This window comes from Hydractinia symbiolongicarpus, chromosome 5, assembly GCF_029227915.1.
Source record: "Hydractinia symbiolongicarpus strain clone_291-10 chromosome 5, HSymV2.1, whole genome shotgun sequence".
Taxonomy (NCBI): domain Eukaryota; kingdom Metazoa; phylum Cnidaria; class Hydrozoa; order Anthoathecata; family Hydractiniidae; genus Hydractinia; species Hydractinia symbiolongicarpus.
The window spans coordinates 31,278,746-31,350,834 of NC_079879.1; positions in this window are offsets into that span (position 1 = coordinate 31,278,746).

A 72,089-nucleotide genomic window follows, 5' to 3' on the forward strand; every position below is an offset into this window, starting at 1 on the left:
GACATGTAGTTTTCAAAAATGTTTTTATTTTTGATGAGACGCTGAACAAAAGAAGTTTAATCGCCGGCAAACGAAAACCCGCCATTTCCCGTAAACCCCGGACTTGGCCCGTATAATCAAAAGTATACAAAGAAAGTACCCAGGGTGTTAACTCATTTCCAGAACGATTTTTTAAATTATTATTTCACCACTAAAGCCCATGAGACTTGTAGTTTTTAAAAATGTTTTCATTTTTGATGAGACGATGAATAAAAGAAGTTTAATCGCCGGCAAACGAAAACCCGCCATTTCCCGTAAACCCCGGACTCGGCCCGTATACTCAAAAGTATACAAAGAAAGTACCCAGGGGGTAAACTCATTTCCCGAACGATTTTTTAAATTATTTTTTCACCACTAAAACGCATGAGACTTGTAGTTTTCAAAAATGTTTTTATTTTTGATGAGACGCTGAATGAAAGAAGTTTAATCGCCGGCAAACGAAAACCTGCGATTTCCCGTAAATCCCGGACTCGGCCCGTATACTCAAAAGTATACAAAGAAAGTACCCAGAGAGTAAACTCATTTCCCGAACGATTTTTTAAATTATTTTTTCACCACTAAAACGCATGAGACTTGTAGTTTTCAAAAAAGTTTTTATTTTTGATGAGACGCTGAATGAAAGAAGTTTAATCGCCGGCAAACGAAAACCTGCGATTTCCCGTAAATCCCGGACTCGGCCCGTATACTCAAAAGTATAAAAAGAAAGTACCCAGGGAGTAAACTCATTTCCCGAACGATTTTTTAAATTATTTTTTCACCACTAAAACGCATGAGACTTGTAGTTTTCAAAAATATTTTTATTTTTGATGAGACGCTGAATGAAAGAAGTTCAATCGCCGGCAAACGAAAACCTGCGATTTCCCGTAAATCCCGGACTCGGCCCGTATATTCAAAAGTATACAAAGAAAGTACCCAGGGTGTAAACTCATTTCCCGAACGATTTTTTTTATTAGATTTTCACCACTAAAACGCATGAGACTTGTAGTTTTCAAAAATGTTTTCATTTTTGATGAAACGCTGAATAAAAGAAGTTTAATCGCCGGCAAACGAAAACCTGCGATTTCCCGTAAATCCCTGACTCGGCCCGTATAGTCAAAAGTATACAAAGAAAGTACTCAGGGTGTAAACTCATTTCCAGAACGATTTTTTAAATTATTATTTCACCACTAAAGCCCATGAGACTTGTAGTTTTTAAAAAAGTTTTCATTTTTGATGAGACGCTGAATAAAAGAAGTTTAGTCGCCGGCAAACGAAAACCCGCAATTTCCCGTAAACCCCGGACTTGGCCCGTATAATCAAAAGTATACAAAGAAAGTACCCAGGGAGTAAACTCATTTCCCGAACGATTTTTTAAATTATTTTTTCACCACTAAAACGCATGAGACTTGTAGTTTTCAAAAATGTTTTCATTTTTAATGAGACGCTGAATAAGAGAAGTTTAATCGCCGGCAAACGAAAACCCGCCATTTCCCGTAAATCCCGGGCTTGGCCCGTATAGTCAAAAGTATATAAAGAAAGTACCCAGGGAGTAAACTCATTTCCCGAACGATTTTTTATGATATTTTTTCACAACTAAAACGCATGAGACATGTAGTTTTCAAAAAAGTTTTTATTTTTGATGAGACGCTGAACAAAAGAAGTTTAATCGCAGGCAAACGAAAACCCGCCATTTCCCGTAAACCCCGGACTTGGCCCGTATAACCAAAAGTATACAAAGAAAGTACCCAGGGTGTTAACTCATTTCCAGAACGATTTTTTAAATTATTATTTCACCACTAAAACGCATGAGACTTGTAGTTTTCAAAAATGTTTTTATTTTTGATGAGACGCTGAATAAAAGAAGTTTAAACGCCGGCAAACGAAAACCCGCCATTTCCCGTAAACCCCGGACTCGGCCCGTATAATCAAAAGTATACAAAGAAAGTACCCAGGGAGTAAACTCATTTCCCGAACAATTTTTTAAATTATTTTTTCACCACTAAAACGCACGAGACTTGTAGTTTTCAAAAATGTTTTCATTTTTGATGAGACGCTGAATAAAAGAAGTTTAATCGCCGGCAAACGAAAACCTGCGATTTCCTGTAAATCCCGGACTCGGCCCGTATAGTCAAAAGTATACAAAGAAAGTACCCAGGGTGTAAACTCATTTCCAGAACGATTTTTTAAATTATTATTTCACCACTAAAGCCCATGAGACTTGTAGTTTTTAAAAATGTTTTCATTTTTGATGAGACGCTGAATAAAAGAAGTTTAGTCGCCGGCAAACGAAAACCCGCCATTTCCCGTAAACCCCGGACTTGGCCCGTATAATCAAAAGTATACAAAGAAAGTACCCAGGGAGTAAACTCATTTCCCGAACGATTTTTTAAATTACTTTTTCACCACTAAAACGCATGAGACTTGTAGTTTTCAAAAATGTTTTCATTTTTAATGAGACGCTGAATGAAAGAAGTTTAATCGCCGGCAAACGAAAACCTGCGATTTCCCGTAAATCCCGGACTCGGCCCGTATAGTCAAAAGTATACAAAGAAAGTACCCAGGGTGTAAACTCATTTCCCGAACGATTTTTTTTATTAGATTTTCACCACTAAAACGCATGAGACTTGTAGTTTTCAAAAATGTTTTTATTTTTGATGAGACGCTGAATAAAAGAAGTTTAATCGCCGGCAAACGAAAACCCGCCATTTCCCGTAAACCCCGGACTCGGCCCGTATAATCAAAAGTATACAAAGAAAGTACCCAGGGAGTAAACTCATTTCCCGAACGATTTTTTAAATTATTTTTTCGCTACTAAAACGCATGAGACTTGTAGTTTTCAAAAATGTTTTCATTTTTGATGAGACGCTGAATAAAAGAAGTTTAATCGCCGGCAAACGAAAACCTGCGATTTCCTGTAAATCCCGGACTCGGCCCGTATAGTCAAAAGTATACAAAGAAAGTACCCAGGGTGTAAACTCATTTCCAGAACGATTTTTTAAATTATTATTTCACCACTAAAGCCCATGAGACTTGTAGTTTTTAAAAATGTTTTCATTTTTGATGAGACGCTGAATAAAAGAAGTTTAGTCGCCGGCAAACGAAAACCCGCCATTTCCCGTAAACCCCGGACTTGGCCCGTATAATCAAAAGTATACAAAGAAAGTACCCAGGGAGTAAACTCATTTCCCGAACGATTTTTTAAATTATTTTTTCACCACTAAAACGCATGAGACTTGTAGTTTTCAAAAATGTTTTCATTTTTAATGAGACGCTGAATAAGAGAAGTTTAATCGCCGGCAAACGAAAACCCGCCATTTCCCGTAAATCCCGGGCTTGGCCCGTATAGTCAAAAGTATACAAAGAAAGTACCCAGGGAGTAAACTCATTTCCCGAACGATTTTTTATATTATTTTTTCACAACTAAAACGCATGAGACATGTAGTTTTCAAAAAAGTTTTTATTTTTGATGAGACGCTGAACAAAAGAAGTTTAATCGCAGGCAAACGAAAACCCGCCATTTCCCGTAAACCCCGGACTTGGCCCGTATAACCAAAAGTATACAAAGAAAGTACCCAGGGTGTTAACTCATTTCCAGAACGATTTTTTAAATTATTATTTCACCACTAAAACGCATGAGACTTGTAGTTTTCAAAAATGTTTTTATTTTTGATGAGACGCTGAATAAAAGAAGTTTAATCGCCGGCAAACGAAAACCCGCCATTTCCCGTAAACCCCGGACTCGGCCCGTATAATCAAAAGTATACAAAGAAAGTACCCAGGGAGTAAACTCATTTCCCGAACGATTTTTTAAATTATTTTTTCACCACTAAAACGCATAAGACTTGTAGTTTTCAAAAATGTTTTCATTTTTGATGAGACGCTGAATAAAAGAAGTTTAATCGCCGGCAAACGAAAACCTGCGATTTCCTGTAAATCCCGGACTCGGCCCGTATAGTCAAAAGTATACAAAGAAAGTACCCAGGGTGTAAACTCATTTCCAGAACGATTTTTTAAATTATTATTTCACCACTAAAGCCCATGAGACTTGTAGTTTTTAAAAATGTTTTCATTTTTGATGAGACGCTGAATAAAAGAAGTTTAGTCGCCGGCAAACGAAAACCCGCCATTTCCCGTAAACCCCGGACTTGGCCCGTATAATCAAAAGTATACAAAGAAAGTACCCAGGGAGTAAACTCATTTCCCGAACGATTTTTTAAATTACTTTTTCACCACTAAAACGCATGAGACTTGTAGTTTTCAAAAATGTTTTCATTTTTAATGAGACGCTGAATGAAAGAAGTTTAATCGCCGGCAAACGAAAACCTGCAATTTCCCGTAAATCCCGGACTCGGCCCGTATAGTCAAAAGTATACAAAGAAAGTACCCAGGGTGTAAACTCATTTCCCGAACGATTTTTTTTATTAGATTTTCACCACTAAAACGCATGAGACTTGTAGTTTTCAAAAATGTTTTTATTTTTGATGAGACGCTGAATAAAAGAAGTTTAATCGCCGGCAAACGAAAACCCGCCATTTCCCGTAAACCCCGGACTCGGCCCGTATAATCAAAAGTATACAAAGAAAGTACCCAGGGAGTAAACTCATTTCCCGAACGATTTTTTAAATTATTTTTTCACCACTAAAACGCATGAGACTTGTAGTTTTCAAAAATGTTTTCATTTTTGATGAGACGCTGAATAAAAGAAGTTTAATCGCCGGCAAACGAAAACCTGCGATTTCCTGTAAATCCCGGACTCGGCCCGTATAGTCAAAAGTTTACAAAGAAAGTACCCAGGGTGTAAACTCATTTCCAGAACGATTTTTTAAATTATTATTTCACCACTAAAGCCCATGAGACTTGTAGTTTTTAAAAATGTTTTCATTTTTGATGAGACGCTGAATAAAAGAAGTTTAGTCGCCGGCAAACGAAAACCCGCCATTTCCCGTAAACCCCGGACTTGGCCCGTATAATCAAAAGTATACAAAGAAAGTACCCAGGGAGTAAACTCATTTCCCGAACGATTTTTTAAATTACTTTTTCACCACTAAAACGCATGAGACTTGTAGTTTTCAAAATTGTTTTCATTTTTAATGAGACGCTGAATAAGAGAAGTTTAATCGCCGGCAAACGAAAACCCGCCTTTTCCCGTAAATCCCGGGCTTGGCCCGTATAGTCAAAAGTATACAAAGAAAGTACCCAGGGAGTAAACTCATTTCCCGAATGATTTTTTATATTATTTTTTCACCACTAAAACGCATGAGACATGTAGTTTTCAAAAATGTTTTTATTTTTGATGAGACGCTGAACAAAAGAAGTTTAATCGCCGGCAAACGAAAACCCGCCATTTCCCGTAAATCCCGGACTCGGCCCGTATAGTCAAAAGTATACAAAGAAAGTACCCAGGGTGTAAACTCATTTCCCGAACGATTTTTTTTATTAGATTTTCACCACTAAAACGCATGAGACTTGTAGTTTTCAAAAATATTTTTATTTTTGATGAGACGCTGAATAAAAGAAGTTTAATCGCCGGCAAACGAAAACCCGCCATTTCCCGTAAACCCCGGACTCGGCCCGTGTGATCAAAAGTATACGAAGAAAGTACCCAGGGAGTAAACTCATTTCCCGAACGATTTTTTAAATTATTTTTTCACCACTAAAACGCATGAGACTTGTAGTTTTCAAAAATGTTTTCATTTTTGATGAGACGCTGAATAAAAGAAGTTTAATCGCCGGCAAACGAAAACCCGCCATTTCCCGTAAACCCCGGACTCGGCCCGTATAATCAAAAGTATACAAAGAAAGTACTTAGGGAGTAAACTCATTTCCCGAACGATTTTTTAAATTATTTTTTCACCACTAAAACGCATGAGACTTGTAGTTTTCAAAAATGTTTTCATTTTTGATGAGACGCTGAATAAAAGAAGTTTAATCGCCGGCAAACGAAAACCTGCGATTTCCTGTAAATCCCGGACTCGGCCCGTATAGTCAAAAGTATACAAAGAAAGTACCCAGGGTGTAAACTCATTTCCAGAACGATTTTTTAAATTATAATTTCACCACTAAAGCCCATGAGACTTGTAGTTTTTAAAAATGTTTTCATTTTTGATGAGACGCTGAATAAAAGAAGTTTAGTCGCCGGCAAACGAAAACCCGCCATTTCCCGTAAACCCCGGACTTGGCCCGTATAATCAAAAGTATACAAAGAAAGTACCCAGGGAGTAAACTCATTTCCCGAACGATTTTTTAAATTACTTTTTCACCACTAAAACGCATGAGACTTGTAGTTTTCAAAAATGTTTTTATTTTTAATGAGACGCTGAATAAGAGAAGTTTAATCGCCGGCAAACGAAAACCCGCCATTTCCCGTAAATCCCGGGCTTGGCCCGTATAGTCAAAAGTATACAAAGAAAGTACCCAGGGAGTAAACTCATTTCCCGAACGATTTTTTATATTATTTTTTCACCACTAAAACGCATGAGACATGTAGTTTTCAAAAATGTTTTTATTTTTGATGAGACGCTGAACAAAAGAAATTTAATCGCCGGCAAACGAAAACCCGCCATTTCCCGTAAAGCCCGGACTTGGCCCGTATAATCAAAAGTATACAAAGAAAGTACCCAGGGTGTTAACTCATTTCCAGAACGATTTTTTAAATTATTATTTCACCACTAAAGCCCATGAGACTTGTAGTTTTTAAAAATGTTTTCATTTTTGATGAGACGATGAATGAAAGAAGTTTAATCGCCGGCAAACGAAAACCCGCCATTTCCCGTAAACCCCGGACTCGGCCCGTATACTCAAAAGTATACAAAGAAAGTACCCAGGGAGTAAACTCATTTCCCGAACGATTTTTTATATTATAATTTCACCACTAAAGCCCATGAGACTTGTAGTTTTTAAAAATGTTTTCATTTTTGATGAGACGATGAATAAAAGAAGTTTAATCGCCGGCAAACGAAAACCCGCCATTTCCCGTAAACCCCGCACTCGGCCCGTATACTCAAAAGTATACAAAGAAAGTACCCAGGGAGTAAACTCATTTCCCGAACGATTTTTTAAATTATTTTTTCACCACTAAAACGCATGAGACTTGTAGTTTTCAAAAATGTTTTTATTTTTGATGAGACGCTGAATGAAAGAAGTTTAATCGCCGGCAAACGAAAACCTGCGATTTCCCGTAAATCCCGGAATTGGCCCGTATAGGCAAAAGTATACAAAGAAAGTACCCAGGGTGTAAACTCATTTCCCGAACGATTTTTTTTATTAGATTTTCACCACTAAAACGCATTAGACTTGTAGTTTTCAAAAATGTTTTCATTTTTGATGAGACGCTGAATAAAAGAAGTTTAATCGCCGGCAAACGAAAACCCGCCATTTCCCGTAAACCCCGGACTCGGCCCGTATAATCAAAAGTATACAAAGAAAGTACCCAGGGAGTAAACTCATTTCCCGAACGATTTTTTAAATTATTTTTTCACCACTAAAACGCATGAGACTTGTATTTTTTAAAAATGTTTTCATTTTTGATGAGACGATGAATAAAAGAAGTTTAATCGCCGGCAAACGAAAACCCGCCATTTCCCGTAAATCCCGGACTCGGCCCGTATAGTCAAAAGTATACAAAGAAAGTACCCAGGGTGTAAAGTCATTTCCCGAACGATTTTTTTTATTAGATTTTCACCACTAAAACACATGAGACTTGTAGTTTTCAAAAATGTTTTCATTTTTGATGAGACGCTGAATAAAAGAAGTTTAATCGCCGGCAAACGAAAACCTGCGATTTCCTGTAAATCCCGGACTCGGCCCGTATAGTCAAAAGTATACAAAGAAAGAACCCAGGGTGTAAACTCATTTCCAGAACGATTTTTTAAATTATTATTTCACCACTAAAGCCCATAAGACTTGTAGTTTTTAAAAATGTTTTCATTTTTGATGAGACGCTGAATAAAAGAAGTTTAGTCACCAGCAAACGAAAACCCGCCATTTCCCGTAAACCCCGGACTTGGCCCGTATAATCAAAAGTATACAAAGAAAGTACCCAGGGAGTAAACTCATTTCCCGAACGATTTTTTAAATTATTTTTTCACCACTAAAACGCATGAGACTTGTAGTTTTCAAAAATGTTTTTATTTTTGATGAGACGCTGAATAAAAGAAGTTTAATCGCCGGCAAACGAAAACCCGCCATTTCCCGTAAACCCCGGACTCGGCCCGTATAATCAAAAGTATACAAAGAAAGTACCCAGGGAGTAAACTCATTTCCCGAACGATTTTTTAAATTATTTTTTCACCACTAAAACGCATGAGACTTGTAGTTTTTAAAAATGTTTTCATTTTTGATGAGACGCTGAATAAAAGAAGTTTAATCGCCGGCAAACGAAAACCTGCGATTTCCTGTAAATCCCGGACTCGGCCCGTATAGTCAAAAGTATACAAAGAAAGTACCCAGGGTGTAAACTCATTTCCAGAACGATTTTTTAAATTATTATTTCACCACTAAAGCCCATGAGACTTGTAGTTTTTAAAAATGTTTTCATTTTTGATGAGACGATGAATAAAAGAAGTTTAATCGCCGGCAAACGAAAACCTGCGATTTCCCGTAAACCCCGGACTCGGCCCGTATAGTCAAAAGTATACAAAGAAAGAACCCAGGGTGTAAACTCATTTCCCGAACGATTTTTGTTATTAGATTTTCACCACTAAAACGCGTGAGACTTGTAGTTTTCAAAAATGTTTTCATTTTTGATGAGACGCTGAATAAAAGAAGTTTAATCGCCGGCAAACGAAAACCGGCCATTTCCCGTAAACCCCGGACTCGGCCCGTATAATCAAAAGTATACAAAGAAAGTACCCAGGGAGTAAACTCATTTCCCGAACGATTTTTTATATTATTTTTTCACCACTAAAACGCATGAGACTTGTAGTTTTCAAAAATGTTTTCATTTTTGATGAGACGCTGAATAAAAGAAGTTTAGTCGCCGGCAAACGAAAACCCGCCATTTCCCGTAAACCCCGGACTTGGCCCGTATAATCAAAAGTATACAAAGAAAGTACCCAGGGAGTAAACTCATTTCCCGAACGATTTTTTAAAATATTTTTTCACCACTAAAGCCCATGAGACTTGTAGTTTGTAAAAATGTTTTCATTTTTGATGAGACGGTGAATAAAAGAAGTTTAATCGCCGGCAAACGAAAACCTGCGATTTCCCGTAAACCCCGGACTCGGCCCGTATAGTCAAAAGTATACAAAGAAAGTACCCAGGGTGTAAACTCATTTCCCGAACGATTTTTGTTATTAGATTTTCACCACTAAAACGCGTGAGACTTGTAGTTTTCAAAAATGTTTTCATTTTTGATGAGACGCTGAATAAAAGAAGTTTAATCGCCGGCAAACGAAAACCGGCCATTTCCCGTAAACCCCGGACTAGGCCCGTATAATCAAAAGTATACAAAGAAAGTACCCAGGGAGTAAACTCATTTCCCGAACGATTTTTTATATTATTTTTTCACCACTAAAACGCATGAGACTTGTAGTTTTCAAAAATGTTTTCATTTTTGATGAGACGCTGAATAAAAGAAGTTTAATCGCCGGCAAACGAAAACCTGCGATTCCCTGTAAATCCCGAACTCGGCCCGTATAGTCAAAAGTATACAAAGAAAGTACCCAGGGTGTAAACTCATTTCCAGAACGATTTTTTAAATTATTATTTCACCACTAAAGCCCATGAGACTTGTAGTTTTTAAAAATGTTTTCATTTTTGATGAGACGCTGAATAAAAGAAGTTTAGTCGCCGGCAAACGAAAACCCGCCATTTCCCGTAAACCCCGGACTTGGCCCGTATAATCAAAAGTATACAAAGAAAGTACCCAGGGAGTAAACTCATTTCCCGAACGATTTTTTATATTACTTTTTCACCACTAAAACGCATGAGACTTGTAGTTTTCAAAAATGTTTTCATTTTTGATGAGACGCTGAATAAAAGAAGTTTAATCGCCGGCAAACGAAAACCCGCCACTTCCCGTAAACCCCGGACTTGGCCCGTATAATCAAAAGAATTCAAAGAAAGTACCCAGGGAGTAAACTCATTTCCCGAACGATTTTTTAAATTACTTTTTCACCACTAAAACGCATAAGACTTGTAGTTTTCAAAAATGTTTTCATTTTTGATGAGACGCTGAATAAAAGAAGTTTAATCGCCGGCAAACGAAAACCTGCGATTTCCTGTAAATCCCGGACTCGGCCCGTATAGTCAAAAGTATACAAAGAAAGTACCCAGGGTGTAAACTCATTTCCAGAACGATTTTTTAAATTATAATTTCACCACTAAAGCCCATGAGACTTGTAGTTTTTAAAAATGTTTTCATTTTTGATGAGACGCTGAATAAAAGAAGTTTAGTCGCCGGCAAACGAAAACCCGCCATTTCCCGTAAACCCCGGACTTGGCCCGTATAATCAAAAGTATACAAAGAAAGTACCCAGGGAGTAAACTCATTTCCCGAACGATTTTTTAAATTACTTTTTCACCACTAAAACGCATGAGACTTGTAGTTTTCAAAAATGTTTTTATTTTTAATGAGACGCTGAATAAGAGAAGTTTAATCGCCGGCAAACGAAAACCCGCCATTTCCCGTAAATCCCGGGCTTGGCCCGTATAGTCAAAAGTATACAAAGAAAGTACCCAGGGAGTAAACTCATTTCCCGAACGATTTTTTATATTATTTTTTCACCACTAAAACGCATGAGACATGTAGTTTTCAAAAATGTTTTTATTTTTGATGAGACGCTGAACAAAAGAAATTTAATCGCCGGCAAACGAAAACCCGCCATTTCCCGTAAAGCCCGGACTTTGCCCGTATAATCAAAAGTATACAAAGAAAGTACCCAGGGTGTTAACTCATTTCCAGAACGATTTTTTAAATTATTATTTCACCACTAAAGCCCATGAGACTTGTAGTTTTTAAAAATGTTTTCATTTTTGATGAGACGATGAATGAAAGAAGTTTAATCGCCGGCAAACGAAAACCCGCCATTTCCCGTAAACCCCGGACTCGGCCCGTATACTCAAAAGTATACAAAGAAAGTACCCAGGGAGTAAACTCATTTCCCGAACGATTTTTTATATTATAATTTCACCACTAAAGCCCATGAGACTTGTAGTTTTTAAAAATGTTTTCATTTTTGATGAGACGATGAATAAAAGAAGTTTAATCGCCGGCAAACGAAAACCCGCCATTTCCCGTAAACCCCGCACTCGGCCCGTATACTCAAAAGTATACAAAGAAAGTACCCAGGGAGTAAACTCATTTCCCGAACGATTTTTTAAATTATTTTTTCACCACTAAAACGCATGAGACTTGTAGTTTTCAAAAATGTTTTTATTTTTGATGAGACGCTGAATGAAAGAAGTTTAATCGCCGGCAAACGAAAACCTGCGATTTCCCGTAAATCCCGGAATTGGTCCGTATAGGCAAAAGTATACAAAGAAAGTACCCAGGGTGTAAACTCATTTCCCGAACGATTTTTTTTATTAGATTTTCACCACTAAAACGCATTAGACTTGTAGTTTTCAAAAATGTTTTCATTTTTGATGAGACGCTGAATAAAAGAAGTTTAATCGCCGGCAAACGAAAACCCGCCATTTCCCGTAAACCCCGGACTCGGCCCGTATAATCAAAAGTATACAAAGAAAGTACCCAGGGAGTAAACTCATTTCCCGAACGATTTTTTAAATTATTTTTTCACCACTAAAACGCATGAGACTTGTATTTTTTAAAAATGTTTTCATTTTTGATGAGACGATGAATAAAAGAAGTTTAATCGCCGGCAAACGAAAACCCGCCATTTCCCGTAAATCCCGGACTCGGCCCGTATAGTCAAAAGTATACAAAGAAAGTACCCAGGGTGTAAAGTCATTTCCCGAACGATTTTTTTTATTAGATTTTCACCACTAAAACACATGAGACTTGTAGTTTTCAAAAATGTTTTCATTTTTGATGAGACGCTGAATAAAAGAAGTTTAATCGCCGGCAAACGAAAACCTGCGATTTCCTGTAAATCCCGGACTCGGCCCGTATAGTCAAAAGTATACAAAGAAAGTACCCAGGGTGTAAACTCATTTCCAGAACGATTTTTTAAATTATTATTTCACCACTAAAGCCCATAAGACTTGTAGTTTTTAAAAATGTTTTCATTTTTGATGAGACGCTGAATAAAAGAAGTTTAGTCACCAGCAAACGAAAACCCGCCATTTCCCGTAAACCCCGGACTTGGCCCGTATAATCAAAAGTATACAAAGAAAGTACCCAGGGAGTAAACTCATTTCCCGAACGATTTTTTAAATTATTTTTTCACCACTAAAACGCATGAGACTTGTAGTTTTCAAAAATGTTTTTATTTTTGATGAGACGCTGAATAAAAGAAGTTTAATCGCCGGCAAACGAAAACCCGCCATTTCCCGTAAACCCCGGACTCGGCCCGTATAATCAAAAGTATACAAAGAAAGTACCCAGGGAGTAAACTCATTTCCCGAACGATTTTTTAAATTATTTTTTCACCACTAAAACGCATGAGACTTGTAGTTTTTAAAAATGTTTTCATTTTTGATGAGACGCTGAATAAAAGAAGTTTAATCGCCGGCAAACGAAAACCTGCGATTTCCTGTAAATCCCGGACTCGGCCCGTATAGTCAAAAGTATACAAAGAAAGTACCCAGGGTGTAAACTCATTTCCAGAACGATTTTTTAAATTATTATTTCACCACTAAAGCCCATGAGACTTGTAGTTTTTAAAAATGTTTTCATTTTTGATGAGACGATGAATAAAAGAAGTTTAATCGCCGGCAAACGAAAACCTGCGATTTCCCGTAAACCCCGGACTCGGCCCGTATAGTCAAAAGTATACAAAGAAAGTACCCAGGGTGTAAACTCATTTCCCGAACGATTTTTGTTATTAGATTTTCACCACTAAAACGCGTGAGACTTGTAGTTTTCAAAAATGTTTTCATTTTTGATGAGACGCTGAATAAAAGAAGTTTAATCGCCGGCAAACGAAAACCGGCCATTTCCCGTAAACCCCGGACTCGGCCCGTATAATCAAAAGTATACAAAGAAAGTACCCAGGGAGTAAACTCATTTCCCGAACGATTTTTTATATTATTTTTTCACCACTAAAACGCATGAGACTTGTAGTTTTCAAAAATGTTTTCATTTTTGATGAGACGCTGAATAAAAGAAGTTTAGTCGCCGGCAAACGAAAACCCGCCATTTCCCGTAAACCCCGGACTTGGCCCGTATAATCAAAAGTATACAAAGAAAGTACCCAGGGAGTAAACTCATTTCCCGAACGATTTTTTAAAATATTTTTTCACCACTAAAGCCCATGAGACTTGTAGTTTGTAAAAATGTTTTCATTTTTGATGAGACGATGAATAAAAGAAGTTTAATCGCCGGCAAACGAAAACCTGCGATTTCCCGTAAACCCCGGACTCGGCCCGTATAGTCAAAAGTATACAAAGAAAGTACCCAGGGTGTAAACTCATTTCCCGAACGATTTTTGTTATTAGATTTTCACCACTAAAACGCGTGAGACTTGTAGTTTTCAAAAATGTTTTCATTTTTGATGAGACGCTGAATAAAAGAAGTTTAATCGACGGCAAACGAAAACCGGCCATTTCCCGTAAACCCCGGACTAGGCCCGTATAATCAAAAGTATACAAAGAAAGTACCCAGGGAGTAAACTCATTTCCCGAACGATTTTTTATATTATTTTTTCACCACTAAAACGCATGAGACTTGTAGTTTTCAAAAATGTTTTCATTTTTGATGAGACGCTGAATAAAAGAAGTTTAATCGCCGGCAAACGAAAACCTGCGATTCCCTGTAAATCCCGAACTCGGCCCGTATAGTCAAAAGTATACAAAGAAAGTACCCAGGGTGTAAACTCATTTCCAGAACGATTTTTTAAATTATTATTTCACCACTAAAGCCCATGAGACTTGTAGTTTTTAAAAATGTTTTCATTTTTGATGAGACGCTGAATAAAAGAAGTTTAGTCGCCGGCAAACGAAAACCCGCCATTTCCCGTAAACCCCGGACTTGGCCCGTATAATCAAAAGTATACAAAGAAAGTACCCAGGGAGTAAACTCATTTCCCGAACGATTTTTTATATTACTTTTTCACCACTAAAACGCATGAGACTTGTAGTTTTCAAAAATGTTTTCATTTTTGATGAGACGCTGAATAAAAGAAGTTTAATCGCCGGCAAACGAAAACCCGCCACTTCCCGTAAACCCCGGACTTGGCCCGTATAATCAAAAGAATTCAAAGAAAGTACCCAGGGAGTAAACTCATTTCCCGAACGATTTTTTAAATTACTTTTTCACCACTAAAACGCATGAGACTTGTAGTTTTCAAAAATGTTTTCATTTTTAATGAGACGCTGAATAAGAGAAGTTTAATCGCCGGCAAACGAAAACCCGCCATTTCCCGTAAATCGCGGGCTTGGCCCGTATAGTCAAAAGTATACAAAGAAAGTACCCAGGCAGTAAACTCATTTCCCGAACGATTTTTTATATTATTTTTTCACCACTAAAACGCATGAGACATGTAGTTTTCAAAAATGTTTTCATTTTTGATGAGACGCTGAACAAAAGAAGTTTAATCGCCGGCAAACGAAAACCCGCCATTTCCCGTAAAGCCCGGACTTGGCCCGTATAATCCAAAGTATACAAAGAAAGTACCCAGGGTGTTAACTCATTTCCAGAACGATTTTTTAAATTATTATTTCACCACTAAAGCCCATGAGACTTGTAGTTTTTAAAAACGTTTTCATTTTTGATGAGACGATGAATAAAAGAAGTTTAATCGCCGGCAAACGAAAACCCGCCATTTCCCGTAAACCCCGGACTCGGCCCGTATACTCAAAAGTATACAAAGAAAGTACCCAGGGAGTAAACTCATTTCCCGAACGATTTTTTAAATTATTTTTTCACCACTAAAACGCATGAGACTTGTAGTTTTTAAAAATGTTTTTATTTTTGATGAGACGCTGAATGAAAGAAGTTTAATCGCCGGCAAACGAAAACCTGCGATTTCCCGTTAATCCCGGACTCAGCCCGTATAGTCAAAAGTATACAAAGAAAGTACCCAGGGTGTAAACTCATTTCCCGAACGATTTTTTTTATTAGATTTTCACCACTAAAACGCATGAGACTTGTAGTTTTCAAAAATGTTTTCATTTTTGATGAGACGCTGAATAAAAGAAGTTTAATCGCCGGCAAACGAAAACCCGCCATTTCCCGTAAACCCCGGACTCGGCCCGTATAATCAAAAGTATACAAAGAAAGTACCCAGGGAGTAAACTCATTTCCCGAACGATTTTATAAATTATTTTTTCACCACTAAAACGCATGAGACTTGTAGTTTTCAAAAATGTTTTCATTTTTGATGAGACGCTGAATAAAAGAAGTTTAATCGCCGGCAAACGAAAACCTGCGATTTCCCGTAAATCCCGGACTCGGCCCGTATAGTCAAAAGTATACAAAGAAAGTACCCAGGGTGTAAACTCATTTCCAGAACGATATTTTAAATTATTATTTCACCACTAAAGCCCATGAGACTTGTAGTTTTTAAAAATGTTTTCATTTTTGATGAGACGCTGAATAAAAGAAGTTTAGTCGCCGGCAAACGAAAACCCGCCATTTCCCGTAAACCCCGGACTTGGCCCGTATAATCAAAAGTATACAAAGAAAGTACCCAGGGAGTAAACTCATTTCCCGAACGATTTTTTAAATTAATTTTCACCACTAAAACGCATGAGACTTGTAGTTTTCAGAAATGTTTTCATTTTTGATGAGACGCTTAATGAAAGTGGTTTAATCGCCGGCAAACGAAAACCCGCCATTTCCCGTAAACCCCGGACTCGGCCCGTATAATCAAAAGTATACAAGGAAAGTACCCAGGGAGTAAAGCCATTTCCCGAACGATTTTTTAAATTATTTTTTCACCACTAAAACGCATGAGACTTGTAGTTTTCAAAAATGTTTTAATTTTTGATGAGACGCTGAATAAAAGAAGTTTAATCGCCGGCAAACGAAAACCTGCGACTTCCCGTAAATCCCGGACTCGGCTTGTATAGTCCAAAGTATACAAAGAAAGTACCCAGGAAGTAAACTCATTTCCCGAACGATTTTTTTTATTATTTTTTCACCACTAAAACGCATAAGACTTGTAGTTTTTAAAAATGTTTTCATTTTTGATGAGACGCTGAATAAAAGAAGTTTAATCGCCGGCAAACGAAAGCCCGCGATTTCCCGTAAATCCCGGGCTTGGCCCTTATAGTCAAAAGTATACAAAGAAAGTACCCAGGGAGTAAACTCATTTCCCGAACGATTTTCTAAATTATTTTTTCACCACTAAAACGCATAAGACTTGTAGTTTTTAAAAATGTTTTCATTTTTGATGAGACGCTGAATAAAAGAAGTTTAATCGCCGGCAAACGAAAGCCCGCGATTTCCCGTAAATCCCGGGCTTGGCCCTTATAGTCAAAAGTATACAAAGGAAGTACCCAGGGAGTAAACTCATTTCCCGAACGATTTTTTAAATTATTTTTTCACCACTAAAACGCATGAGACTTGTGGTTTTCAAAAATGTTTTCATTTTTGATGAGACGCTGAATGAAAGAAGTTTAGTGGCCGGCAAACGAAAACCCGCCATTTCCCGTAAACCCCGGACTTGGCCCGTATAATCAAAAGTATACAAAGAAAGTACCCAGGGAGTAAACTCATTTCCCGAACGATTTTTTAAATTATTTTTTCACCACTAAAACGCATGAGACTTGTAGTTTTCAAAAATGTTTTCATTTTTAATGAGACGCTGAATAAGAGAAGTTTAATCGCCGGCAAACGAAAACCCGCCATTTCCCGTAAATCCCGGGCTTGGCCCGTATAGTCAAAAGTATACAAAGAAAGTACCCAGGGAGTAAACTCATTTCCCGAACGATTTTTTATATTATTTTTTCACCACTAAAACGCATGAGACATGTAGTTTTCAAAAATGTTTTTATTTTTGATGAGGCGCTGAACAAAAGAAGTTTAATCGCCGGCAAACGAAAACCCGCCATTTCCCGTAAACCCCGGACTTGGCCCGTATAATCAAAAGTATACAAAGAAAGTACCCAGGGTGTTAACTCATTTGCAGAACGATTTTTTAAATTATTATTTCACCACTAAAGCCCATGAGACTTGTAGTTTTTAAAAATGTTTTCATTTTTGATGAGACGATGAATAAAAGAAGTTTAATCGCCGGCAAACGAAAACCCGCCATTTCCCGTAAACCCCGGACTCCGGCCGTATACTCAAAAGTATACAAAGAATGTACCCAGGGAGTAAACTCATTTCCCGAACGATTTTTGAAATTATTTTTTCACCACTAAAACGCATGAGACTTGTAGTTTTCAAAAATGTTTTTATTTTTGATGAGACGCTGAATGAAAGAAGTTTAATCGCCGGCAAACGAAAACCTGCGATTTCCCGCAAATCCCGGACTCGGCCCGTATAATCAAAAGTATACAAAGAAAGTACCCAGGGTGTAAACTCATTTCCCGAACGATTTTTTTTATTAGATTTTCACCATTAAAACGCATGAGACTTGTAGTTTTCAAAAATGTTTTCATTTTTGATGAGACGCTGAATAAAAGAAGTTTAATCGCCGGCAAACGAAAACCCGCCATTTCCCGTAAACCCCGGACTCGGCCCGTATAATCAAAAGTATACAAAGAAAGTACCCAGGGAGTAAACTCATTTCCCGAACGATTTTTTAAATTATTTTTTCACCACTAAAACGCATGAGACTTGTAGTTTTCAAAAATGTTTTCATTTTTGATGAGACGCTGAATAAAAGAAGTTTAATTGCCGGCAAACGAAAACCTGCGATTTCCTGTAAATCCCGGACTCGGCCCGTATCGTCAAAAGTATAAAAAGAAAGTACCCAGGTTGTAAACTCATTTCCAGAACGATTTTTTAAATTATTATTTCACCACTAAAGCCCATGAGACTTGTAGTTTTTAAAAATGTTTTCATTTTTGATGAGACGCTGAATAAAAGAAGTTTAGTCGCCGGCAAACGAAAACCCGCCATTTCCCGTAAACCCCGGACTTGGCCCGTATAATCAAAAGTATACAAAGAAAGTACCCAGGGAGTAAACTCATTTCCCGAACGATTTTTTAAATTACTTTTTCACCACTAAAACGCATGAGACTTTTAGTTTTCAAAAATGTTTTTATTTTTGATGAGACGCTGAATGAAAGAAGTTTAATCGCCGGCAAACGAAAACCTGCGATTTCCCGTAAATCCCGGACTCGGCCCGTATAGTCAAAAGTATCCAAAGAAAGTACCCAGGGTGTAAACTCATTTCCCGAACGATTTTTTTTATTAGATTTTCACCACTAAAACGCATGAGACTTGTAGTTTTCAAAAATGTTTTCATTTTTGATGAGACGCTGAATAAAAGAAGTTTAATCGCCGGCAAACGAAAACCCGCCATTTCCCGTAAACCCCGGACTCGGCCCGTATAATCAAAAGTATACAAAGAAAGTACCCAGGGAGTAAACTCATTTCCCGAACGATTTTTTAAATTATTTTTTCACCACTAAAACGCATGAGACTTGTAGTTTTCAAAAATGTTTTCATTTTTGATGAGACGCTGAATAAAAGAAGTTTAATCGCCGGCAAACGAAAACCTGCGATTTCCCGTAAATCCCGGACTCGGCCCGTATAGTCAAAAGTATACAAAGAAAGTACCCAGGGTGTAAACTCATTTCCAGAACAATATTTTAAATTATTATTTCACCACTAAAGCCCATGAGACTTGTAGTTTTTAAAAATGTTTTCATTTTTGATGAGACGCTGAATAAAAGAAGTTTAGTCGCCGGCAAACGAAAACCCGCCATTTCTCGTAAACCCCAGCCTTGGCCCGTATAATCAACAGTATACAAAGAAAGTACCCAGGGAGTAAACTCATTTCCCGAACGATTCTTTAAATTACTTTTTCACCACTAAAACGCATGAGACTTGTAGTTTTCAGAAATGTTTTCATTTTTGATGAGACGCTTAATGAAAGTGGTTTAATCGCCGGCAAACGAAAACCCGCCATTTCCCGTAAACCCCGGACTCGACCCGTATAATCAAAAGTATACAAAGAAAGTACCCAGGGAGTAAACTCATTTCCCGAACGATTTTTTAAATTATTATTTCACCACTAAAGCCCATGAGACTTGTAGTTTTTAAAAATGTTTTCATTTTTGATGAGACGCTGAATAAAAGAAGTTTAATCGCCGGCAAACGAAAACCCGCGATTTCCCGTAAATCCTGGACTCGGCCCGTATAGTCAAAAGTATACAAAGAAAGAACCCAGGGAGTAAACTCATTTCCCGAATGATTCTTTAAATTAATTTTCACCACTAAAACGCATGAGACTTGTAGTTTTCAAAAATGTTTTCATTTTTGATGAGACGCTGAATGAAAGAAGTTTAATCGCCGGCAAACGAAAACCTGCGATTTCCCGTAAATCCCGGACTCGGCCCGTATAGTCAAAAGAATACAAAGAAAGTACCCAGGGTGTAAACTCATTTCCCGAACGATTTTTAAATTATTATTTCACCACTAAAACCCATGAGACTTGTAGTTTTCAAAAATGTTTTCATTTTTGATGAGACACTGAATAAAAGAAGTTCAATCGCCGGCAAACGAAAACCCGCCATTTCCCGTAAGTCCCGGGCTTGTCCCGTATAGTCCAAAGTATACAAAGAAAGTACCCAGGAAGTAAACTCATTTCCCGAACGATTTTTTTTATTATTTTTTCACCACTAAAACGCATGAGACTTGTAGTTTTCAAAAATGTTTTCATTTTTGATGAGACGCTGAATAAAAGAAGTTTAATCGCCGGCAAACGAAAACCCGCCATTTCCCGTAAACCCCGGACTCGGCCCGTATAATCAAAAGTATACAAGGAAAGTACCCAGGGAGTAAAGCCATTTCCCGAACGATTTTTTAAATTATTTTTTCACCACTAAAACGCATGAGACTTGTAGTTTTCAAAAATGTTTTCATTTTTGATGAGACGCTGAATAAAAGAAGTTTAATCGCCGGCAAACGAAAACCTGCGACTTCCCGTAAATCCCGGACTCGGCCCGTATAGTCAAAAGTATACAAAGAAAGTACCCAGGGTGTAAACTCATTTCCAGAACGATTTTTTAAATTATTATTTCACCACTAAAGCCCATGAGACTTGTAGTTTTTAAAAATGTTTTCATTTTTGATGAGACGCTGAATAAAAGAAGTTTAATCGCCGGCAAACGAAAACCCGCCATTTCGCGTAAACCCTGGACTCGGCCCGTATAATCAAAAGTATACAAAGAAAGTACCCAGGGAGTAAACTCATTTCCCGAACGATTTTTTAAATTATTTTTTCCCCACTAAAACGCATGAGACTTGTGGTTCTCAAAAATGTTTTCATTTTTGATGAGACGCTGAATGAAAGAAGTTTAATCGCCGGCAAACGAAAACCTGCGATTTCCCGTAAATCCCGGATTCGGCCCGTATAGTCCAAAGTATACAAAGAAAGTACCCAGGGTGTAAACTCACTTCCCGAACGATTTTTTAAATTATTATTTCACCACTAAAGCCCATGAGACTTGTAGTTTTTAAAAATGTTTTCATTTTTGATGAGACGCTGAATAAAAGAAGTTTAATCGCCGGCAAACGAAAACCCGCCATTTCCCGTAAACCCCGGGCTTGGCCCTTTCCCGAACGATTTTTTAAATTACTTTTTCACCACTAAAACGCATGAGACTTTTAGTTTTCAAAAATGTTTTTATTTTTGATGAGACGCTGAATGAAAGAAGTTTAATCGCCGGCAAACGAAAACCTGCGATTTCCCGTAAATCCCGGACTCGGCCCGTATAGTCAAAAGTATCCAAAGAAAGTACCCAGGGTGTAAACTCATTTCCCGAACGATTTTTTTTATTAGATTTTCACCACTAAAACGCATGAGACTTGTAGTTTTCAAAAATGTTTTCATTTTTGATGAGACGCTGAATAAAAGAAGTTTAATCGCCGGCAAACGAAAACCCGCCATTTCCCGTAAACCCCGGACTCGGCCCGTATAATCAAAAGTATACAAAGAAAGTACCCAGGGAGTAAACTCATTTCCCGAACGATTTTTTAAATTATTTTTTCACCACTAAAACGCATGAGACTTGTAGTTTTCAAAAATGTTTTCATTTTTGATGAGACGCTGAATAAAAGAAGTTTAATCGCCGGCAAACGAAAACCTGCGATTTCCCGTAAATCCCGGACTCGGCCCGTATAGTCAAAAGTATACAAAGAAAGTACCCAGGGTGTAAACTCATTTCCAGAACAATATTTTAAATTATTATTTCACCACTAAAGCCCATGAGACTTGTAGTTTTTAAAAATGTTTTCATTTTTGATGAGACGCTGAATAAAAGAAGTTTAGTCGCCGGCAAACGAAAACCCGCCATTTCTCGTAAACCCCAGCCTTGGCCCGTATAATCAACAGTATACAAAGAAAGTACCCAGGGAGTAAACTCATTTCCCGAACGATTCTTTAAATTACTTTTTCACCACTAAAACGCATGAGACTTGTAGTTTTCAGAAATGTTTTCATTTTTGATGAGACGCTTAATGAAAGTGGTTTAATCGCCGGCAAACGAAAACCCGCCATTTCCCGTAAACCCCGGACTCGACCCGTATAATCAAAAGTATACAAAGAAAGTACCCAGGGAGTAAACTCATTTCCCGAACGATTTTTTAAATTATTATTTCACCACTAAAGCCCATGAGACTTGTAGTTTTTAAAAATGTTTTCATTTTTGATGAGACGCTGAATAAAAGAAGTTTAATCGCCGGCAAACGAAAACCCGCGATTTCCCGTAAATCCTGGACTCGGCCCGTATAGTCAAAAGTATACAAAGAAAGTACCCAGGGAGTAAACTCATTTCCCGAATGATTCTTTAAATTAATTTTCACCACTAAAACGCATGAGACTTGTAGTTTTCAAAAATGTTTTCATTTTTGATGAGACGCTGAATGAAAGAAGTTTAATCGCCGGCAAACGAAAACCTGCGATTTCCCGTAAATCCCGGACTCGGCCCGTATAGTCAAAAGAATACAAAGAAAGTACCCAGGGTGTAAACTCATTTCCCGAACGATTTTTTAAATTATTATTTCACCACTAAAACCCATGAGACTTGTAGTTTTCAAAAATGTTTTCATTTTTGATGAGACACTGAATAAAAGAAGTTCAATCGCCGGCAAACGAAAACCCGCCATTTCCCGTAAGTCCCGGGCTTGTCCCGTATAGTCCAAAGTATACAAAGAAAGTACCCAGGAAGTAAACTCATTTCCCGAACGATTTTTTTTATTATTTTTTCACCACTAAAACGCATGAGACTTGTAGTTTTCAAAAATGTTTTCATTTTTGATGAGACGCTGAATAAAAGAAGTTTAATCGCCGGCAAACGAAAACCCGCCATTTCCCGTAAACCCCGGACTCGGCCCGTATAATCAAAAGTATACAAGGAAAGTACCCAGGGAGTAAAGCCATTTCCCGAACGATTTTTTAAATTATTTTTTCACCACTAAAACGCATGAGACTTGTAGTTTTCAAAAATGTTTTCATTTTTGATGAGACGCTGAATAAAAGAAGTTTAATCGCCGGCAAACGAAAACCTGCGACTTCCCGTAAATCCCGGACTCGGCCCGTATAGTCAAAAGTATACAAAGAAAGTACCCAGGGTGTAAACTCATTTCCAGAACGATTTTTTAAATTATTATTTCACCACTAAAGCCCATGAGACTTGTAGTTTTTAAAAATGTTTTCATTTTTGATGAGACGCTGAATAAAAGAAGTTTAATCGCCGGCAAACGAAAACCCGCCATTTCGCGTAAACCCTGGACTCGGCCCGTATAATCAAAAGTATACAAAGAAAGTACCCAGGGAGTAAACTCATTTCCCGAACGATTTTTTAAATTATTTTTTCCCCACTAAAACGCATGAGACTTGTGGTTCTCAAAAATGTTTTCATTTTTGATGAGACGCTGAATGAAAGAAGTTTAATCGCCGGCAAACGAAAACCTGCGATTTCCCGTAAATCCCGGATTCGGCCCGTATAGTCCAAAGTATACAAAGAAAGTACCCAGGGTGTAAACTCACTTCCCGAACGATTTTTTAAATTATTATTTCACCACTAAAGCCCATGAGACTTGTAGTTTTTAAAAATGTTTTCATTTTTGATGAGACGCTGAATAAAAGAAGTTTAATCGCCGGCAAACGAAAACCCGCCATTTCCCGTAAACCCCGGGCTTGGCCCGTATAGTCAAAAGTATACAAAGAAAGTACCCAGGGTGTAAACTCATTTCCCGAACGATTTTTTAAATTATTATTTCACCACTAAAGCCCATGAGACTTGTAGTTTTTAAAAATGTTTTCATTTTTGATGAGACGCTGAATAAAAGAAGTTTAATCGCCGGCAAACGAAAGCCCGCGATTTCCCGTAAATCCCAGGCTTGGCCCTTATAGTCAAAAGTATACAAAGAAAGTACCCACGGAGTAAACTCATTTCCCGAACGATTTTTTAAATTTTTTTTTCACTACTAAAACGCATGAGACTTGTAGTTTTCAAAAATGTTTTCATTTTTGATGAGACACTGAATAAAAGAAGTTTAATCGCCGGCAAACGAAAACCCGCCATTTCCCGTAAATCCCGGGCTTGGCCCGTATAGTCAAAAGTATACAAAGAAAGTACCCAGGGAGTAAACTCATTTCCCGAACGATTTTTTATATTATTTTGTCATCACTAAAACGCATGAGACATGTAGTTTTCAAAAATGTTTTTATTTTTGATGAGACGCTGAATAAAAGAAGTTTAATCGCCGGCAAACGAAAACCCGCCATTTCCCGTAAACCCCGGACTCGGCCCGTATAATCAAAAGTATACAAAGAAAGTACCCAGGGAGTAAACTCATTTCCCGAACGATTTTTTAAATTATTTTTTCACCACTAAAACGCATGAGACTTGTAGTTTTCAAAAATGTTTTCCTTTTTGATGAGACGCTGAATAAAAGAAGTTTAATCGCCGGCAAACGAAAACCTGCGATTTCCAGTAAATCCCAGACTCGGCCCGTATAGTAAAAAGTATACAAAGAAAGTACCCAGGGTGTAAACTCATTTCCAGAACGATTTTTCAAATTATTATTTCACCACTAAAGCCCATGAGACTTGTATTTTAAAAATGTTTTCATTTTTGATGAGACGCTGAATAAAAGAAGTTTAATTGCCGGCAAACGAAAACCCGCCATTTCCCGTAAACCGCGGACTCGGCCCGTATACTCAAAAGTGTACAAAGAAAGTACCCAGGGAGTAAACTCATTTCCGGAACGATTTTTTAAATTATTTTTTCACCACTAAAACGCATGAGACTTGTAGTTTTCAAAAATGTTTTCATTTTTGATGAGACGCTGAATGAAAGAAGTTTAATCGCCGGCAAACGAAAACCTGCGATTTCCCGTAAACCCCGGACTCGGCCCGTATAGTCAAAAGTATACAAAGAAAGTAACCAGGGTGTAAACTCATTTCCTGAACGATTTTTTAAATTATTATTTCACCACTAAATCCCATGAGACTTGTAGTTTTCAAAAATGTTTTCATTTTTGATGAGACACTGAATAAAAGAAGTTTAATCGCCGGCAAACGAAAACACGCCATTTCCCGTAAATCCCGGGCTTGGCCCGTATAGTCAAAAGTATACAACGAAAGTACCCAGGGAGTAAACTCATTTCCCGAACGATTTTTTTTATTATTTTTTCACCACTAAAACGCATGAGACTTTCAAAAATGTTTTCATTTTTGATGAGACGCTGAATAAAGGAAGTTTAATCGCCGGCAAACGAAAACCCGCCATTTCCCGTAAACCCCGGACTCGGCCCGTATAATCAAAAGTATACAAAGAAAGTACCCAGGGAGTAAACTCATTTCCCGAACGATTTTTTAAATTATTTTTTCACCACTAAAACGCATGAGACTTGTAGTTTTCAAAAATATTTTCATTTTTGATTAGACGCTGAATAAAAGAAGTTTAATCGCCGGCAAACGAAAACCTGCGATTTCCCGTAAATCCCGGACTCGGCCCGTATAGTCAAAAGTTTACAAAGAAAGTACCCAGGGTGTAAACTCATTTCCCAAACGATTTTTTTTAAATTATTATTTCACCACTAAAGCCCATGAGACTTGTAGTTTTTAAAAATGTTTTCATTTTTGATGAGACGCTGAATAAAAGAAGTTTAATCGCCGGCAAACGAAAACCCGCGACTTCCAGTAAATCCTGGACTCGGCCCGTTTAGTCAAAAGTATACAAAGAAAGTACCCATGGAGTAAACTCATTTCCCGAACGATTTTTTAAATTAATTTTCACCACTAAAACGCATGAGACTTGTAGTTTTCAGAATTGTTTTCATTTTTGATGAGACGCTTAATGAAAGTGGTTTAATCGCCGGCAAACGAAAACCTGCGATTTCCAGTAAATCCCGAACTCGGCCCGTATAGTCAAAAGTATACAAAGAAAGTACCCAGGGTGTAAACACTTTTCCAGAACGATTTTTTAAATTATTATTGCACCACTAAAGCCCATGAGACTTGTATTTTAAAAATGTTTTCATTTTTGATGAGACGCTGAATAAAAGAAGTTTAATCACCGGCAAACGAAAACCCGCCATTTCCCGTAAACCCCGGACTCGGCCCGTAAACTCAAAAGTATACAAAGAAAGTACCCAGGGAGTAAACTCATTTCCGGAACGATTTTTTAAATTATTTTTTCACCACTAAAATGCATAAGACTTGTAGTTTTCAAAAATGTTTTCATTTTTGATGAGACACTGAATAAAAGAAGTTTAATCGCCGGCAAACGAAAACCCGCCATTTGCCGTAAATCCCGGGCTTGGCCCGTATAGTCAAAAGTATAAAAAGAAGGTACCCAGGGAGTAAACTCATTTCCCGAACGATTTTTTAAATTATGTTTTCACCACTAAAACGCATAAGACTTGTAGTTTTTAAAAATGTTTTCATTTTTGATAAGACGCTGAATAAAAGAAGTTTAATCGCCGGCAAACGAAAGCCCGCGATTTCCCGTAAATCCCGGCTTGGCCCTTATAGTCAAAAGTATACAAAGAAAGTACCCAGGGAGTAAACTCATTTCCCGAACGATTTTTTAAATTTTCTTTTCACCACTAAAACGCATGAGACTTGTAGTTTTCAAAAATGTTTTCATTTTTGATGAGACACTGAATAAAAGAAGTTTAATCGCCGGCAAACGAAAACCCGCCATTTCCCGTAAATCCCGGGCTTGGCCCGTATAGTCAAAAGTATACAAAGAAAGTACCCAGGGAGTAAACTCATTTCCCGAACGATTTTTTATATTATTTTGTCATCACTAAAACGCATGAGACATGTAGTTTTCAAAAATGTTTTTATTTTTGATGAGACGCTGAATAAAAGAAGTTTAATCGCCGGCAAACGAAAACTCGCCATTTCCCGTAAACCCCGGACTCGGCCCGTATAATCAAAAGTATACAAAGAAAGTACCCAGGGAGTAAACTCATTTCCCGAACGATTTTTTAAATTATTTTTTCACCACTAAAACGCATGAGACTTGTAGTTTTCAAAAATGTTTTCCTTTTTGATGAGACGCTGAATAAAAGAAGTTTAATCGCCGGCAAACGAAAACCTGCGATTTCCAGTAAATCCCAGACTCGGCCCGTATAGTCAAAAGTATACAAAGAAAGTACCCAGGGTGTAAACTCATTTCCAGAACGATTTTTCAAATTATTATTTCACCACTAAAGCCCATGAGACTTGTATTTTAAAATGTTTTCATTTTTGATGAGACGCTGAATAAAAGAAGTTTAATTGCCGGCAAACGAAAACCCGCCATTTCCCGTAAACCCCGGACTCGGCCCGTATACTCAAAAGTGTACAAAGAAAGTACCCAGGGAGTAAACTCATTTCCGGAACGATTTTTTAAATTATTTTTTCACCACTAAAACGCATGAGACTTGTAGTTTTCAAAAATGTTTTCATTTTTGATGAGACGCTGAATGAAAGAAGTTTAATCGCCGGCAAACGAAAACCTGCGATTTCCAGTATATCCCGGACTCGGCTCGTATAGTCAAAAGTATACAAAGAAAGTAACCAGGGTGTAAACTCATTTCCCGAACGATTTTTTAAATTATTATTTCACCACTAAAGCCCATGAGACTTGTAGTTTTCAAAAATGTTTTCATTTTTGATGAGACACTGAATAAAAGAAGTTTAATCGCCGTCAAACGAAAACACGCCATTTCCCGTAAATCCCAGGCTTGGCCCGTATAGTCAAAAGTATACAAAGAAAGTACCCAGGGAGTAAACTCATTTCCCGAACGATTTTTTTTATTATTTTTTCACCACTAAAACGCATGAGACTTTCAAAAATGTTTTCATTTTTGATGAGACGCTGAATAAAAGAAGTTTAATCGCCGGCAAACGAAAACCCGCCATTTCCCGTAAACCCCGGACTCGGCCCGTATAATCAAAAGTATACAAAGAAAGTACCCAGGGAGTAAACTCATTTTCCGAACGATTTTTTAAATTATTTTTTCACCACTAAAACGCATGAGACTTGTAGTTTTCAAAAATATTTTCATTTTTGATTAGACGCTGAATAAAAGAAGTTTAATCGCCGGCAAACGAAAACCTGCGATTTCCCGTAAATCCCGGACTCGGCCCGTTAAGCAAAAGTTTACAAAGAAAGTACCCAGGGTGTAAACTCATTTCCCGAACGATTTTTTTTAAATTATTATTTCACCACTAAAGCCCATGAGACTTGTAGTTTTTAAAAATGTTTTCATTTTTGATGAGACGCTGAATAAAAGAAGTTTAATCGCCGGCAAACGAAAACCCGCGACTTCCAGTAAATCCTGGACTCGGCCCGTTTAGTCAAAAGTATACAAAGAAAGTACCCAGGGAGTAAACTCATTTCCCGAACGATTTTTTAAATTAATTTTCACCACTAAAACGCATGAGACTTGTAGTTTTCAGAATTGTTTTCATTTTTGATGAGACGCTTAATGAAAGTGGTTTAATCGCCGGCAAACGAAAACCTGCGATTTCCAGTAAATCCCGAACTCGGCCCGTATAGTCAAAAGTATACAAAGAAAGTACCCAGGGTGTAAACACTTTTCCAGAACGATTTTTTAAATTATTATTGCACCACTAAAGCCCATGAGACTTGTAGTTTTCAAAAATGTTTTCCTTTTTGATGAGACGCTGAATAAAAGAAGTTTAATCGCCGGCAAACGAAAACCTGCGATTTCCAGTAAATCCCAGACTCGGCCCGTATAGTCAAAAGTATACAAAGAAAGTACCCAGGGTGTAAACTCATTTCCAGAACGATTTTTCAAATTATTATTTCACCACTAAAGCCCATGAGACTTGTATTTTAAAATGTTTTCATTTTTGATGAGACGCTGAATAAAAGAAGTTTAATTGCCGGCAAACGAAAACCCGCCATTTCCCGTAAACCCCGGACTCGGCCCGTATACTCAAAAGTGTACAAAGAAAGTACCCAGGGAGTAAACTCATTTCCGGAACGATTTTTTAAATTATTTTTTCACCACTAAAACGCATGAGACTTGTAGTTTTCAAAAATGTTTTCATTTTTGATGAGACGCTGAATGAAAGAAGTTTAATCGCCGGCAAACGAAAACCTGCGATTTCCAGTATATCCCGGACTCGGCTCGTATAGTCAAAAGTATACAAAGAAAGTAACCAGGGTGTAAACTCATTTCCCGAACGATTTTTTAAATTATTATTTCACCACTAAAGCCCATGAGACTTGTAGTTTTCAAAAATGTTTTCATTTTTGATGAGACACTGAATAAAAGAGTTTTAATCGCCGTCAAACGAAAACACGCCATTTCCCGTAAATCCCAGGCTTGGCCCGTATAGTCAAAAGTATACAAAGAAAGTACCCAGGGAGTAAACTCATTTCCCGAACGATTTTTTTTATTATTTTTTCACCACTAAAACGCATGAGACTTTCAAAAATGTTTTCATTTTTGATGAGACGCTGAATAAAAGAAGTTTAATCGCCGGCAAACGAAAACCCGCCATTTCCCGTAAACCCCGGACTCGGCCCGTATAATCAAAAGTATACAAAGAAAGTACCCAGGGAGTAAACTCATTTTCCGAACGATTTTTTAAATTATTTTTTCACCACTAAAACGCATGAGACTTGTAGTTTTCAAAAATATTTTCATTTTTGATTAGACGCTGAATAAAAGAAGTTTAATCGCCGGCAAACGAAAACCTGCGATTTCCCGTAAATCCCGGACTCGGCCCGTTAAGCAAAAGTTTACAAAGAAAGTACCCAGGGTGTAAACTCATTTCCCGAACGATTTTTTTTAAATTATTATTTCACCACTAAAGCCCATGAGACTTGTAGTTTTTAAAAATGTTTTCATTTTTGATGAGACGCTGAATAAAAGAAGTTTAATCGCCGGCAAACGAAAACCCGCGACTTCCAGTAAATCCTGGACTCGGCCCGTTTAGTCAAAAGTATACAAAGAAAGTACCCAGGGAGTAAACTCATTTCCCGAACGATTTTTTAAATTAATTTTCACCACTAAAACGCATGAGACTTGTAGTTTTCAGAATTGTTTTCATTTTTGATGAGACGCTTAATGAAAGTGGTTTAATCGCCGGCAAACGAAAACCTGCGATTTCCAGTAAATCCCGAACTCGGCCCGTATAGTCAAAAGTATACAAAGAAAGTACCCAGGGTGTAAACACTTTTCCAGAACGATTTTTTAAATTATTATTGCACCACTAAAGCCCATGAGACTTGTATTTTAAAAATGTTTTCATTTTTGATGAGACGCTGAATAAAAGAAGTTTAATCACCGGCAAACGAAAACCCGCCATTTCCCGTAAACCCCGGACTCGGCCCGTAAACTCGAAAGTATACAAAGAAAGTACCCAGGGAGTAAACTCATTTCCGGAACGATTTTTTAAATTATTTTTTCACCACTAAAATGCATAAGACTTGTAGTTTTCAAAAATGTTTTCATTTTTGATGAGACACTGAATAAAAGAAGTTTAATCGCCGGCAAACGAAAACCCGCCATTTGCCGTAAATCCCGGGCTTGGCCCGTATAGCCAAAAGTATACAAAGAAAGTAACCAGGGAGTAAACTCATTTCCCGAACGATTTTTTATATTATTTTTTCATCACTAAAACGCATGAGACATGTAGTTTTCAAAAATGTTTTTATTTTTGATGAGACGCTGAATAAAAGAAGTTTAATCGCCGGCAAACGAAAACCCGCCATTTCCCGTAAACCCCGGACTCGGCCCGTATAATCAAAAGTATACAAAGAAAGTACCCAGGGAGTAAACTCATTTCCCGAACGATTTTTTAAATTATTTTTTCACCACTAAAACGCATGAGACTTGTAGTTTTCAAAAATGTTTTCATTTTTGATGAGACGCTGAATAAAAGAAGTTTAATCGCCGGAAACGAAAACCTGCGATTTCGCGTAAATCCCGGCCTCGGCCCGTATAGTCAAAAGTGTACAAAGAAAGTACCCAGGAAGTAAACTCATTTCCCGAACGATTTTTTAAATTAATTTTCACCACTAAAACGCATGAGACTTGTAGTTTTCAGAAATGTTTTCATTTTTGATGAGACGCTTAATGAAAGTGGTTTAATCCCCGGCAAACAAAATCCCGCAATTTCCCGTAAATCCCGGGCTTGGCCTGTATAGTCGAATGTATACAAAAATAGTACCCAGGGAGTAAACTCATTTCCCGAACGATTTTTTAAATTTTTTTTTCACCACTAAAACGCATGAGACTTGTAGTTTTCAAAAATGTTTTCATTTTTGATGAGACGCTTAATGAAAGAGGTTTAATCGCCGGCAACGAAAACCCGCCATTTCCCGTAAATCTCAGGATTGGCCCGTATAGTCAAATGTATACAAAGAAAGTACCCTGTGTGTAAACTCATTTCCAGAACAATTTTTTAAATTATTTTTTCATCACTAAAACGCATGAGACATGTAGTTTTCAAAAATGTTTTTATTTTTGATGAGACGCTGAATAAAAGAACTTTAATCGCCGGCAAACGAAAACCCGCCATTTCCCGTAAACCCCGGACTCGGCCCGTATAATCAAAAGTTTACAAAGAAAGTACCCAGGGTGTAAACTCATTTCCCAAACGATTTTTTTTAAATTATTATTTCACCACTAAAGCCCATGAGACTTGTAGTTTTTAAAAATGTTTTCATTTTTGATGAGACGCTGAATAAAAGAAGTTTAATCGCCGGCAAACGAAAACCCGCGACTTCCAGTAAATCCTGGACTCGGCCCGTTTAGTCAAAAGTATACAAAGAAAGTACCCATGGAGTAAACTCATTTCCCGAACGATTTTTTAAATTAATTTTCACCACTAAAACGCATGAGACTTGTAGTTTTCAGAATTGTTTTCATTTTTGATGAGACGCTTAATGAAAGTGGTTTAATCGCCGGCAAACGAAAACCTGCGATTTCCAGTAAATCCCGAACTCGGCCCGTATAGTCAAAAGTATACAAAGAAAGTACCCAGGGTGTAAACACTTTTCCAGAACGATTTTTTAAATTATTATTGCACCACTAAAGCCCATGAGACTTGTATTTTAAAAATGTTTTCATTTTTGATGAGACGCTGAATAAAAGAAGTTTAATCACCGGCAAACGAAAACCCGCCATTTCCCGTAAACCCCGGACTCGGCCCGTAAACTCAAAAGTATACAAAGAAAGTACCCAGGGAGTAAACTCATTTCCGGAACGATTTTTTAAATTATTTTTTCACCACTAAAATGCATAAGACTTGTAGTTTTCAAAAATGTTTTCATTTTTGATGAGACACTGAATAAAAGAAGTTTAATCGCCGGCAAACGAAAACCCGCCATTTGCCGTAAATCCCGGGCTTGGCCCGTATAGTCAAAAGTATAAAAAGAAAGTACCCAGGGAGTAAACTCATTTCCCGAACGATTTTTTAAATTATGTTTTCACCACTAAAACGCATAAGACTTGTAGTTTTTAAAAATGTTTTCATTTTTGATAAGACGCTGAATAAAAGAAGTTTAATCGCCGGCAAACGAAAGCCCGCGATTTCCCGTAAATCCCGGCTTGGCCCTTATAGTCAAAAGTATACAAAGAAAGTACCCAGGGAGTAAACTCATTTCCCGAACGATTTTTTAAATTTTCTTTTCACCACTAAAACGCATGAGACTTGTAGTTTTCAAAAATGTTTTCATTTTTGATGAGACACTGAATAAAAGAAGTTTAATCGCCGGCAAACGAAAACCCGCCATTTCCCGTAAATCCCGGGCTTGGCCCGTATAGTCAAAAGTATACAAAGAAAGTACCCAGGGAGTAAACTCATTTCCCGAACGATTTTTTATATTATTTTGTCATCACTAAAACGCATGAGACATGTAGTTTTCAAAAATGTTTTTATTTTTGATGAGACGCTGAATAAAAGAAGTTTAATCGCCGGCAAACGAAAACTCGCCATTTCCCGTAAACCCCGGACTCGGCCCGTATAATCAAAAGTATACAAAGAAAGTACCCAGGGAGTAAACTCATTTCCCGAACGATTTTTTAAATTATTTTTTCACCACTAAAACGCATGAGACTTGTAGTTTTCAAAAATGTTTTCCTTTTTGATGAGACGCTGAATAAAAGAAGTTTAATCGCCGGCAAACGAAAACCTGCGATTTCCAGTAAATCCCAGACTCGGCCCGTATAGTCAAAAGTATACAAAGAAAGTACCCAGGGTGTAAACTCATTTCCAGAACGATTTTTCAAATTATTATTTCACCACTAAAGCCCATGAGACTTGTATTTTAAAATGTTTTCATTTTTGATGAGACGCTGAATAAAAGAAGTTTAATTGCCGGCAAACGAAAACCCGCCATTTCCCGTAAACCCCGGACTCGGCCCGTATACTCAAAAGTGTACAAAGAAAGTACCCAGGGAGTAAACTCATTTCCGGAACGATTTTTTAAATTATTTTTTCACCACTAAAACGCATGAGACTTGTAGTTTTCAAAAATGTTTTCATTTTTGATGAGACGCTGAATGAAAGAAGTTTAATCGCCGGCAAACGAAAACCTGCGATTTCCAGTATATCCCGGACTCGGCTCGTATAGTCAAAAGTATACAAAGAAAGTAACCAGGGTGTAAACTCATTTCCCGAACGATTTTTTAAATTATTATTTCACCACTAAAGCCCATGAGACTTGTAGTTTTCAAAAATGTTTTCATTTTTGATGAGACACTGAATAAAAGAAGTTTAATCGCCGTCAAACGAAAACACGCCATTTCCCGTAAATCCCGGGCTTGGCCCGTATAGTCAAAAGTATACAAAGAAAGTACCCAGGGAGTAAACTCATTTCCCGAACGATTTTTTTTATTATTTTTTCACCACTAAAACGCATGAGACTTTCAAAAATGTTTTCATTTTTGATGAGACGCTGAATAAAAGAAGTTTAATCGCCGGCAAACGAAAACCCGCCATTTCCCGTAAACCCCGGACTCGGCCCGTATAATCAAAAGTATACAAAGAAAGTACCCAGGGAGTAAACTCATTTTCCGAACGATTTTTTAAATTATTTTTTCACCACTAAAACGCATGAGACTTGTAGTTTTCAAAAATATTTTCATTTTTGATTAGACGCTGAATAAAAGAAGTTTAATCGCCGGCAAACGAAAACCTGCGATTTCCCGTAAATCCCGGACTCGGCCCGTTAAGCAAAAGTTTACAAAGAAAGTACCCAGGGTGTAAACTCATTTCCCGAACGATTTTTTTTAAATTATTATTTCACCACTAAAGCCCATGAGACTTGTAGTTTTTAAAAATGTTTTCATTTTTGATGAGACGCTGAATAAAAGAAGTTTAATCGCCGGCAAACGAAAACCCGCGACTTCCAGTAAATCCTGGACTCGGCCCGTTTAGTCAAAAGTATACAAAGAAAGTACCCAGGGAGTAAACTCATTTCCCGAACGATTTTTTAAATTAATTTTCACCACTAAAACGCATGAGACTTGTAGTTTTCAGAATTGTTTTCATTTTTGATGAGACGCTTAATGAAAGTGGTTTAATCGCCGGCAAACGAAAACCTGCGATTTCCAGTAAATCCCGAACTCGGCCCGTATAGTCAAAAGTATACAAAGAAAGTACCCAGGGTGTAAACACTTTTCCAGAACGATTTTTTAAATTATTATTGCACCACTAAAGCCCATGAGACTTGTATTTTAAAAATGTTTTCATTTTTGATGAGACGCTGAATAAAAGAAGTTTAATCACCGGCAAACGAAAACCCGCCATTTCCCGTAAACCCCGGACTCGGCCCGTAAACTCGAAAGTATACAAAGAAAGTACCCAGGGAGTAAACTCATTTCCGGAACGATTTTTTAAATTATTTTTTCACCACTAAAATGCATAAGACTTGTAGTTTTCAAAAATGTTTTCATTTTTGATGAGACACTGAATAAAAGAAGTTTAATCGCCGGCAAACGAAAACCCGCCATTTGCCGTAAATCCCGGGCTTGGCCCGTATAGCCAAAAGTATACAAAGAAAGTAACCAGGGAGTAAACTCATTTCCCGAACGATTTTTTATATTATTTTTTCATCACTAAAACGCATGAGACATGTAGTTTTCAAAAATGTTTTTATTTTTGATGAGACGCTGAATAAAAGAAGTTTAATCGCCGGCAAACGAAAACCCGCCATTTCCCGTAAACCCCGGACTCGGCCCGTATAATCAAAAGTATACAAAGAAAGTACCCAGGGAGTAAACTCATTTCCCGAACGATTTTTTAAATTATTTTTTCACCACTAAAACGCATGAGACTTGTAGTTTTCAAAAATGTTTTCATTTTTGATGAGACGCTGAATAAAAGAAGTTTAATCGCCGGAAACGAAAACCTGCGATTTCGCGTAAATCCCGGCCTCGGCCCGTATAGTCAAAAGTGTACAAAGAAAGTACCCAGGAAGTAAACTCATTTCCCGAACGATTTTTTAAATTAATTTTCACCACTAAAACGCATGAGACTTGTAGTTTTCAGAAATGTTTTCATTTTTGATGAGACGCTTAATGAAAGTGGTTTAATCCCCGGCAAACAAAATCCCGCAATTTCCCGTAAATCCCGGGCTTGGCCTGTATAGTCGAATGTATACAAAAATAGTACCCAGGGAGTAAACTCATTTCCCGAACGATTTTTTAAATTTTTTTTTCACCACTAAAACGCATGAGACTTGTAGTTTTCAAAAATGTTTTCATTTTTGATGAGACGCTTAATGAAAGAGGTTTAATCGCCGGCAACGAAAACCCGCCATTTCCCGTAAATCTCAGGATTGGCCCGTATAGTCAAATGTATACAAAGAAAGTACCCTGTGTGTAAACTCATTTCCAGAACAATTTTTTAAATTATTTTTTCATCACTAAAACGCATGAGACATGTAGTTTTCAAAAATGTTTTTATTTTTGATGAGACGCTGAATAAAAGAACTTTAATCGCCGGCAAACGAAAACCCGCCATTTCCCGTAAACCCCGGACTCGGCCCGTATAATCAAAAGTTTACAAAGAAAGTACCCAGGGTGTAAACTCATTTCCCAAACGATTTTTTTTAAATTATTATTTCACCACTAAAGCCCATGAGACTTGTAGTTTTTAAAAATGTTTTCATTTTTGATGAGACGCTGAATAAAAGAAGTTTAATCGCCGGCAAACGAAAACCCGCGACTTCCAGTAAATCCTGGACTCGGCCCGTTTAGTCAAAAGTATACAAAGAAAGTACCCATGGAGTAAACTCATTTCCCGAACGATTTTTTAAATTAATTTTCACCACTAAAACGCATGAGACTTGTAGTTTTCAGAATTGTTTTCATTTTTGATGAGACGCTTAATGAAAGTGGTTTAATCGCCGGCAAACGAAAACCTGCGATTTCCAGTAAATCCCGAACTCGGCCCGTATAGTCAAAAGTATACAAAGAAAGTACCCAGGGTGTAAACACTTTTCCAGAACGATTTTTTAAATTATTATTGCACCACTAAAGCCCATGAGACTTGTATTTTAAAAATGTTTTCATTTTTGATGAGACGCTGAATAAAAGAAGTTTAATCACCGGCAAACGAAAACCCGCCATTTCCCGTAAACCCCGGACTCGGCCCGTAAACTCAAAAGTATACAAAGAAAGTACCCAGGGAGTAAACTCATTTCCGGAACGATTTTTTAAATTATTTTTTCACCACTAAAATGCATAAGACTTGTAGTTTTCAAAAATGTTTTCATTTTTGATGAGACACTGAATAAAAGAAGTTTAATCGCCGGCAAACGAAAACCCGCCATTTGCCGTAAATCCCGGGCTTGGCCCGTATAGTCAAAAGTATAAAAAGAAAGTACCCAGGGAGTAAACTCATTTCCCGAACGATTTTTTAAATTATGTTTTCACCACTAAAACGCATAAGACTTGTAGTTTTTAAAAATGTTTTCATTTTTGATAAGACGCTGAATAAAAGAAGTTTAATCGCCGGCAAACGAAAGCCCGCGATTTCCCGTAAATCCCGGCTTGGCCCTTATAGTCAAAAGTATACAAAGAAAGTACCCAGGGAGTAAACTCATTTCCCGAACGATTTTTTAAATTTTCTTTTCACCACTAAAACGCATGAGACTTGTAGTTTTCAAAAATGTTTTCATTTTTGATGAGACACTGAATAAAAGAAGTTTAATCGCCGGCAAACGAAAACCCGCCATTTCCCGTAAATCCCGGGCTTGGCCCGTATAGTCAAAAGTATACAAAGAAAGTACCCAGGGAGTAAACTCATTTCCCGAACGATTTTTTATATTATTTTGTCATCACTAAAACGCATGAGACATGTAGTTTTCAAAAATGTTTTTATTTTTGATGAGACGCTGAATAAAAGAAGTTTAATCGCCGGCAAACGAAAACTCGCCATTTCCCGTAAACCCCGGACTCGGCCCGTATAATCAAAAGTATACAAAGAAAGTACCCAGGGAGTAAACTCATTTCCCGAACGATTTTTTAAATTATTTTTTCACCACTAAAACGCATGAGACTTGTAGTTTTCAAAAATGTTTTCCTTTTTGATGAGACGCTGAATAAAAGAAGTTTAATCGCCGGCAAACGAAAACCTGCGATTTCCAGTAAATCCCAGACTCGGCCCGTATAGTCAAAAGTATACAAAGAAAGTACCCAGGGTGTAAACTCATTTCCAGAACGATTTTTCAAATTATTATTTCACCACTAAAGCCCATGAGACTTGTATTTTAAAATGTTTTCATTTTTGATGAGACGCTGAATAAAAGAAGTTTAATTGCCGGCAAACGAAAACCCGCCATTTCCCGTAAACCCCGGACTCGGCCCGTATACTCAAAAGTGTACAAAGAAAGTACCCAGGGAGTAAACTCATTTCCGGAACGATTTTTTAAATTATTTTTTCACCACTAAAACGCATGAGACTTGTAGTTTTCAAAAATGTTTTCATTTTTGATGAGACGCTGAATGAAAGAAGTTTAATCGCCGGCAAACGAAAACCTGCGATTTCCAGTATATCCCGGACTCGGCTCGTATAGTCAAAAGTATACAAAGAAAGTAACCAGGGTGTAAACTCATTTCCCGAACGATTTTTTAAATTATTATTTCACCACTAAAGCCCATGAGACTTGTAGTTTTCAAAAATGTTTTCATTTTTGATGAGACACTGAATAAAAGAAGTTTAATCGCCGTCAAACGAAAACACGCCATTTCCCGTAAATCCCGGGCTTGGCCCGTATAGTCACAAGTATACAAAGAAAGTACCCAGGGAGTAAACTCATTTCCCGAACGATTTTTTTTATTATTTTTTCACCACTAAAACGCATGAGACTTTCAAAAATGTTTTCATTTTTGATGAGACGCTGAATAAAAGAAGTTTAATCGCCGGCAAACGAAAACCCGCCATTTCCCGTAAACCCCGGACTCGGCCCGTATAATCAAAAGTATACAAAGAAAGTACCCAGGGAGTAAACTCATTTTCCGAACGATTTTTTAAATTATTTTTTCACCACTAAAACGCATGAGACTTGTAGTTTTCAAAAATATTTTCATTTTTGATTAGACGCTGAATAAAAGAAGTTTAATCGCCGGCAAACGAAAACCTGCGATTTCCCGTAAATCCCGGACTCGGCCCGTTAAGCAAAAGTTTACAAAGAAAGTACCCAGGGTGTAAACTCATTTCCCGAACGATTTTTTTTAAATTATTATTTCACCACTAAAGCCCATGAGACTTGTAGTTTTTAAAAATGTTTTCATTTTTGATGAGACGCTGAATAAAAGAAGTTTAATCGCCGGCAAACGAAAACCCGCGACTTCCAGTAAATCCTGGACTCGGCCCGTTTAGTCAAAAGTATACAAAGAAAGTACCCAGGGAGTAAACTCATTTCCCGAACGATTTTTTAAATTAATTTTCACCACTAAAACGCATGAGACTTGTAGTTTTCAGAATTGTTTTCATTTTTGATGAGACGCTTAATGAAAGTGGTTTAATCGCCGGCAAACGAAAACCTGCGATTTCCAGTAAATCCCGAACTCGGCCCGTATAGTCAAAAGTATACAAAGAAAGTACCCAGGGTGTAAACACTTTTCCAGAACGATTTTTTAAATTATTATTGCACCACTAAAGCCCATGAGACTTGTATTTTAAAAATGTTTTCATTTTTGATGAGACGCTGAATAAAAGAAGTTTAATCACCGGCAAACGAAAACCCGCCATTTCCCGTAAACCCCGGACTCGGCCCGTAAACTCGAAAGTATACAAAGAAAGTACCCAGGGAGTAAACTCATTTCCGGAACGATTTTTTAAATTATTTTTTCACCACTAAAATGCATAAGACTTGTAGTTTTCAAAAATGTTTTCATTTTTGATGAGACACTGAATAAAAGAAGTTTAATCGCCGGCAAACGAAAACCCGCCATTTGCCGTAAATCCCGGGCTTGGCCCGTATAGCCAAAAGTATACAAAGAAAGTAACCAGGGAGTAAACTCATTTCCCGAACGATTTTTTATATTATTTTTTCATCACTAAAACGCATGAGACATGTAGTTTTCAAAAATGTTTTTATTTTTGATGAGACGCTGAATAAAAGAAGTTTAATCGCCGGCAAACGAAAACCCGCCATTTCCCGTAAACCCCGGACTCGGCCCGTATAATCAAAAGTATACAAAGAAAGTACCCAGGGAGTAAACTCATTTCCCGAACGATTTTTTAAATTATTTTTTCACCACTAAAACGCATGAGACTTGTAGTTTTCAAAAATGTTTTCATTTTTGATGAGACGCTGAATAAAAGAAGTTTAATCGCCGGAAACGAAAACCTGCGATTTCGCGTAAATCCCGGCCTCGGCCCGTATAGTCAAAAGTGTACAAAGAAAGTACCCAGGAAGTAAACTCATTTCCCGAACGATTTTTTAAATTAATTTTCACCACTAAAACGCATGAGACTTGTAGTTTTCAGAAATGTTTTCATTTTTGATGAGACGCTTAATGAAAGTGGTTTAATCCCCGGCAAACAAAATCCCGCAATTTCCCGTAAATCCCGGGCTTGGCCTGTATAGTCGAATGTATACAAAAATAGTACCCAGGGAGTAAACTCATTTCCCGAACGATTTTTTAAATTTTTTTTTCACCACTAAAACGCATGAGACTTGTAGTTTTCAAAAATGTTTTCATTTTTGATGAGACGCTTAATGAAAGAGGTTTAATCGCCGGCAACGAAAACCCGCCATTTCCCGTAAATCTCAGGATTGGCCCGTATAGTCAAATGTATACAAAGAAAGTACCCTGTGTGTAAACTCATTTCCAGAACAATTTTTTAAATTATTTTTTCATCACTAAAACGCATGAGACATGTAGTTTTCAAAAATGTTTTTATTTTTGATGAGACGCTGAATAAAAGAACTTTAATCGCCGGCAAACGAAAACCCGCCATTTCCCGTAAACCCCGGACTCGGCCCGTATAATCAAAAGTATACAAAGAAAGTACCCAGGGAGTAAACTCATTTCCCGAACGATTTTTTAAATTATTTTTTCACCACTAAAACGCATGAGACTTGTAGTTTTCAAAAATGTATTCATTTTTGATGAGACGCTTAATGAAATAGGTTTAATCGCCGGCTAACGAAAACCCGCCATTTCCCGTAAATCCCGGGATTGGCCCGTATAGTCGAATGTATACAAAGAAAGTACCCTGTGTGTAAACTCATTTCCAGAACAATTTTTTAAATTATTTTTTCACCACTAAAATGCATAAGACTTGTAGTTCTCAAAAATGTTTTCATTTTTGATGAGACACTGAATAAAAGAAGTTTAATCGCCGGCAAACGAAAACCCGCCATTTCCCGTAAATCCCGAGCTTGGCCCGTATAATCAAAAGTATACAAAGAGAGTACCCAGGGAGTAAACTCATTTCCCGAACGATTTTTTAAATTATTTTTTAACCACTAAAACGCATGAGACATGTAGTTTTCAAAAATGTTTTTATTTTTGATGAGACGCTTAATGAAAGAGGTTTAATCGCCGGCAAACGAAAACCCGCCATTTCTCGTAAATCCCGGGATTGGCCCGTATAGTCGAATGTATACAAAGAAAGTACCCTGTGTGTAAACTCATTTCCAGAACAATTTTTTAAATTACTTTTTCACCACTAAAATGCATAAGACTTGTAGTTTTCAAAAATGTTTTCATTTTTGATGAGACACTGAATAAAAGAAGTTTAATCGCCGGCAAACGAAAACCTGCCATTTCCCGTAAATCCCTGGCTTGGCCCGGATAGTCAAAGGTATACAAAGAAAGTACCCAGGGAGTAAACTCATTTCCAGAACGATTTTTTATATTATTTTTTCATCACTAAAACGCATGAGACATGTAGTTTTCAAAAATGTTTTTATTTTTGATGAGACGCTGAATAAAAGAAGTTTAATCGCCGGCAAACGAAAACCCGCCATTTCCCGTAAACCCCGGACTCGGCCCGTATAATCAAAAGTATACAAAGAAAGTACCCAGGGAGTAAACTCATTTCCCGAACGATTTTTTAAATTATTTTTTCACCACTAAAACGCATGAGACTTGTAGTTTTTAAAAATGTTTTCATTTTTGATGAGACGCTGAATATTAGAAGTTTAATCGCCGGCAAACGAAAACCCGCGACTTCCCGTAAATCCCAGACTCGACCCGCATAGTCAAAAGTATACAAAGAAAGTACCCAGGGAGTAAACTCGTTTCCCGAACGATTTTTTAAATTATTTTTTCACCACTAAAACGATTGAGACTTGTAGTTTTCAAAAATGTTTTCATTTTTGATGAGACGCTGAATAAAAGAAGTTTAATTGCCGGCAAACAAAAACCCGCCATTTCCCGTAAACCCCGGACTCGGCCCGCATAGTAAAAAGTATACAAAGAAAGTACCCAGGGATTAAACTTGTTTCTCGAACGATTTTTTAAATTATTTTTTCACCACTAAAACGCATGAGACTTGTAGTTTTCAAAAATGTTTTCAATTTTGATGGGACGCTGAATAAAAGAAGTTTAATCGCCGGCAAACGAAAACCTGCGATTTCCCGTAAATCCCGGCCTCGGCCCGTATAGTCAAAAGTATACAAAGAAAGTACCCAGGGTGTAAACTCATTTCCCGAACGATTTTTTAAATTATTATTTCACCACTAAAACCCATGAGACTTGTAGTTTTTAAAAATGTTTTCATTTTTGCTAAGACGCTGAATAAAAGAAGTTTAATCGCCGGCAAACGAAAACCCGCGACTTCCCGTAAATCCTGGACTCGGCCCGTATAGTCAAAAGTATACAAAGAAAGTACCCAGGGTGTAAACTCATTTCCCGAACGATTTTTTAAATTAATTTTCACCACTAAAACGCATGAGACTTGTAGTTTTTAAAAATGTTTTCATTTTTGATGAGACACTGAATAAAAGAAGTTTAATCGCCGGCGAACGAAAACCCGCCATTTCCCGTAAATCCCGGGCTTGGCCCGTATAGTCAAAAGTATACAAAGAAAGTACCCAGGGAGTAAACTCATTTCCCGAACGATTTTTTATATTATTTTTTCATCACTAAAACGCATGAGACATGTAGTTTTCAAAAATGTTTTTATTTTTGATGAGACGCTGAATAAAAGAACTTTAATCGCCGGCAAACGAAAACCCGCCATTTCCCGTAAACCCCGGACTCGGCCCGTATAATCAAAAGTATACAAAGAAAGTACCCAGGGAGTAAACTCATTTCCCGAACGATTTTTTAAATTATTTTTTCACCACTAAAACGCATGAGACTTGTAGTTTTCAAAAATGTTTTCATTTTTGATGAGACGCTTAATGAAAGAGGTTTAATCGCCGGCAAACGAAAACCCGCCATTTTCCGTAAATCCCGGGATTGGCCCGTATAGTCGAATGTATACAAAGAAAGTACCCTGTGTGTAAACTCATTTCCAGAACAATTTTTTAAATTATTTTTTCACCACTAAAATGCATAAGACTTGTAGTTTTCAAAAATGTTTTCATTTTTGATGAGACACTGAATAAAAGAAGTTTAATCGCCGGCAAACGAAAACCCGCCATTTCCCGTAAATCCCGGGCTTGGCCCGTATAGTCAAAAGTATACAAAGAAAGTACCCAGGGAGTAAACTCATTTCCCGAACGATTTTTTATATTATTTTTTCATCACTAAAACGCATGAGACATGTAGTTGTCAAAAATGTTTTTATTTTTGATGAGACGCTGAATAAAAGAAGTTCAATCGCCGGCAAACCAAAACCCGCCATTTCCCGTAAACCCCGGACTCGGCCCGTATAATCAAAAGTATACAAAGAGAGTACCCAGGGAGTAAACTCATTTCCCGAACGATTTTTTAAATTATTTTTTCACCACTAAAACGCATGAGACTTGTAGTTTTCAAAAATGTTTTCATTTTTGATGAGACGCTTAATGAAAGAGGTTTAATCGCCGGCAAACGAAAACCCGCCATTTCCCGTAAATCCCGGGATTGGCCCGTATAGTCGAATGTATACAAAGAAAGTACCCTGTGTGTAAACTCATTTCCAGAACAATTTTTTAAATTATTTTTTCACCACTAAAATGCATAAGACTTGTAGTTTTCAAAAATGTTTTCATTTTTGATGAGACACTGAATAAAAGAAGTTTAATCGCCGGCAAACGAAAACCCGCCATTTCCCGTAAATCCCGGGCTTGGCCCGGATAGTCAAAGGTATACAAAGAAAGTACCCAGGGAGTAAACTCATTTCCCGAACGATTTTTTATATTATTTTTTCATCACTAAAACGCATGAGACATGTAGTTTTCAAAAATGTTTTTATTTTTGATGAGACGCTGAATAAAAGAAGTTTAATCGCCGGCAAACGAAAACCCGCCATTTCCCGTAAACCCCGGACTCGGCCCGTATAATCAAAAGTATACAAAGAAAGTACCCAGGGAGTAAACTCATTTCCCGAACGATTTTTTAAATTATTTTTTCACCACTAAAACGCATGAGACTTGTAGTTTTTAAAAATGTTTTCATTTTTGATGAGACGCTGAATATTAGAAGTTTAATCGCCGGCAAACGAAAACCCGCGGATTCCCGTAAATCCCAGACTCGACCCGCATAGTCAAAAGTATACAAAGAAAGTACCCAGGGAGTAAACTCGTTTCCCGGACGATTTTTTAAATTATTTTTTCACCACTAAAACGATTGAGACTTTTAGTTTTTAGAAATGTTTTCATTTTTGATAAGACGCTGAATAAAAGAAGTTTAATCGCCGGCAAACAAAAACCCGCGACTTCCCGTAAATCCCAGACTCGGCCCGCATAGTCAAAAGTATACAAAGAAAGTACCCAGGGATTAAACTTGTTTCTCGAACGATTTTTTAAATTATTTTTTCACCACTAAAACGCATGAGACTTGTAGTTTTCAAAAATGTTTTCAATTTTGATGGGACGCTGAATAAAAGAAGTTTAATCGCCGGCAAACGAAAACCTGCGATTTCCCGTAAATCCCGGCCTCGGCCCGTATAGTCAAAAGTATACAAAGAAAGTACCCAGGGTGTAAACTCATTTCCCGAACGATTTTTTAAATTATTATTTCACCACTAAAACCCATGAGACTTGTAGTTTTTAAAAATGTTTTCATTTTTGCTAAGACGCTGAATAAAAGAAGTTTAATCGCCGGCAAACGAAAACCCGCGACTTCCCGTAAATCCCAGACTCGACCCGCATAGTCCAAAGTATACAAAGAAAGTACCCAGGGAGTAAACTCGTTTCCCGATCGATTTTTTAAATTATTTTTTCACCACTAAAACGATTGAGACTTTTAGTTTTTAGAAATGTTTTTATTTTTGATAAGACGCTGAATAAAAGAAGTTTAATCGCCGGCAAACAAAAACCTGCGACTTCCCGTAAATCCCAGACTCGGCCCGCATAGTCAAAAGTATACAAAGAAAGTACCCAGGGATTAAACTTGTTTCTCGAACGATTTTTTAAATTATTTTTTCACCACTAAAACGCATGAGACTTGTAGTTTTCAAAAATGTTTTCAATTTTGATGGGACGCTGAATAAAAGAAGTTTAATCGCCGGCAAACGAAAACCTGCGATTTCCCGTAAATCCCGGCCTCGGCCCGTATAGTCAAAAGTATACAAAGAAAGTACCCAGGGTGTAAACTCATTTCCCGAACGATTTTTTAAAATATTATTTCACCACTAAAACCCATGAGACTTGTAGTTTTTAAAAATGTTTTCATTTTTGCTAAGACGCTGAATAAAAGAAGTTTAATCGCCGGCAAACGAAAACCCGCGACTTCCCGTAAATCCTGGACTCGGCCCGTATAGTCAAAAGTATACAAAGAAAGTACCCAGGGTGTAAACTCGTTTCCCGAACGATTTTTTAAATTAATTTTCACCACTAAAACGCATGAGACTTGTAGTTTTTAAAAATGTTTTCATTTTTGATGAGACGCTGAATATTAGAAGTTTAATCGCCGGCAAACGAAAACCCGCGACTTCCCGTAAATCCCGGACTCGGCCCGTATAGTCAAAAGTATACAAAGAAAGTACCCAGGGAGTAAACTCCTTTCCCGAACGATTTTTTAAATTATTTTTTCACAACTAAAACGCTTGAGACTTGTAGTTTTCAAAAATGTTTTCATTTTTGATGAGACGCTGAATAAAAGAAGTTTAATCGCCGGCAAACAAAAACCCGCCATTTCCCGTAAACCCCGGACTCGGCCCGCATAGTCAAAAGTATACAAAGAAAGTACCCAGGGATTAAACTCGCTTCTCGAACGATTTTTTAAATTATTTTTTCACCACTAAAACACATGAGACTTGTAGTTTTTAAAAATGTTTTCATTTTTGATGAGACGCTGAATAAAAGAAGTTTAATCGCCGGCAAACGAAAACCCGCGACTTCCCGTAAATCCTGGACTCGGCCCGTATAATCAAAAGTATACAAAGAAAGTACCCAGGGAGTAAACTCATTTCCCGAACGATTTTTTAAATTATTTTTTCCCCACTAAAACGCATGAGACTTGTGGTTCTCAAAAATGTTTTCATTTTTGATGAGACGCTGAATGAAAGAAGTTTAATCGCCGGCAAACGAAAACCTGCGATTTCCCGTAAATCCCGGACTCGGCCCGTATAGTCAAAAGTATACAAAGAAAGTACCCAGGGTGTAAACTCATTTCCCGAACGATTTTTTAAATTATTATTTCACCACTAAAGCCCATGAGACTTATAGTTTTTAAAAATGTTTTCATTTTTGATGAGACGCTGAATAAAAGAAGTTTAATCGCCGGCAAACGAAAACCCGCCATTTCCCGTAAATCCCGGGCTTGGCCCGTATAGTCCAAAGTATACAAAGAAAGTACCCAGGAAGTAAACTCATTTCCCGAACGATTTTTTTAATTATTTTTTCACCACTAAAACGCATGAGACTTGTAGTTTTCAAAAATGTTTTCATTTTTGATGAGACGCTGAATAAAAGAAGTTTAATCGCCGGCAAACGAAAACCCGCCATTTCCCGTAAACCCCGGACTCGGCCCGTGTAATCAAAAGTATACAAAGAAAGTACCCAGGAAGTAAAGTCATTTCCCGAACGATTTTTTAAATTATTTTTTCACCACTAAAACGCATGAGACTTGTAGTTTTCAAAAATGTTTTCATTTTTGATGAGACGCTGAATAAAAGAAGTTTAATCGCCGGCAAACGAAAACCTGCGATTTCCCGTAAATCCCGGACGCGGCCCGTATAGTCAAAAGTATACAAAGAAAGTACCCAGGGAGTAAACTCATTTCCCGAACGATTTTTTAAATTATTTCTTCACCACTAAAACGCATGAGACTTGTGGTTCTCAAAAATGTTTTCATTTTTGATGAGACGCTGAATGAAAGAAGTTTAATCGCCGGCAAACGAAAACCTGCGATTTCCCGTAAATCCCGGACTCGGCCCGTATAGTCAAAAGTATACAAAGAAAGTACCCAGGGTGTAAACTCATTTCCTGAACGATTTTTTAAATTATTATTTCACCACTAAAGCCCATGAGACTTGTAGTTTTTAAAAATGTTTTCATTTTTGATGAGACGCTGAATAAAAGAAGTTTAATCGCCGGCAAACGAAAACCCGCGACTTCCCGTAAATCCTGGATTCAGCCCGTATAGTCAAAAGTATACAAAGAAAGTACCCAGGGAGTAAACTCATTTCCCGAACGATTTTTTAAATTATGTTTTCACCACTAAAACGCATAAGACTTGTAGTTTTTAAAAATGTTTTCATTTTTGATAAGACGCTGAATAAAAGAAGTTTAATCGCCGGCAAACGAAAGCCCGCGATTTCCCGTAAATCCCGGGCTTGGCCCTTATAGTCAAAAGTATACAAAGAAAGTACCCAGGGAGTAAACTCATTTCCCGAACGATTTTTTAAATTTTTTTTTCACCACTAAAACGCATGAGACTTGTAGTTTTCAAAAATGTTTTCATTTTTGATGAGACACTGAATAAAAGAAGTTTAATCGCCGGCAAACGAAAACCCGCCATTTCCCGTAAATCCCGGGCTTGGCCCGTATAGTCAAAAGTATACAAATAAAGTACCCAGGGAGTAAACTCATTTCCCGAACGATTTTTTATATTATTTTTTCATCACTAAAACGCATGAGACATGTAGTTTTCAAAAATGTTTTTATTTTTGATGAGACGCTGAATAAAAGAAGTTTAATCGCCGGCAAACGAAAACCCGCCATTTCCCGTAAACCCCGGACTCGGCCCGTATAATCAAAAGTATACAAAGAAAGTACCCAGGGAGAAAACTCATTTCCCGAACGATTTTTTAAATTATTTTTTCACCACTAAAACGCATGAGACTTGTAGTTTTCAAAAATGTTTTCCTTTTTGATGAGACGCTGAATAAAAGAAGTTTAATCGCCGGCAAACGAAAACCTGCGATTTCCAGTAAATCCCAGACTCGGCCCGTATAGTCAAAAGTATACAAAGAAAGTACCCAGGGTGTAAACTCATTTCCAGAACGATTTTTCAAATTATTATTTCACCACTAAAGCCCATGAGACTTGTATTTTAAAAATGTTTTCATTTTTGATGAGACGCTGAATAAAAGAAGTTTAATTGCCGGCAAACGAAAACCCGCCATTTCCCGTAAACCCCGGACTCGGCCCGTATACTCAAAAGTATGCAAAGAAAGTACCCAGGGGAGTAAACTCATTTCCTGAACGATTTTTTAAATTATTTTTTCACCACTAAAACGCATGAGACTTGTAGTTTTCAAAAATGTTTTCATTTTTGATGAGACGCTGAATGAAAGAAGTTTAATCGCCGGCAAACGAAAACCTGCGATTTCCCGTAAATCCCGGACTCGGCCCGTATAGTCAAAAGTATACAAAGAAAGTAACCAGGGTGTAAACTCATTTCCCGAACGATTTTTTAAATTATTATTTCACCACTAAAGCCCATGAGACTTGTAGTTTTCAAAAATGTTTTCATTTTTGATGAGACACTGAATAAAAGAAGTTTAATCGCCGGCAAACGAAAACACGCCATTTCCCGTAAATCCCAGGCTTGGCCCGTATAGTCAAAAGTATACAAAGAAAGTACCCAGGGAGTAAACTCATTTCCCGAACGATTTTTTTTATTATTTTTTCACCACTAAAACGCATGAGACTTTCAAAAATGTTTTCATTTTTGATGAGACGCTGAATAAAAGAAGTTTAATCGCCGGGAAACGAAAACCCGCCATTTCCCGTAAACCCCGGACTCGGCCCGTATAATCAAAAGTATACAAAGAAAGTACCCAGGGAGTAAACTCATTTCCCGAACGATTTTTTAAATTATTTTTTCACCACTAAAACGCATGAGACTTGTAGTTTTCAAAAATATTTTCATTTTTGATTAGACGCTGAATAAAAGAAGTTTAATCGCCGGCAAACGAAAACCTGCGATTTCCCGTAAATCCCGGACTCGGCCCGTATAGTCAAAAGTTTACAAAGAAAGTACCCAGGGTGTAAACTCATTTCCCGAACGATTTTTTTTAAATTATTATTTCACCACTAAAGCCCATGAGACTTGTAGTTTTTAAAAATGTTTTCATTTTTGATGAGACGCTGAATAAAAGAAGTTTAATCGCCGGCAAACGAAAACCCGCGACTTCCAGTAAATCCTGGACTCGGCCCGTTTAGTCAAAAGTATACAAAGAAAGTACCCAGGGAGTAAACTCATTTCCCGAACGATTTTTTAAATTAATTTTCACCACTAAAACGCATGAGACTTGTAGTTTTCAGAATTGTTTTCATTTTTGATGAGACGCTTAATGAAAGTGGTTTAATCGCCGGCAAACGAAAACCTGCGATTTCCAGTAAATCCCGAACTCGGCCCGTATAGTCAAAAGTATACAAAGAAAGTACCCAGGGTGTAAACACTTTTCCAGAACGATTTTTTAAATTATTATTGCACCACTAAAGCCCATGAGACTTGTATTTTAAAAATGTTTTCATTTTTGATGAGACGCTGAATAAAAGAAGTTTAATCACCGGCAAACGAAAACCCGCCATTTCCCGTAAACCCCGGACTCGGCCCGTAAACTCAAAAGTATACAAAGAAAGTACCCAGGGAGTAAACTCATTTCCGGAACGATTTTTTAAATTATTTTTTCACCACTAAAATGCATAAGACTTGTAGTTTTCAAAAATGTTTTCATTTTTGATGAGACACTGAATAAAAGAAGTTTAATCGCCGGCAAACGAAAACCCGCCATTTGCCGTAAATCCCGGGCTTGGCCCGTATAGCCAAAAGTATACAAAGAAAGTACCCAGGGAGTAAACTCATTTCCCGAACGATTTTTTATATTATTTTTTCATCACTAAAACGCATGAGACATGTAGTTTTCAAAAATGTTTTTATTTTTGATGAGACGCTGAATAAAAGAAGTTTAATCGCCGGCAAACGAAAACCCGCCATTTCCCGTAAACCCCGGACTCGGCCCGTATAATCAAAAGTATACAAAGAAAGTACCCAGGGAGTAAACTCATTTCCCGAACGATTTTTTAAATTATTTTTTCACCACTAAAACGCATGAGACTTGTAGTTTTCAAAAATGTTTTCATTTTTGATGAGACGCTGAATAAAAGAAGTTTAATCGCCGGAAACGAAAACCTGCGATTTCGCGTAAATCCCGGCCTCGGCCCGTATAGTCAAAAGTGTACAAAGAAAGTACCCAGGAAGTAAACTCATTTCCCGAACGATTTTTTAAATTAATTTTCACCACTAAAACGCATGAGACTTGTAGTTTTCAGAAATGTTTTCATTTTTGATGAGACGCTTAATGAAAGTGGTTTAATCCCCGGCAAACGAAATCCCGCAATTTCCCGTAAATCCCGGGCTTGGCCTGTATAGTCGAATGTATACAAAAATAGTACCCAGGGAGTAAACTCATTTCCCGAACGATTTTTTAAATTTTTTTTTCACCACTAAAACGCATGAGACTTGTAGTTTTCAAAAATGTTTTCATTTTTGATGAGACGCTTAATGAAAGAGGTTTAATCGCCGGCAAACGAAAACCCGCCATTTCCCGTAAATCTTGGGATTGGCCCGTATAGTCAAATGTATACAAAAAAAGTACCCTGTGTGTAAACTCATTTCCAGAACAATTTTTTAAATTATTTTTTCACCACTAAAATGCATAAGACTTGTAGTTTTCAAAAATGTTTTCATTTTTGATGAGACACTGAATAAAAGAAGTTTAATCGCCGGCGAACGAAAACCCGCCATTTCCCGTAAATCCTGGGCTTGGCCCGTATAGTCAAAAGTATACAAAGAAAGTACCCAGGGAGTAAACTCATTTCCCGAACGATTTTTTATATTATTTTTTCATCACTAAAACGCATGAGACATGTAGTTTTAAAAAATGTTTTTATTTTTGATGAGACGCTGAATAAAAGAACTTTAATCGCCGGCAAACGAAAACCCGCCATTTCCCGTAAACCCCGGACTCGGCCCGTATAATCAAAAGTATACAAAGAGAGTACCCAGGGAGTAAACTCATTTCCCGAACGATTTTTTAAATTATTTTTTCACCACTAAAACGCATGAGACTTGTAGTTTTCAAAAATGTTTTCATTTTTGATGAGACGCTTAATGAAAGAGGATTAATCGCCGGCAAACGAAAACCCGCCATTTCCCGTAAATCCCGGGATTGGCCCGTATAGTCGAATGTATACAAAGAAAGTACCCTGTGTGTAAACTCATTTTCAGAACAGTTTTTTAAATTATTTTTTCACCACTAAAATGCATAAGACTTGTAGTTTTCAAAAATGTTTTCATTTTTGATGAGACACTGAATAAAAGAAGTTTAATCGCCGGCAAACGAAAACCCGCCATTTCCCGTAAATCCCGGGCTTGGCCCGGATAGTCAAAGGTATACAAAGAAAGTACCCAGGGAGTAAACTCATTTCCCGAACGATTTTTTATATTATTTTTTCATCACTAAAACGCATGAGACATGTAGTTTTCAAAAATGTTTTTATTTTTGATGAGACCCTGAATAAAAGAAGTTTAATCGCCGGCAAACGAAAACCCGCCATTTCCCGTAAACCCCGAACTCGGCCCGTATAATCAAAAGTATACAAAGAAAGTACCCAGGGAGTAAACTCATTTCCCGAACGATTTTTTAAATTATTTTTTCACCACTAAAACGCATGAGACTTGTAGTTTTTAAAAATGTTTTCATTTTTAATGAGACGCTGAATATTAGAAGTTTAATCGCCGGCAAACGAAAACCCGCGACTTCCCGTAAATCCCAGACTCGACCCGCATAGTCAAAAGTATACAAAGAAAGTACCCAGGGAGTAAACTCGTTTCCCAAACGATTTTTTAAATTATTTTTTCACCACTAAAACGATTGAGACTTGTAGTTTTCAAAAATGTTTTCATTTTTGATGAGACGCTGAATAAAAGAAGTTTAATCGCCGGCAAACAAAAACCCGCCATTTCCCGTAAACCCCGGACTCGGCCCGCATAGTCAAAAGTATACAAAGAAAGTACCCAGGGATTAAACTTGTTTCTCGAACGATTTTTTAAATTATTTTTTCACCACTAAAACGCATGAGACTTGTAGTTTTCAAAAATGTTTTCAATTTTGATGGGACGCTGAATAAAAGAAGTTTAATCGCCGACAAACGAAAACCTGCGATTTCCCGTAAATCTCGGCCTCGGCCCGTATAGTCAAAAGTATACAAAGAAAGTACCCAGGGTGTAAACTCATTTCCCGAACGATTTTTTAAATTATTATTTCACCACTAAAACCCATGAGACTTGTAGTTTTTAAAAATGTTTTCATTTTTGCTAAGACGCTGAATAAAAGAAGTTTAGTCGCCGGCAAACGAAAACCCGCGACTTCCCGTAAATCCTGGACTCGGCCCGTATAGTCAAAAGTATACAAAGAAAGTACCCAGGGTGTAAACTCATTTCCCGAACGATTTTTTAAATTAATTTTCACCACTAAAACGCATGAGACTTGTAGTTTTTAAAAATGTTTTCATTTTTGATGAGACGCTGAATATTAGAAGTTTAATCGCCGGCAAACGAAAACCCGCGACTTCCCGTAAATCCCGGACTCGGCCCGCATAGTCAAAAGTATACAAAGAAAGTACCCAGGGAGTAAACTCGTTTCCCGAACGATTTTTTAAATTATTTTTTCACAACTAAAACGCTTGAGACTTGTAGTTTTCAAAAATGTTTTCATTTTTGATGAGACGCTGAATAAAAGAAGTTTAATCGCCGGCAAACGAAAACCCGCCATTTCCCGTAAACCCTGGACTCGGCCCGCATAGTCAAAAGTATACAAAGAAAGTACCCAGGGATTAAACTCGCTTCTCGAACGATTTTTTAAATTATTTTTTCACCACTAAAACACATGAGACTTGTAGTTTTTAAAAATGTTTTCATTTTTGATGAGACGCTGAATAAAAGAAGTTTAATCGCCGGCAAACGAAAACCCGCCATTTCCCGTAAACCCCGGACTCGGCCCGTATAATCAAAAGTATACAAAGAAAGTACCCAGGGAGTAAACTCATTTCCCGAACGATTTTTTAAATTAATTTTCACCACTAAAACGCATGAGACTTGTAGTTTTCAGAAATGTTTTCATTTTTGATGAGACGCTTAATGAAAGTGGTTTAATCCCCGGCAAACGAAATCCCGCGATTTCCCGTAAATCCCGGGCTTGGCCTGTATAGTCGAATGTATACTAAAAAAGTACCCAGGGAGTAAACTCATTTCCCGAACGATTTTTTAAATTTTTTTTTCACCACTAAAACGCATGAGACTTGTAGTTTTCAAAAATGTTTTCATTTTTGATGAGACACTGAATAAAAGAAGTTTAATCGCCGGCAAACGAAAACGCGCCATTTCCCGTAAATCCCGGGCTTGGCCCGTATAGTCAAAAGTATACAAAGAAAGTACCCAGGGTGTAAACTCATTTCCTGAACGATTTTTTAAATTATTATTTCACCACTAAAACCCATGAGACTTGTAGTTTTTAAAAATGTTTTCATTTTTGATAAGACGCTGAATAAAAGAAGTTTAATCGCCGGCAAACGAAAACCCGCGACTTCCCGTAAATCCTGGACTCGGCCCGTATAGTCAAAAGTATACAAAGAAAGTACCCAGGGTGTAAACTCATTTCCCGAACGATTTTTTAAATTAATTTTCACCACTAAAACGCATGAGACTTGTAGTTTTCAAAAATGTTTTCATTTTTGATGAGACGCTTAATGAAAGTGGTTTAATCCCCGGCAAACGAAATCCCGCGATTTCCCGTAAATCCCGGGCTTGGCCTGTATAGTCGAATGTATACAAAAAAAGTACCCAGAAAGGTAGCTCATTTCCCGAACGATTTCTTAAATTATTTTTTCAACACTAAAACGCATGAGACTTCTAGTTTTTAAAAATGTTTTCATTTTTGATGAGACGCTGAATAAAAGAAGTTTAATCGCCGGCAAACAAAAACCCGCCATTTCCCGTAAACCCCGGACTCGGCCCGCATAGTCAAAAGTATACAAAGAAAGTACCCAGGGATTAAAGTTGTTTCTCGAACGATTTTTTAAATTATTTTTTCAACACTAAAACGCATGAGACTTGTAGTTTTCAAAAATGTTTTCAATTTTGATGGGACGCTGAATAAAAGAAGTTTAATCGCCGGCAAACGAAAACCTGCGATTTCCCGTAAATCCCGGCCTCGGCCCGTATAGTCAAAAGTATACAAAGAAAGTACCCAGGGTGTAAACTCATTTCCCGAACGATTTTTTAAATTATTATTTCACCACTAAAACCCATGAGACTTGTAGTTTTTAAAAATGTTTTCATTTTTGCTAAGACGCTGAATAAAAGAAGTTTAATCGCCGGCATACGAAAACCCGCGACTTCCCGTAAATCCTGGACTCGGCCCGTATAGTCAAAAGTATACAAAGAAAGTACCCAGGGTGTAAACTCATTTCCCGAACGATTTTTTAAATTAATTTTCACCACTAAAACGCATGAGACTTGTAGTTTTTAAAAATGTTTTCATTTTTGATGAGACGCTGAATATTAGAAGTTTAATCGCCGGCAAACGAAAACCCGCGACTTCCCGTAAATCCCGGACTCGGCCCGCATAGTCAAAAGTATACAAAGAAAGTACCCAGGGAGTAAACTCGTTTCCCGAACGATTTTTTAAATTATTTTTTCACAACTAAAACGCTTGAGACTTGTAGTTTTCAAAAATGTTTTGATTTTTGATGAGACGCTGAATAAAAGAAGTTTAATCGCCGGCAAACGAAAACCAGCCATTTCCCGTAAACCCCGGACTCGGCCCGCATAGTCAAAAGTATACAAAGAAAGTACCCAGGGATTAAACTCGCTTCTCGAACGATTTTTTAAATTATTTTTTCACCACTAAAACACATGAGACTTGTAGTTTTTAAAAATGTTTTCATTTTTGATGAGACGCTGAATAAAAGAAGTTTAATCGCCGGCAAACGAAAACCCGCAATTTCCCGTAAACCCCGGACTCGGCCCGTATAATCAAAAGTATACAAAGAAAGTACCCAGGGAGTAAACTCATTTCCCGAACGATTTTTTAAATTAATTTTCACCACTAAAACGCATGAGACTTGTAGTTTTCAGAAATGTTTTCATTTTTGATGAGACGCTTAATGAAAGTGGTTTAATCCCCGGCAAACGAAATCCCGCGATTTCCCGTAAATCCCGGGCTTGGCCTGTATAGTCAAATGTATACAAAAAAAGTACCCAGGGAGTAAACTCATTTCCCGAACGATTTTTTAAATTTTTTTTTCACCACTAAAACGCATGAGACTTGTAGTTTTTAAAAATGTTTTCATTTTTGATGAGACGCTGAATAAAAAAAGTTTAATCGCCGGCAAACGAAAACCCGCCATTTCCCGTAAACCCCGGACTCGACCCGTATATTCAAAAGTATACAAAGAAAGTACCCAGGGTGTAAACTCATTTCCCGAACGATTTTTTAAATTATTATTTCACCACTAAAACCCATGAGACTTGTAGTTTTTAAAAATGTTTTCATTTTTGATAAGACGCTGAATAAAAGAAGTTTAATCGCCGGCAAACGAAAACCCGCGACTTCCCGTAAATCATGGACTCGGCCCGTATAGTCAAAAGTATACAAAGAAAGTACCCAGGGTGTAAACTCATTTCCCGAACGATTTTTTAAATTAATTTTCACCACTAAAACGCATGACACTTGTAGTTTTCAGAAATGTTTTCATTTTTGATGAGACGCTTAATGAAAGTGGTTTAATCCCCGGCAAACGAAATCCCGCGATTTCTCGTAAATCCCGGGCTTGGCCTGTATAGTCGAATGTATCCAAAAAAAGTACCCAGAAAGTAAACTCATTTCCCGAACGATTTTTTAAATTATTTTTTCACCACTAAAACGCATGAGACTTGTAGTTTTTAAAAATGTTTTCATTTTTGATGAGACGCTGAATAAAAAAAGTTTAATCGCCGGCAAACGAAAACCCGCCATTTCCCGTAAACCCCGGACTCGGCCCGTATAATCAAAAGTATACAAAGAAAGTACCCAGGGAGTAAACTCATTTCCTGAACGATTTTTTAAATTAATTTTCACCACTAAAACGCATGAGACTTGTAGTTTTCAGAAATGTTTTCATTTTTGATGAGACGCTTAATGAAAGTGGTTTAATCCCCGGCAAACGAAATCCCGCGATTTCCCGTAAATCCCGGGCTTGGCCTGTATAGTCAAATGTATACAAAAAAAGTACCCAGGGAGTAAACTCATTTCCCGAACGATTTTTTAAATTTTTTTTTCACCACTAAAACGCATGAGACTTGTAGTTTTCAAAAATGTTTTCATTTTTGATGAGACACTGAATAAAAGAAGTTTAATCGCCGGCAAACGAAAACCCGCCATTTCCCGTAAATCCCGGGCTTGGCCCGTATAGTCAAAAGTATACAAAGAAAGTACCCAGGGTGTAAACTCATTTCCCGAACGATTTTTTAAATTATTATTTCACCACTAAAACCCATGAGACTTGTAGTTTTTAAAAATGTTTTCATTTTTGATAAGACGCTGAATAAAAGAAGTTTGATCGCCGGCAAACGAAAACCCGCGACTTCCCGTAAATCCTGGACTCGGCCCGTATAGTCAAAAGTATACAAAGAAAGTACCCAGGGTGTAAACTCATTTCCCGAACGATTTTTTAAATTAATTTTCACCACTAAAACGCATGAGACTTGTAGTTTTCAGAAATGTTTTCATTTTTGATGAGACGCTTAATGAAAGTGGTTTAATCCCCGGCAAACGAAATCCCGCGATTTCTCGTAAATCCCGGGCTTGGCCTGTATAATCGAATGTATACAAAAAAAGTACCCAGAAAGTAAACTCATTTCCCGAACGATTTTTTAAATTATTTTTTCACCACTAAAACGCATGAGACTTCTAGTTTTTAAAAATGTTTTCATTTTTGATGAGACGCTGAATATTAGAAGTTTAATCGCCGGCAAACGAAAACCCGCCATTTCCCGTAAACCCCGGACTCGGCCCGCATAGTCAAAAGTATACAAAGAAAGTACCCAGGGAGTAAACTCGTTTCCCGAACGATTTTTTAAATTATTTTTTCACCACTAAAACGCTTGAGACTTGTAGTTTTCAAAAATGTTTTCATTTTTGATGAGACGCTGAATAAAAGAAGTTTAATCGCCGGCAAACGAAAACCCGCCATTTCCCGTAAACCCCGGACTCGGCCCGCATAGTCAAAAGTATACAAAGAAAGTACCCAGGGATTAAACTCGCTTCTCGAACGATTTTTTAAATTATTTTTTCACCACTAAAACACATGAGACTTGTAGTTTTAAAAAATATTTTCATTTTTGATGAGACGCTGAATAAAAGAAGTTTAATCGCCGGCAAACGAAAACCCGGCATTTCCCGTAAACCCCGGACTCGGCCCGTATAATCAAAAGTATACAAAGAAAGTACCCAGGGAGTAAACTCATTTCCCGAACGATTTTTTAAATTAATTTTCACCACTAAAACGCATGAGACTTGTAGTTTTCAGAAATGTTTTCATTTTTGATGAGACGCTTAATGAAAGTGGTTTAATCCCCGGCAAACGAAATCCCGCGATTTCCCGTAAATCCCGGGCTTGGCCTGTATAGTCGAATGTATACAAAAAAAGTACCCAGGGAGTAAACTCATTTCCCGAACGATTTTTTAAATTTTTTTTTCACCACTAAAACGCAGGAGACTTGTAGTTTTCAAAAATGTTTTCATTTTTGATGAGACACTGAATAAAAGAAGTTTAATCGCCGGCAAACGAAAACCCGCCATTTCCCGTAAATCCCGGGCTTGGCCCATATAGTCAAAAGTATACAAAGAAAGTACCCAGGGAGTAAACTCATTTCCCAAACGATTTTTTATATTATTTTTTCATCACTAAAACGCATGAGACATGTAGTTTTCAAAAATGTTTTTATTTTTGATGAGACGCTGAATAAAAGAAGTTTAATCGCCGGCAAACGAAAACCCGCCATTTCCCGTAAACCCCGGACTCGGCCCGTATAGTCAAAAGTATACAAAGAAAGTACCCAGGGAGTAAACTCTTTTCCCGAACGATTTTTTAAATTATTTTTTCAGCACTAAAACGCATGAGACTTGTAGTTTTCAAAAATGTTTTCCTTTTTGATGTGACGCTGAATAAAAGAAGTTTAATCGCCGGCAAACGAAAACCTGCCATTTCCAGTAAATCCCAGACTCGGCCCGTATAGTCAAAAGTATACAAAGAAAGTACCCAGGGTGTAAACTCATTTCCAGAACGATTTTTCAAATTATTATTTCACCACTAAAGCCCATGAGACTTGTAGTTTTTAAAAATGTTTTCATTTTTGATGAGACGCTGAATATTAGAAGTTTAATCGCCGGCAAACGAAAACCTGCCATTTCCAGTAAATCCCAGACTCGGCCCGTATAGTCAAAAGTATACAAAGAAAGTACCCAAGGATTAAACTCGCTTCTCGAACGATTTTTTAAATTATTTTTTCACCACTAAAACACATGAGACTTGTAGTTTTTAAAAATATTTTCATTTTTGTTGAGACGCTTAATGAAAGTGGTTTAATCCCCGGCAAACGAAATCCCGCGATTTCCCGTAAATCCCGGGCTTGGCCTGTATAGTCGAATGTATACAAAAAAAGTACCCAGGGAGTAAACTCATTTCCCGAACGATTTTTTAAATTTTTTTCTCAACACTAAAACGCATGAGACTTGTAGTTTTCAAAAATGTTTTCATTTTTGATGAGACACTGAATAAAAGAAGTTTAATCGCCGGCAAACGAAAACCCGCCATTTCCCGTAAATCCCGGGCTTGGCCCGTATAGTCAAAAGTATACAAAGAAAGTACCCAGGGAGTAAACTCATTTCCCAAACGATTTTTTATATTATTTTTTCATCACTAAAACGCATGAGACATGTAGTTTTCAAAAATGTTTTTATTTTTGATGAGACGCTGAATAAAAGAAGTTTAATCGCCGGCAAACGAAAACCCGCCATTTCCCGTAAACCCCGGACTCGGCCCGTATAATCAAAAGTATACAAAGAAAGTACCCAGGGAGTAAACTCTTTTCCCGAACGATTTTTTAAATTATTTTTTCACCACTAAAACGCATGAGACTTGTAGTTTTCAAAAATGTTTTCCTTTTTGATGAGACGCTGAATAAAAGAAGTTTAATCGCCGGCAAACGAAAACCTGCCATTTCCAGTAAATCCCAGACTCGGCCCGTATAGTCAAAAGTATACAAAGAAAGTACCCAGGGTGTAAACTCATTTCCAGAACGATTTTTCAAATTATTATTTCACCACTAAAGCCCATGAGACTTGTAGTTTTTAAAAATGTTTTCATTTTTGATGAGACGCTGAATAAAAGAAGTTTAATCGCCGGCAAACGAAAACCCGCCATTTCCCGTAAACCCCGGACTCGGCCCGTATTGTCAAAAGTATACAAAGAAAGTACCCAGGGTGTAAACTCATTTCCAGAACGATTTTTCAAATTATTATTTCACCACTAAAGCCCATGAGACTTGTATTTTAGAAATGTTTTCATTTTTGAGGAGACGCTGAATAAAAGAAGTTTAATTGCCGGCAAACGAAAACCCGCCATTTCCCGTAAATCCCGGGCTTGGCCCGTATAGTCAAAAGTATACAAAGAAAGTACACAGGGAGTAAACTCATTTCCCGAACGATTTTTTTTATTATTTTTTCACCACTAAAACGCATGAGACTTGTAGTTTTCAAAAATGTTTTCATTTTTGATGAGACGCTGAATAAAAGAAAGTTTAATCGCCGGCAAACGAAAACCCGCCATTTCCCGTAAACCCCGGACTCGGCCCGCATAGTCAAAAGTATACAAAGAAAGTACCCAGGGATTAAACTCGTTTCTCGAACGATTTTTTAAATTATTTTTTCACCACTAAAACACATGAGACTTGTAGTTTTCAAAAATGTTTTCATTTTTGATGAGACGCTGAATAAAAGAAGTTTAATCGCCGGCAAACGAAAACCTGCGATTTCCCGTAAATCCCGGCCTCGGCCCGTATAGTCACAAGTATACAAAGAAAGTACCCAGGGTGTAAACTCATTTCCCCAACGATTTTTTAAATTATTATTTCACCACTAAAGCCCATGAGACTTGTAGTTTTTAAAAATGTCTTCATTTTTGATGAGACGCTGAATAAAAGAAGTTTAATTGCCGGCAAACGAAAACCCGCAATTTCCCTTAAACCCCGGACTCGGCCCGTATAATCAAAAGTATACAAAGAAAGTACCCAGGGAGTAAACTGATTTCCCGAACGATTTTTTAAATTAATTTTCACCACTAAAACGCATGAGACTTGTAGTTTTCAGAAATGTTTTCATTTTTGATGAGACGCTTAATGAAAGTGGTTTAATCCCCGGCAAACGAAATCCCGCGATTTCCCGTAAATCCCGGGCTTGGCCTGTATAGTCGAATGTATACAAAAAAAGTACCCAGGGAGTAAACTCATTTCCCGAACGATTTTTTAAATTTTTTTTTCACCACTAAAACGCATGAGACTTGTAGTTTTCAAAAATGTTTTCATTTTTGATGAGACACTGAATAAAAGAAGTTTAATCGCCGGCAAATGAAAACCCGCCATTTCCCGTAAATCCCGGGCTTGGCCCGTATAGTCAAAAGTATACAAAGAAAGTACCCAGGGAGTAAACTCATTTCCCGAACGATTTTTTATATTATTTTTTCATCACTAAAACGCATGAGACATGTAGTTTCCAAAAATGTTTTTATTTTTGATGAGACGCTGAATAAAAGAAGTTTAATCGCCGGCAAACGAAAACCCGCCATTTCCCGTAAACCCCGGACTCGGCCCGTATAATCAAAAGTATACAAAGAAAGTACCCAGGGAGTAAACTCATTTCCCGAACGATTTTTTAAATTATTTTTTCACCCTTAAAACGCATGAGACTTGTAGTTTTCAAAAATGTTTTCCTTTTTGATGAGACGCTGAATAAAAGAAGTTTAATCGCCGGCAAACGAAAACCTGCGATTTCCAGTAAATCCCAGACTCGGCCCGTATAGTCAAAAGTATACAAAGAAAGTACCCAGGGTGTAAACTCATTTCCAGAACGATTTTTCAAATTATTATTTCACCACTAAAGCCCATGAGACTTGTAGTTTTCAAAAATGTTTTCATTTTTGATGAGACGCTGAATGAAAGAAGTTTAATCGCTGGCAAACGAAAACCTGCGATTTCCCGTAAATCCCGGACTCGGCCCGTATAGTCAAAAGTATACAAAGAAAGTGCCCAGGGAGTAAACTCATTTCCGGAACGATTTTTTAAATTATTAATTCACCACTAAAGGCCATGAGACTTGTAGTTTTCAAAAATGTTTTCATTTTTGATGAGACACTGAATAAAAGAAGTTTAATCGCCGGCAAACGAAAACCCGCCATTTCCCGTAAATCCCGGGCTTGGCCCGTATAGTCAAAAGTATACAAAGAAAGTACCCAGGGTGTAAACTCATTTCCCGAACGATTTTTTAAATTATTATTTCACCACTAAAGCCCATGAGACTTGTAGTTTTTAAAAATGTTTTCATTTTTGATGAGACGCTGAATAAAAGAAGTTTAATCGCCGGCAAACGAAAACCCGCCATTTCCCGTAAACCCCGGACTCGGCCCGTATAATCAAAAGTATACAAAGAAAGTACCCAGGGAGTAAACTCATTTCCCGAACGATTTTTTAAATTAATTTTCACCACTAAAACGCATGAGACTTGTAGTTTTCAGAAATGTTTTCATTTTTGATGAGACGCTTAATGAAAGTGGTTTAATCCCCGGCAAACGAAATCCCGCGATTTCCCGTAAATCCCGGGCTTGGCCTGTATAGTCGAATGTATACAAAAAAAGTACCCAGGGAGTAAACTCATTTCCCGAACGATTTTTTAATTTTTTTTTTCACCACTAAAACGCATGAGACTTGTAGTTTTCAAAAATGTTTCCATTTTTGATGAGACACTGAATAAAAGAAGTTTAATCGCCGGCAAACGAAAGCCCGCCATTTCCCTTAAATCCCGGGCTTGGCCCGTATAGTCAAAAGTATACAAAGAAAGTACCCAGGGAGTAAACTCATTTCCCGAACGATTTTTTATATTATTTTTTCATCACTAAAACGCATGAGACATGTAGTTTTCAAAAATGTTTTCATTTTTGATGAGACGCTGAATAAAAGAAGTTTAATCGCCGGCAAACGAAAACCCGCCATTTCCCGTAAACCCCGGACTCGGCCCGTATAATCAAAAGTATTCAAAGAAAGTACCCAGGGAGTAAACTCATTTCCCGAACGATTTTTTAAATTATTTTCTCACCACTAAAACGCATGAGACTTGTAGTTTTCAAAAATGTTTTCCTTTTTGATGAGACGCTGAATAAAAGAAGTTTAATCGCCGGCAAACGAAAACCTGCGATTTCCAGTAAATCCCAGACTCGGCCCGTATAGTCAAAAGTATACAAAGAAAGTACCCAGGGTGTAAAACCCATTTCCAGAACGATTTTTCAAATTATTATTTCACCACTAAAGCCCATGAGACTTGTAGTTTTCAAAAATGTTTTCATTTTTGATGAAACGCTGAATGAAAGAAGTTTAATCGCCGGCAAACGAAAACCTGCGATTTCCCGTAAATCCCAGACTCGGCCCGTATACTCAAAAGTATACAAAGAAAGTGCCCAGGGAGTAAACTCATTTCCGGAACGATTTTTTAAATTATTATTTCACCACTAAAGCCCATGAGACTTGTAGTTTTTAAAAATGTTTTCATTTTTGATGAGACGCTGAATAAAAGAAGTTTAATCGCCGGCAAACGAAAACCCGCCATTTCCCGTAAACCCCGGCCTCGGCCCGTATAGTCAAAAGTATACAAAGAAAGTACCCAGGGTGTAAACTCATTTCCCGAACGATTTTTTAAATTATTATTTCACCACTAAAGCCCATGAGACTTGTAGTTTTTAAAAATGTTTTCATTTTTGATGAGACGCTGAATAAAAGAAGTTTAATCGCCGGCAAACGAAAACCCGCCATTTCCCGTAAACCCCGGACTCGGCCCGTATAATCAAAAGTTTACAAAGAAAGTACCCAGGGAGTAAACTCATTTCCCGAACGATTTTTTAAATTAATTTTCACCACTAAAAAGCATGAGACTTGTAGTTTTCAAAAATGTTTTCATTTTTGATGAGACGCTGATTTAAAGTGGTTTAATCCCCGGCAAACGAATTCCCGCGATTTCCCGTAAATCCCGGGCTTGGCCTGTATAGTCGAATGTATACAAAAAAAGTACCCAGGGAGTAAACTCATTTCCCGAACGATTTTTTAAATTTTTTTTTTTCACCACTAAAACGCATGAGACTTGTAGTTTTTAAAAATGTTTTCATTTTTGATGAGACACTGAATAAAAGAAGTTTAATCGCCGGCAAACGAAAACCCGCCATTTCCCGTAAATCCCGGGCTTGGCCCGTATAGTCAAAAGTATACAAAGAAAGTACCCAGGGAGTAAACTCATTTCCCGAACGATTTTTTATATTATTTTTTCATCACTAAAACGCATGAGACATGTAGTTTTCAAAAATGTTTTTATTTTTGATGAGACGCTGAATAAAAGAAGTTTAATCGCCGGCAAACGAAAACCCGCCATTTCCCGTAAACCCCGGACTCGGCCCGTATAATCAAAAGTATACAAAGAAAGTACCCAGGGAGTAAACTCATTTCCCGAACGATTTTTTAATTTTTTTTTTCACCACTAAAACGCATGAGACTTGTAGTTTTCAAAAATGTTTCCATTTTTGATGAGACACTGAATAAAAGAAGTTTAATCGCCGGCAAACGAAAGCCCGCCATTTCCCGTAAATCCCGGGCTTGGCCCGTATAGTCAAAAGTATACAAAGAAAGTACCCAGGGAGTAAACTTATTTCCCGAACGATTTTTTATATTATTTTTTCATCACTAAAACGCATGAGACATGTAGTTTTCAAAAATGTTTTTATTTTTGATGAGACGCTGAATAAAAGAAGTTTAATCGCCGGCAAACGAAAACCCGCCATTTCCCGTAAACCCCGGACTCGGCCCATATAATCAAAAGTATACAAAGAAAGTACCCAGGGTGTAAACTCATTTCCCGAACGATTTTTTAAATTATTTTTTCACCACTAAAACGCATGAGACTTGTAGTTTTCAAAAATGTTTTCCTTTTTGATGAGACGCTGAATAAAAGAAGTTTAATCGCCGGCAAACGAAAACCTGCGATTTCCAGTAAATCCCAGACTCGGCCCGTATAGTCAAAAGTATACAAAGAAAGTACCCAGGGTGTAAACTCATTTCCAGAACGATTTTTTAAATTATTATTTCACCACTAAAGGCCATGAGACTTGTAGTTTTCAAAAATGTTTTCATTTTTGATGAGACACTGAATAAAAGAAGTTTAATCGCCGGCAAACGAAAACCCGCCATTTCCCGTAAATCCCGGGCTTGGCCCGTATAGTCAAAAGTATACAAAGAAAGTACCCAGGGAGTAAACTCATTTCCCGAACGATTTTTTTTATTATTTTTTCACCACTAAAACGCATGAGACTTGTAGTTTTCAAAAATGTTTTCATTTTTGATGAGACGCTGAATAAAAGAAGTTTAATCGCCGGCAAACGAAAACCCGCCATTTCCCGTAAACCCCGGACTCGGCCCGCATAGTCAAAAGTATACAAAGAAAGTACCCAGGGATTAAACTCGTTTCTCGAACGATTTTTTAAATTATTTTTTCACCACTAAAACACATGAGACTTATAGTTTTCAAAAATGTTTTCATTTTTGATGAGACGCTGAATAAAAGAAGTTTAATCGCCGGCAAACGAAAACCCGCCATTTCCCGTAAACCCCGGGCTTGGCCCGTATAGTCAAAAGTATACAAAGAAAGTACCCAGGGTGTAAACTCATTTCCCGAACGATTTTTTAAATTATTTTTTCACCACTAAAACGCATGAGACTTGTAGTTTTCAAAAATGTTTTCCTTTTTGATGAGACGCTGAATAAAAGAAGTTTAATCGCCGGCAAACGAAAACCTGCGATTTCCAGTAAATCCCAGACTCGGCCCGTATAGTCAAAAGTATACAAAGAAAGTACCCAGGGTGTAAACTCATTTCCAGAACGATTTTTTAAATTATTATTTCACCACTAAAGGCCATGAGACTTGTAGTTTTCAAAAATGTTTTCATTTTTGATGAGACACTGAATAAAAGAAGTTTAATCGCCGGCAAACGAAAACCCGCCATTTCCCGTAAATCCCGGGCTTGGCCCGTATAGTCAAAAGTATACAAAGAAAGTACCCAGGGAGTAAACTCATTTCCCGAACGATTTTTTTTATTATTTTTTCACCACTAAAACGCATGAGACTTGTAGTTTTCAAAAATGTTTTCATTTTTGATGAGACGCTGAATAAAAGAAGTTTAATCGCCGGCAAACGAAAACCCGCCATTTCCCGTAAACCCCGGACTCGGCCCGCATAGTCAAAAGTATACAAAGAAAGTACCCAGGGATTAAACTCGTTTCTCGAACGATTTTTTAAATTATTTTTTCACCACTAAAACACATGAGACTTATAGTTTTCAAAAATGTTTTCATTTTTGATGAGACGCTGAATAAAAGAAGTTTAATCGCCGGCAAACGAAAACCCGCCATTTCCCGTAAATCCCGGGCTTGGCCCGTATAGTCAAAAGTATACAAAGAAAGTACCCAGGGAGTAAACTCATTTCCCGAACGATTTTTTATATTATTTTTTCATCACTAAAACGCATGAGACATGTAGTTTTCAAAAATGTTTTTATTTTTGATGAGACGCTGAATAAAAGAAGTTTAATCGCCGGCAAACGAAAACCCGCCATTTCCCGTAAACCCCGGACTCGGCCCGTATAATCAAAAGTATACAAAGAAAGTACCCAGGGAGTAAACTCATTTCCCGAACGATTTTTTAATTTTTTTTTTCACCACTAAAACGCATGAGACTTGTAGTTTTCAAAAATGTTTCCATTTTTGATGAGACACTGAATAAAAGAAGTTTAATCGCCCGCAAACGAAATCCCGCCATTTCCCGTAAATCCCGGGCTTGGCCCGTATAGTCAAAAGTATACAAAGAAAGTACCCAGGGAGTAAACTTATTTCCCGAACGATTTTTTATATTATTTTTTCATCACTAAAACGCATGAGACATGTAGTTTTCAAAAATGTTTTTATTTTTGATGAGACGCTGAATAAAAGAAGTTTAATCGCCGGCAAACGAAAACCCGCCATTTCCCGTAAACCCCGGACTCGGCCCATATAATCAAAAGTATACAAAGAAAGTACCCAGGGTGTAAACTCATTTCCCGAACGATTTTTTAAATTATTTTTTCACCACTAAAACGCATGAGACTTGTAGTTTTCAAAAATGTTTTCCTTTTTGATGAGACGCTGAATAAAAGAAGTTTAATCGCCGGCAAACGAAAACCTGCGATTTCCAGTAAATCCCAGACTCGGCCCGTATAGTCAAAAGTATACAAAGAAAGTACCCAGGGTGTAAACTCATTTCCAGAACGATTTTTTAAATTATTATTTCACCACTAAAGGCCATGAGACTTGTAGTTTTTAAAAATGTTTTCATTTTTGATGAGACACTGAATAAAAGAAGTTTAATCGCCGGCAAACGAAAGCCCGCCATTTCCCGTAAATCCCGGGCTTGGCCCGTATAGTCAAAAGTATACAAAGAAAGTACCCAGGGAGTAAACTTATTTCCCGAACGATTTTTTATATTATTTTTTCATCACTAAAACGCATGAGACATGTAGTTTTCAAAAATGTTTTTATTTTTGATGAGACGCTGAATAAAAGAAGTTTAATCGCCGGCAAACGAAAACCCGCCATTTCCCGTAAACCCCGGACTCGGCCCATATAATCAAAAGTATACAAAGAAAGTACCCAGGGTGTAAACTCATTTCCCGAACGATTTTTTAAATTATTTTTTCACCACTAAAACGCATGAGACTTGTAGTTTTCAAAAATGTTTTCCTTTTTGATGAGACGCTGAATAAAAGAAGTTTAATCGCCGGCAAACGAAAACCTGCGATTTCCAGTAAATCCCAGACTCGGCCCGTATAGTCAAAAGTATACAAAGAAAGTACCCAGGGTGTAAACTCATTTCCAGAACGATTTTTTAAATTATTATTTCACCACTAAAGGCCATGAGACTTGTAGTTTTCAAAAATGTTTTCATTTTTGATGAGACACTGAATAAAAGAAGTTTAATCGCCGGCAAACGAAAACCCGCCATTTCCCGTAAATCCCGGGCTTGGCCCGTATAGTCAAAAGTATACAAAGAAAGTACCCAGGGAGTAAACTCATTTCCCGAACGATTTTTTTTATTATTTTTTCACCACTAAAACGCATGAGACTTGTAGTTTTCAAAAATGTTTTCATTTTTGATGAGACGCTGAATAAAAGAAGTTTAATCGCCGGCAAACGAAAACCCGCCATTTCCCGTAAACCCCGGACTCGGCCCGCATAGTCAAAAGTATACAAAGAAAGTACCCAGGGATTAAACTCGTTTCTCGAACGATTTTTTAAATTATTTTTTCACCACTAAAACACATGAGACTTATAGTTTTCAAAAATGTTTTCATTTTTGATGAGACGCTGAATAAAAGAAGTTTAATCGCCGGCAAACGAAAACCCGCCATTTCCCGTAAATCCCGGGCTTGGCCCGTATAGTCAAAAGTATACAAAGAAAGTACCCAGGGAGTAAACTCATTTCCCGAACGATTTTTTATATTATTTTTTCATCACTAAAACGCATGAGACATGTAGTTTTCAAAAATGTTTTTATTTTTGATGAGACGCTGAATAAAAGAAGTTTAATCGCCGGCAAACGAAAACCCGCCATTTCCCGTAAACCCCGGACTCGGCCCGTATAATCAAAAGTATACAAAGAAAGTACCCAGGGAGTAAACTCATTTCCCGAACGATTTTTTAATTTTTTTTTTCACCACTAAAACGCATGAGACTTGTAGTTTTCAAAAATGTTTCCATTTTTGATGAGACACTGAATAAAAGAAGTTTAATCGCCGGCAAACGAAAGCCCGCCATTTCCCGTAAATCCCGGGCTTGGCCCGTATAGTCAAAAGTATACAAAGAAAGTACCCAGGGAGTAAACTTATTTCCCGAACGATTTTTTATATTATTTTTTCATCACTAAAACGCATGAGACATGTAGTTTTCAAAAATGTTTTTATTTTTGATGAGACGCTGAATAAAAGAAGTTTAATCGCCGGCAAACGAAAACCCGCCATTTCCCGTAAACCCCGGACTCGGCCCATATAATCAAAAGTATACAAAGAAAGTACCCAGGGTGTAAACTCATTTCCCGAACGATTTTTTAAATTATTTTTTCACCACTAAAACGCATGAGACTTGTAGTTTTCAAAAATGTTTTCCTTTTTGATGAGACGCTGAATAAAAGAAGTTTAATCGCCGGCAAACGAAAACCTGCGATTTCCAGTAAATCCCAGACTCGGCCCGTATAGTCAAAAGTATACAAAGAAAGTACCCAGGGTGTAAACTCATTTCCAGAACGATTTTTTAAATTATTATTTCACCACTAAAGGCCATGAGACTTGTAGTTTTCAAAAATGTTTTCATTTTTGATGAGACACTGAATAAAAGAAGTTTAATCGCCGGCAAACGAAAACCCGCCATTTCCCGTAAATCCCGGGCTTGGCCCGTATAGTCAAAAGTATACAAAGAAAGTACCCAGGGAGTAAACTCATTTCCCGAACGATTTTTTTTATTATTTTTTCACCACTAAAACGCATGAGACTTGTAGTTTTCAAAAATGTTTTCATTTTTGATGAGACGCTGAATAAAAGAAGTTTAATCGCCGGCAAACGAAAACCCGCCATTTCCCGTAAACCCCGGACTCGGCCCGCATAGTCAAAAGTATACAAAGAAAGTACCCAGGGATTAAACTCGTTTCTCGAACGATTTTTTAAATTATTTTTTCACCACTAAAACACATGAGACTTATAGTTTTCAAAAATGTTTTCATTTTTGATGAGACGCTGAATAAAAGAAGTTTAATTGCCGGCAAACGAAAACCTGCGATTTCCCGTAAATCCCGGCCTCGGCCCGTATAGTCAAAAGTATACAAAGAAAGTACCCAGGGTGTAAACTCATTTCCCGAACGATTTTTTAAATTATTATTTCACCACTAAAGCCCATGAGACTTGTAGTTTTTAAAAATGTTTTCATTTTTGATGAGACGCTGAATAAAAGAAGTTTAATCGCCGGCCAACGAAAACCCGCCATTTCCCGTAAACCCCGGACTCGGCCCGTATAATCAAAAGTTTACAAAGAAAGTACCCAGGGAGTAAACTCATTTCCCGAACGATTTTTTAAATTAATTTTCACCACTAAAACGCATGAGACTTGTAGTTTTCAAAAATGTTTTCATTTTTGATGAGACGCTGAATAAAAGAAGTTTAATCGCCGGCAAACGAAAACCCGCCATTTCCCGTAAACCCCGGACTCGGCCCGCATAGTCAAAAGTATACAAAGAAAGTACCCAGGGATTAAACTCGTTTCTCGAACGATTTTTTAAATTATTTTTTCACCACTAAAACACATGAGACTTATAGTTTTCAAAAATGTTTTCATTTTTGATGAGACGCTGAATAAAAGACGTTTAATTGCCGGCAAACGAAAACCTGCGATTTCCCGTAAATCCCGGCCTCGGCCCGTATAGTCAAAAGTATACAAAGAAAGTACCCAGGGTGTAAACTCATTTCCCGAACGATTTTTTAAATTATTATTTCACCACTAAAGCCCATGAGACTTGTAGTTTTTAAAAATGTTTTCATTTTTGATGAGACGCTGAATAAAAGAAGTTTAATCGCCGGCAAACGAAAACCCGCCATTTCCCGTAAACCCCGGACTCGGCCCGTATAATCAAAAGTTTACAAAGAAAGTACCCAGGGAGTAAACTCATTTCCCGAACGATTTTTTAAATTAATTTTCACCACTAAAACGCATGAGACTTGTAGTTTTCAGAAATGTTTTCATTTTTGATGAGACGCTTAATGAAAGTGGTTTAATCCCCGGCAAACGAAATCCCGCGATTTCCCGTAAATCCCGGGCTTGGCCTGTATAGTCGAATGTATATAAAAAAAGTACCCAGGGAGTAAACTCATTTCCCGAACGATTTTTTAAATTTTTTTTTCACCACTAAAACGCATGAGACTTGTAGTTTTTAAAAATGTTTTCATTTTTGATGAGACACTGAATAAAAGAAGTTTAATCGCCGGCAAACGAAAACCCGCCATTTCCCGTAAATCCCGGGCTTGGCCCGTATAGTCAAAAGTATACAAAGAAAGTACCCAGGGAGTAAACTCATTTCCCGAACGATTTTTTTTATTATTTTTTCACCACTAAAACGCATGAGACTTGTAGTTTTCAGAAATGTTTTCATTTTTGATGAGACGCTTAATGAAAGTGGTTTAATCCCCGGCAAACGAAATCCCGCGATTTCCCGTAAATCCCGGGCTTGGCCTGTATAGTCGAATGTATACAAAAAAAGTACCCAGGGAGTAAACTCATTTCCCGAACGATTTTTTAAATTTTTTTTTCACCACTAAAACGCATGAGACTTGTAGTTTTTAAAAATGTTTTCATTTTTGATGAGACACTGAATAAAAGAAGTTTAATCGCCGGCAAACGAAAACCCGCCATTTCCCGTAAATCCCGGGCTTGGCCCGTATAGTCAAAAGTATACAAAGAAAGTACCCAGGGAGTAAACTTATTTCCCGAACGATTTTTTATATTATTTTTTCATCACTAAAACGCATGAGACATGTAGTTTTCAAAAATGTTTTTATTTTTGATGAGACGCTGAATAAAAGAAGTTTAATCGCCGGCAAACGAAAACCCGCCATTTCCCGTAAACCCCGGACTCGGCCCATATAATCAAAAGTATACAAAGAAAGTACCCAGGGTGTAAACTCATTTCCCGAACGATTTTTTAAATTATTTTTTCACCACTAAAACGCATGAGACTTGTAGTTTTTAAAAATGTTTTCATTTTTGATGAGACGCTGAATAAAAGAAGTTTAATCGCCGGCAAACGAAAACCCGCCATTTCCCGTAAACCCCGGACTCGGCCCGTATAATCAAAAGTTTACAAAGAAAGTACCCAGGGAGTAAACTCATTTCCCGAACGATTTTTTAAATTAATTTTCACCACTAAAACGCATGAGACTTGTAGTTTTCAGAAATGTTTTCATTTTTGATGAGACGCTTAATGAAAGTGGTTTAATCCCCGGCAAACGAAATCCCGCGATTTCCCGTAAATCCCGGGCTTGGCCTGTATAGTCGAATGTATACAAAAAAAGTACCCAGGGAGTAAACTCATTTCCCGAACGATTTTTTAAATTAATTTTCACCACTAAAACGCATGAGACTTGTAGTTTTTAAAAATGTTTTCATTTTTGATGAGACGCTGAATAAAAGAAGTTTAATCGCCGGCAAACGAAAACCCGCCATTTCCCGTAAACCCCGGACTCGGCCCGCATAGTCAAAAGTATACAAAGAAAGTACCCAGGGATTAAACTCGTTTCTCGAACGATTTTTTAAATTATTTTTTCACCACTAAAACACATGAGACTTATAGTTTTCAAAAATGTTTTCATTTTTGATGAGACGCTGAATAAAAGAAGTTTAATTGCCGGCAAACGAAAACCTGCGATTTCCCGTAAATCCCGGCCTCGGCCCGTATAGTCAAAAGTATACAAAGAAAGTACCCAGGGTGTAAACTCATTTCCCGAACGATTTTTTAAATTATTATTTCACCACTAAAGCCCATGAGACTTGTAGTTTTTAAAAATGTTTTCATTTTTGATGAGACGCTGAATAAAAGAAGATTAATCGCCGGCAAACGAAAACCTGCGATTTCCCGTAAATCCCGGCCTCGGCCCGTATAGTCAAAAGTATACAAAGAAAGTACCCAGGGTGTAAACTCATTTCCCGAACGATTTTTTAAATTATTATTTCACCACTAAAGCCCATGAGACTTGTAGTTTTTAAAAATGTTTTCATTTTTGATGAGACGCTGAATAAAAGAAGTTTAATCGCCGGCCAACGAAAACCCGCCATTTCCCGTAAACCCCGGACTCGGCCCGTATAATCAAAAGTTTACAAAGAAAGTACCCAGGGAGTAAACTCATTTCCCGAACGATTT